The following is a 72,089-nucleotide window of genomic DNA, read 5'->3' on the forward strand; positions in this document are numbered from 1 at the left end:
AAAACCTGGCTGTTTTGCCGACTCTGATGTTGAGACTAACGTCAGTTCCTCCTTAGGATACAGAACTTCCTCCACCAGAACACACTCTGCCTCCAATGAGGGGATCCCGGACTCTACTGGTGAGGTAGGTACCTCCTGCACAGGGGATTTTCCGTCGGAATGGGCACTGGGACTAGACTATTGCAGGGCCTGAGGTTGGATCTGTGCACTCTTTTTACCATATCCCCTTCAACAGACTCCACAGTGTATGTAGTCCCCTGAACCTCTAACACTCTGTAAACGGTGGACGACCACGCATCCTGAATTTTGTTTCTTCCTGGTGGTCGGTGTCGCAGGTACACAAGTTGTCCAACCTCTACAGTGGGGCAATATACTTTCTCCTCGTGCTGAACTGCTCTTTCCACAGCCTTCCTTTCAGCATATTCCTTTGCTCGAACATGGGCATCTCGGAGACGTTCCTGATGTACTTTCAACCAGTCAGGTTTGTCATCTGTTATAGGCTCTTGACCCAACAGCGCATCAACTGGCAGATGCGGCTGAACCCCGAACAACAGATAGTAAGGTGAGTACCCTGTAGATGAGTGTGGCGTCACATTATATGCGTAGACAAGCTCTGATAAATGTTCTGGCCACTTACGCTTCTTTTCAGGTGGGAGCGACTTCAAGAGGTCATGAATGGTCCTATTAAACCTCTCGCATTGAGGATTACCTTGGGGGTGATGTGGTGTCGTCCGAGTTTTCTTAACGCCGTACAACTTGCAGAGCTCAGCAATCACAGCACTTTCAAAATTTCTGCCCTGATCAGAATGCAGACGCTGAGGCACTCCATATTTCAGGAACCATTCTCTGAGAAGCATCTTGGCAGTGGTCTCAGCCTTCTGATCCCGTGTGGGAAACGCTTGACTGAACTTTGTGAACACATCAGTCACCACTAGAACATTTTCTCGCCCATCCGTGGCTGGTTCAAGGGTTGTAAAGTCGACTGCTACAACCTCCAGTGGCCGGGAGGCCAAGAATGAAGTCCAAGGTGCCTTGATCTTTGGTAGCGGCATCTTTGCTAACACGCAGCGCTGACATCGCTTCACCCACCTTTCCACCTCATCATACATTCCTCCCCAGAAACACCTCTGTCTCAACAGGGCTAAGGTCCTCTCTATACCCTGATGGCCCATCTGATCATGAACATTCTTCAGGACTTGTTCTGTCAGACAAGTGGGTAGCAACATCTGGTGACATTCTCCAGTGTGGACGTCATCAATAACACGGTATAAGAGACCATCCTTCTCTCTGATCTTTGGCCATTGTTTCAGCAAAGAACGCACAGATTTGGACAAACCTGACCTCTCTTGCTTGGTAGGTTTTCTTTGTCGGCTCCAGAACTTCTTGAACACACCGATTGTTGGATCAGACTCCTGAAACTGACGAAGTTCTGACTTTGAATATCCTGGCAAAGTAGGGGTATTCTCACACCCAACATCCTCCTCTCCTGCCAAGGATGCCTGTAACTGCCTGACTTTGCCACCCTCAACTCCTACTGCCACCAGATCTGGTCCCAGAGCTGTTCCTGTCCTGAGTGAGTTACAGATCGCCACACAGCCATCATACTCAGCATCTTCACTTTCAAAGTCTGGTTCCTCGGATCCTGGCATCCTGGAAAGGGCGTCAGCAGCAGTGTTGCATCTCCCAGGGCGGTACTTGACATCGAAATCAAAAACAGCGAGTTGAGCAGCCCAGTGTTGTTCAATGGCTCCCAACTTGGCAGTCCCGAGGTGACAAAGGGGGTTATTGTCTGTTATGATGGTGAATTTGGATCCCAGCAGATAACTTCTGAACTTCTCAGTGACCACCCACTTAAGCGCTAACAGTTCTAGTTTCATGCTGCTGTAGTTTTTATCATTTCTCTCAGCCCCTCTCAACCTTCTACTGGCATAAGCGATCACGGTCTTCTTACGCTGTTGATGCTGGTATAAGACTGCTCCTAACCCACGGTTACTCGCATCAGTCTCAATCACAAAGGGAAGATTGAAATCAGCATACCCCAACGTTGGTGCACTACTTAGCTTGTCCTTGAGACGTTCGAATGCCGTCTGACACTGAGAAGTCCAAGAATTCTTGTACAGCTGAGCTGCCTTGACGTGACTTGTCTCTCGAAGGCACGCATTTACTACATCATGCAGCGGCCCGGCTATCTGGGAGAAACTTATAATGAATCTTCTGTAATAGCTACAAAACCCCAAGAACGATCGGAGTTCCTTGAGAGTGCCGGGGACTGGCCACTCCCGAACTGCACTTATCTTATCAGGATCTGTGCCCACGCCTTGGGACGAAACTTGATGCCCAAGGAATCTCACTTCCGGCTGCAGGAAATGACACTTCTCTATTTTAATCTTTAGCCCAGTTTCCTTTAATCTTCTAAGCACAGTTTCAAGTCGCACAAGATGTTCGTTAAAGGTAGACGAGTACACCAACAAATCATCCAAGTAGATGAGCACAATTTGGAACACAAAGTCACTCATTATGGCCTGCATGAGCCGCTGGAACGTGGCAGCCGCATTGCATAGCCCGAAAGGCATCCGATGGTATTCATAGAGACCAAACGGCGTAGTGAAGGCTGTCTTGTGTCTGTCCTTTTCATGGACTGCAACTTGATGATAACCGCTAGCAAGGTCTATTGTCGAGAAAACTTGCGCTCCTCCCAATGCATCCAAGCTCTCATCAATGCGTGGCAATGGAAAAGCATCCCGACTGGTTTTGGAGTTTAGCTTCCTATAGTCCACACACAACCTGAGACCTCCATTAGCCTTGCGTACCAGAACGATGGGTGAAGCATAGGAACTCGAGCTTTCCTGGATGACACCTTTCCGGAGTAAACCTGAGATATGCTCCTTGACCTCTTCAAACTGGGTCGGTGGTATCCTGCGATATGGCTGCGCTACGGGAGTATCATCTGTCAAACGGATTTCATGCTTCACTCGGTCCGTATATCCTAGGTCTTCATCACGGACCGCAAACACATCTGTATACTTCAAAAGTAGGGCACCGAGCCTTGCTTGCTCTTCTGGACTACCTCCCATATGCAGTCTACTTAACAGATTACTCAGGTCAGCATCAGATTCTGCTTTATCTTTCTGGTCTACTCCCACTCCTCCATGTTCGGCAGAGATGTACTGGAATCTCGCCTCGCAGACGTCACTCTCAACACACTGACAGCGGGTAAGTATCCCAAGCCGAACTTTAGGGGCCAGCCAAACATCCTCTTGGGAGAAGTTGACCACTTGAACTGGAAAAACTCGACTTCTGGATGACACTAAGGTAGGTATAGGAATCAAGCCGCCTGGTAATGGGGTAGTTCCTGGTTCCAACAACAGCCAAGCATTGGGATCAGTAGCTTTCTTGTTTACTCTGGCATAAACTGTGGCGACAGAGGCTGGTGGTACATGAACTTTCCACTTACCACTAACTCTGGCTGTTGACATTGTTTTTCCCAGTTCAACCTCCTGTACGTGAGTGAAGGCGTCTCTCCACACGGATTCCAGCTTTCCTCCTAAAGTGGTGTCAAACTCAGTCAGTGCCAACTCTCTGCATCTCTGGGTAATATTCATGCCGATGATACCAGGGGGAGTAAAATCTGGCCCTGCAGAATCCCCATCACGGACTATCAGAAATCCACACTCAGGCACAGTAAGCCCCATCACTTGGACGTCCAACTCAACATACCCTAAGTACGGCAGTGGTAGTTTGTTTGCTGCAGTTACTCTTAGCCACTTAGAGGTGCAATGAAGGTCCTTGTCTTCTCCATTGAGGATTTCTCTGAAGAAACTTTCTGTTAGGGTACTCACATTACTTCCCGTGTCCAGAAGACATCTAACTGAAACACCATCAATGCGAACATCAACTTCAGGGCACTTGCCAACTGCGCGCTCCAAGAACCGTTCTTTTGTTAGCTTGCTACATCCTGAGCCTTCTGGTCTTCCTTGCATGGCTCGGCTCTCAGCAACGGAGGGATCCCATTTTCCCTGTAACACAGAACTTGAGGTGACAGTGGACTGGTCTTTGGAACTACGTGGTACGGAACACTGTCTAGCTATATGTCCCACCCCTTCACATCTTAAACAGATGGGCTGGCCGTCATCTGTATACTTGGGCTTGAACTTGGGCTTTCCACTCTGGCTACCACTGGAACCAACCTTTTGTACAGCGAGTTCACGAACTGCATTAGTGAGTTCTCCAATAGCTTTACCCTGCTGAGTGATTACTTTTACTACTTCTTGCAAAGCTGAAGCCATATCACTTTGTACATCGTTGGCTGGATTTAAATGTTCTGACATCTTCCCAGAGCATGTACTCACGATATTTCTACTCCTGGCCACTTTAGCACCATGGGATCTGTCCTCCACAATCCACATCATGGCCTCTTCACGGACATCAAATAGGGTGGACTGAGGCTTTTCTCTGACCAGCTTGCGCAGCTCCCGACGCAGGGTCGCATCCCTTACGCCTTCGATGAACTGATCTCTTAAAGCCATCTGGGAATCAGACACAGCGTAACGGGACTGTTGGAGAGCAGAATTAAGAAGCTGAGAGAGAGCATGGGAAAAGTCACGGAAGTCTTCTCCCTCTAACTGTCTGCGTGCATAAAAAGCATGTAACAGCTGTGGCGTAGTTCGTTTCTCTCTAAATGCCTCCCGCAAATATGAAAACAGATCACAAGGTTGTTTAGTCTCTCCCCCCATACACAGCTTAACTTCGTCTGAAGGCTGAACCTCTTAAATGTGAAAGTATGAAATCAACTTGATCATCAACATTCAAACCCCTTACCCGAATTACGCGTTCAACCTCATCAATGAACTCATCTACAGACTGACCATCTTTAACCTGATCACCACTGAATGGCACAAGTTGACGTTCCCTTGGAATGTAAACATAAGACCTAGTGCCAACATTACTCATATTAGCAAGGGTTGACATTACTTGGTCGTGTCTTCGACCCAGCTCCAAAATTTGTGACTGCAGTTCCGCCACTGGACTGCCTAGATCATCATGACCCACATCTTCAGCATTGTCCATATCACGGCTGGCTGCAGCCTGAGCCGCTGGCAAATCATCGTCCTGCTCCATTTTCTTACGATGTCTCTACCTCGAATGGCACACAGTCACAAAACACAGTCACAGCAGTTCAATCTGAAGGGACTATTTTCCGCGGTCGCCTTTGCCAACGATCTCAGTGTCGAAGTGAGTACACTCCTGCGTTCCTGTAAGCTGGTCCCTTGCTTCTCTGCAGGCTCTCCAGGCACATCACACTTCACGTCGTCAACCTCCTTGGCACCGGTAACTCGATCTCTCTTCACCACTACCGTTGTCTATGTTCCTTCTACTCTACCTGACTATAACCCCAAAATTAGCAATGGAACCCCACTACTGGTACCAAAATTGTCTGTGGCCCGGTGTGAGAGTGTTAGTGACGACACCGGACACAGGAATTTAATTTTTTTTATGGGATTCGTTTATTCCAGACTGCACTTGGAACAGCGCAGCGTTAAATATGCAAACCTTAAAGATCTTGGATAGTTAGGCTTAATACAATGATTGGAATCAATAAAGATGTCTTTTTTACATCAAACAGAGTCTCGCTTCTCTTTCTGTTCTCAGTCACCTCATTAACATAGGCAACATAGACCCAACATAGGCAACGTAGACAACGTAAACAACGGTAGTGGACTATTATTCTAGAAAACAAATACACAGATGTTACTAGATTTGTCAGCATGCACAGAAGATCAAATAAGGCCTTTTGTAACATAACATGCATAACCGAAATTAGAAACCACATTTCTCAGTAACATTGACACATTATACCAGCTTATATTCACTCAAGCCCAATCACAGTGAATTAACACTCGTACACTTCTTAAATCAGATAACTCAAACATACTGTTCATCATATAGCATCAATATAGCTTTGTATACACTTTCACAGCGAATAATGAACATTTGGAACACACGACATCAGAACAATTGTTACACTCTACTGATTACAATAAAACATGTAGATGAGTAGCAAACAATTTCTTAGCAGAGATTAGTTAGTAACACTCACTCTGATGCTTCACACTCGGCCCGAGGACACAAAAAGGTCTACAGAGTTCTCTTCTCCCCTCTGTAATCCACCGAAATAACCACCCGTTACTGAATGTTAACATCACATCATGCACAACAAAGTAATCTCAATGGAAAGCTGTCATTGATGAAGTTAAACACTTACGCTTTGCGAGCTATTGTCGATCTGATTTCGTCACACGTGTAAGTGTCTCGACAGAAATCACGGTCACCCAGTACAATACACAGCCATCCGCATAAACAAAATATTAAGAAAAACTTTCGAATCACTATATGTGCATATTTCCCATTATTTTGACAGAAGCAGACTTTAATGGCTTTGACTCTGCACCGCATGAGCAGCATTCCCACCACGTTGTGAAATCCTCGCTGGCTACAGGTGACTCTCGCGACACTTCCAGCACGTCACATGGTCCCGTTTCTTAAAGGGCTAGCGTCTTGAACGAAACATGTTATAATTAGTGGTGGGCATAGATTAATTTTTTTAATCTAGATTAATCTAGATTAATTCCAAGATTAATCTAGATTAATCTAGATTAAAATGGCTCATTTGAATTCTTCCGAAGGCATTCAGAATGTGTGCTACCCAAATAATGACTAAAAGTAAGTCTTTGAGAACGGGTGTCTAAAGCCAGGTGGCGCATTAGACCAGGGGCTCATCTCCTGTTTCCAAAATGCATCACAAACTGCTTGAGAAAGCTGTTCTACTATGATAATTGGTGATGAAAATTAAATTATGTTCAATAAAATGAACTTGTGACTCCTGAGATAGGCGCAGGCTCCCCGTGACCCGAGGTAGTTCGGATAAGCGGTAGAAAATGGATGGATGGAAAATGAACTTGTGTTTACTTCCGCATTAGCTAAGGGATTCTTTGTGTTTAGGTGGTACTTGAGACTGGAAGAGCTCCTACAGTACATTTACATTTAGTCATTTAGCAGACGCTTTTATCCAAAGCGACTTACAAAGAGTGAGGGAGCAACAAGCGATATGTCATACAGGAGCCATAATACATTAGATCTCAATACAAAGTTACTGATTTTAACTAAAGCTAGACCACTACCTGTTGAGAGAAAGTGTTTTTTTTAAACCAATTCCGCATTGCACAAGGTGCAAACAACCTTAGTCTTGTCGATGTTTCCATTGCAAAGAGCCAATAGACCTACTTGCTGCGCGAATCGCGCGAATGAAGCCCTGGTTATGAGATGATGAGGCGGCTTCTGCTTCCGCTTCCGCGAATGACGCGAATCACGCGAGTTGAAAAATCTCGTTCTCGCTCCGTACAGTGCAGTTAAGCTGGTATACATCCGCGCTAAAATATCAAGGTGAAAGTCATCATAGCTTGCGTAGTATAGACCCAGCTCCCAACCCAACTTTGAGAATAGATTAACGGCGACAATTTTTTTAACGCGCGATAATAGTCTCACTGCGTTAACGCCGTTAACGCCGTTAACGGCCCACCACTAATATAAACTTAACATAAGTTCGGGCCCGGTCCTCTCTCTTCGACGGTCCGGTCGCTCGTTCCTTTTATATGCTCCCTATCTCCTACGTGATTCAAGCCCGGTGTGCGCACAGCTGGCGCTAATTCACAATTACTCACCGGACTCGAACCACGGTCTCGCCCCGCCTACTCTACTACATACCCCCATCACCCCTCACAGGCCGGGGGGTACTCCCGCGACTGTGCAAGCTCCCTCCCCCTCCCTCGGGGGGGAGGGGTGGGGGGTATGCAGCGACGAGACAAGACAACGGAGACGGGAGCCCTCGGAGCAACCGGAAAGAGAGAGGGGAGAGAGAAAAAAAAAAATCATAGTCCCGTTCCCTGACATGCTGCCGCTCGTTCCTCAACCAGCCAGAGTACTCTTTCGTGTTGCCTTGCGGTGGCCCTGGGGCTTCGATGGACGGCTCGACCGTCCGCACCCTGGCGGCCGGCGGTGGCTCCTCCTTTATCTGGGAGTCGGGGCAGGTTCCCCATCCCCTGCTGCTCCCCCTCGGGCGGACGGACGCAGGCTACGGCCTCTGGCAGGCGGTGGCCGCACTCGGCACTTCCCGCCTCCTGCTCCTCCCCCTCGGGGGACGGACGCAGGCTCCGGCCTCTGGCGAACGGCGGCAACTCCCCCGCTCCCGCTTGGACAAAAGCCATCCCACCTCGACCCAGGGGTGCGGCAGCAAAGGTCGCCGTTTCACCGAAGCTACCGCTTCGGGCAGCCACTGGCGTACGCTCTTAGTCCGCGCTGCCCGAACTCTCCGTCACCGCGAGGCCACTCTGCGGCGAGGACTCTCCGACAGCATGACTCTCCTTCCTCCCGGGTTTCGGCACCAATGTAATAAATCTCCATAAAAGGAAAGGAAGGAGTCGGGAACCGGCAAACATTTAACAAGTTTTAATATAAATAATAACACCTGGCGGCCCCTCACGGACGACCGCCGGCCGGCGAACAAAACATAAATAGAAAACACAAGAACATAAATATAAACTTAACATAAGTTCGGGCCCGGTCCTCTCTCCTTGACGGTCCGGTCACTCGTTCCTTTTATATGCTCCCTATCTCCTACGTGATTTGAGACCGGTGTGCGCACAGCGGGCGCTAATTCACAATTACTCACCGGACTCGAACCACGGTCTCGCCCCGCCTACTCTACTACAAAAACACTTCTAATTCTTATAAAAAAAATCCCTCTAATTTTATTTACCCAAACCCAAACAAAAATAGACACTAACACAAAAGAACAAATCTTCCACATCAACGATGTCTTAACTAAATTATACTCTCTAACCAAAAGTACTGAAGAAAACTTACATTGGATGGCACCCGCTCCTAACCTAGTGATATAATACAAAGGTCTCGTATCCTACATGTTTGACGGAATGTAGGTCACATGACATTCTTCTTTTCCACTTCTCTCCCAATCAGATTTTTATCTGACAAACACACAATTTAGCAGCACAAATTACAAAGACCGCGTTCTCACGACAGCCTTCTCTCTCTCGCCTCCTCTTCCGCAAGTAGTCACGAGGGTTCCTTTTAAGTGCTATAGCGATCGCTGATTGAAGGATCAGACGGTGACATCATCCCAAAGGAAATTGGAAACAGGTGGGTTCACCGCCCATATGATATCTGTATAAACAACACAGAGAGAACAACAAAAACACAACCAACACAACTCACGGACGTAACAGATCACTTAATCCAAAGGCAGTTATTATAATAAATATAATGATTACAGACAACAGTTTTGATATACTATGCCTCACTGAAACCTGCCTTAAGCCAAATTATTATTTTGGTCTAAATGAGTCTATTCCACCAAGCTACGGTTATATGCACGAGCCACGTCCGGTTGGTCGAGGTTGGGGTGTCGCAACAATCTTTAGAGACTTTCTTACCGTATCTCAGAGAACAGAGCATACATTTAAATAATTTTAAGTGCTTGCGTTGAGCATAATTGTTGCAAACAAAAGTAAAAAAACATTGCTTTCTCTTACATTGGCTACTGGTTTTAGACTCCCTGGGCCTAACACTAATTTTCTGATAGAGTTCGCAGAATTCTTATCGGACCTATTGGTTAACATCGATAAAGTACTGGTTGTCAGAGATTTTAATTTCCACTTAGATAGTGCCAACAATCCATTAGCTGTGGCGTTTAAAGAGCTACTACGTCAATAGACCTACTCATCGACTTAATCATACACTAGACCTGATTATATCTCACTGAGCCGATCTAACCAATATCGATATTATACCTCAAAGCAACGATTTCACCGATCACCATCTTATAACATGTACACTACATCCTGCAGAAATCAGTTGTATATCTCGTTATCGACAGGGTAGAACAATCACCTCATCTACTAAAGATAGTTTCATGAGGAACCTGCCAGATCTGACTCCTCTAATAACCCTGCCAACAAATATAAAATCGCTCAACGACATGTATAGCAACATGAGCACTATTTTCTCTAATACATTAGAAGCGGTCGCACCTATGAAGTCATAAAAGATTAATTAAAAGATCATAGCAATATGGTACAATAGCACCACTTGTGCCCTAAAAGAGAAACACATAAACTGGAGCCCAAATGGAAACAAACCCAATTTAGAGTTCTTTAAAATTGCATGGAAAGAGAGTACAAACTGTTACAAAAAGGCACTAAAAGCAGCAAAAGCGAGCACTTCCGTAACCTCATAGAAAATATCAAAAAGAATCCAAGGTTTTTATTTAGTACAATTGCTAAATTAACAAACAAACAGACTCCACCTGACCTGGGTATTCCGCCGCACCTTGGTAGCAATGAATTCATTAAATATTTTGCAGAGAAAATCGAAAAAATACGAGACAACATAGCTAAAACCAAACCTCCAAGTGTGTCGGAAGAATTAGTATCGACCATCACACAAAAAGAAAAGCTAGAGTGTTTTTCTCCTGTAAGTCAGAAAGATTTAATTAAATTTATTGCAACATCCAAACCGACAACAGGCTTATTAGACCCCATTCCGACTACTTTATTAAAAGAGTTTCAACCTGTTGCAATTGAGCCCATTTATAATATTATTAACTCGTCAATTAATATAGGCCATGTCCCAGGGCCCTTTAAGCTGGTTCTAATTAAGCCTCTTATAAAAAAACTAAACTTAGACCCCAACGAACCTGGAAGCTATAGACCGATTTCAAATCTCCCTTACTTGTCCACTCAGTTGCGTACTTTCCTACAAAATAATGACATACACGAAAGTTTCAGTCTGGCTTTAGAGCGCATCACAGCACTGAAACTGCGTTACTGTAGACCAGGGCTCCTCAAATCTTACCCTGGAGGGCCGGAGCACTGCAGAGTTTTGCTCCAGCCCTGATCAAACACACCTGAGCAAGCTAATCAAGCTGTTCAGTATCGCTAGAAAATCACAGGTGTGCAAGTTTGATCAGGGTTGGATCTAAACTCTGCAGTGCTCCGGCCCTCCAGGGTAAGATTTGAATAGCCCTGCTGTAGACCATAAAATACTATTAGATCGTTTACAAAATTATACTGGTTTTGAGGGACAGGCACAACAATGGTTCAGATCTTACTTAACAGACAGATATCGATATGTCCATTTAAATGGGAAATCGTCAAATCTCACGCAAGTAAATTATGGACTACCTCAGGGATATAATGTAATATCTCCGATTACAGCCTGCAAATTGAAAGCTGCACGGTTACTCCGACAAATACAGTTAAAGACGTAGGTGTTATATTAGACGGCAACCTGTCATTTAAAAATCTCATCTCAAATATAACAAAAACAGTCTTCTTCCACCTTAGAAATGTTGCCAAATTACGAAATATTTTATGTGTTGCTGACGCTGGAAAGCTTATTCATGCATTTGTGACCTAAAGACTTGACTGTTGTAATGCTCTTCTTAGTGGTTGTCCTGTATCATCGATAAACAAACTACAGTTAGTTCAGAATGCAGCTGCCAGAGTTCTTACTAGGTCAAGAAAATACGATCATATAACCCCAGATTTATCATCGCTTCACTGGCTCCCCATTAAGTATCGTATAGATTTTAAATTCTTTAATTACTTACAAATCTTTAAATAGTTTAGCCCCTACTTACTTAACTGAGCTTTTAACACATTATAACCCATCACGCTCTCTACGATCTCAAAACTCAGGACTTTGAATGACACCAAGGATAACTAAATCCACTAAAGGGGGTCGAGCTTTCTCATACGCAGCACCTAAACTCTGGAATAGCCTTCCTGATACTATTCGAGGGTCAGACACACTCTCCCAATTTAAATCTAAATTAAAGACACATCTTTTCAGCCAAGCTTTCACTTAATGAATAGTTAATTGTCACAGGTCGGGGCAGACCACCAATACTCTAGCCCCGGACACCAGTACCACCTCGAGGAGACCCCGGAGTTCCCAACAAGCAGACAGTCAACAAAGTTAAAAATGAACAAATTGAATTTTATTAATTTAGTTTAAAACTGCGCACTCTAAAAACTAATCTTCTTTCTCTTGCCCTTACTTCTCCTGAGGCCGGCCCAACACAACGGTAAGTATACAAGGGGGGGGCTTCCTTTTACAGGTCGTCAACGGTGGAAGATCCAGACAGGGCTTTCCTCTACAGACACAGCGGTGAGCATGTAGATGTGTGGCCAGTCTAGATAGATGTTATTATAGCTCTTTCCAGGTCCTTAGTGGGGAACTTCAGCTCTACAAGTAGACGGTCCTCACGGTCACAGGCACAGACATCGGCAAAAAGGTGCTCAACACACTCTAATAATAGTCAAACCAATCCGCAGCAATACACACGTGTAATTATCCACAACACACAAACTGAAATCCAAGTACTCACAGCAACGTAGGGCTTATACTCCGCCGCCTTGAGCGAGACCCGTCTCCTGGAGTCGAAGTGTCTTGATAGTAGTAAGGAGATGGAAACCACATAGACAGTACTTCACTTCCACATGCAACTCTGCCCGCCGGCCACGCTAGCTCCTCTTCTCTCACACAGCCGAGACACGATGAAGCTCTGATATGATAAGGCATAGCGGCCTCTCTCTTTCACATCGCCAGGGAAAACACAGCAGAAGGGATTATTCTCATTCGTAGGGGCATCCGTTCACATCCGTTTTCGTTTTCTCCTAGATCCTTATTCACAGCATTTATTCCTCTTCAACCAAGTTGAATGGTCTGGTCCTTTTACCCTTTTTGAACTCACTCTTCTTATGTCCACTCGTTAAACTGCTGCCTCTTCCTCCAACCGGAACGGGAAAGAGAGCTCCACAATAGCAACAACTACAACCACGACGACGACAATGACCACAACGACCCTCTTCCTTCCTTCAACATCCCTTTTAAAGCCCTTCCTTCTCTGTTGAGTCCCAATCAGCCATCGCCACATTTAACCAGCACACCCGACGCTTGTTTGCTCGTTGAATCCCCGGCCAAGCGATCCGAACTGGCTGGGTGTATCGTTTAAATCGGTCCGTCGGGAAACCGCCCTCAAAAAAATAGTTCCGCTTGCCCGTTCTCCTGTTGTCAATCCGTGACATCATGAACAGCAACTACGCTAATTATTCTCCTTCTGCCTTCGCCTCAGATGCCCATCCCCACCTAGAGATTACGCCAGCTACAGCTGCAGACTGACTGACCATCCCAGCTCCATCTAAAGCAATTCCACCACCCCCCAATAGAAATACGACCCTCGGACCATCCCAGCTCAGACCACTACATCCCCAACCAAGAGCAAAGACGGACTACTTGTCACATTAATGCTGAAGTTACACTTGGTATTTAATGCTAAACTTACATCACATGTCAGCAGTTTGAAGTTATAGCTGCATTCGGTGGACCTGATTGGAGGTTGTTGGGTGGGTGTTTGTAGGGAGTGGGGGGGCTCGTTGGTTGTGGGGATTCATCTGCTGGGGCTGTGTGGGTCCGGTTTGGCCTTGTTTAGTGGTCGATGTCAGACAACAGAGGAATAAAGTTACAAAATGCCATTACTATTTTCCCCGGTTGTTCCTCTGTTTTCTGGTGTCGATCGTGGAGTGAGACCGGGTTAAGAGACCGGGACTTCTGGGTTGCAGATGGTGGGCTCTTCCTCATGGATATTTGCTCGGTGGCTTTTGGTCGGGGTCACTGAGTGCAGCTATTACACGTCAGAGGGGATCTGGCCCTCCCGGCTGAGCCTGGTTTTAGTGGTCGACCGATTATCGAACTCGCCGATTATCGGCGTCGATATCAAAGATTTAGCCGATAATCGATATCAATCATTTTCAAAGCCGATTTGCCGATAAAGTCATTTAATTTTGAAATGCGCTATTTGGCTCTGATGCAGCCAAGGATTTAGTGAGAGCAGTCGGAACACGTCACTCTAGTTTGTTGCCTAGAGTAATGCCCGCCCACTGCCCCTCTGATTTGTTGGGACTAAGTCACGAGTCCGGCCAATCAACACGGGAGGCTGCGGAACAGAAAGTGTTTTTCACTCTCACACCGAAAGCACTGCTTCGGGTTCATGCTCTATGAGGTAAAGCAGCATCAGACGTTGACATAAATCTCAATCCACTACACTGAAGAAGCAAAACACTTCAATTTCAAAAGTGCCTGAATTTTGGAGCAGCTTTGCGGGTTTTCCTGCAGGTTCCGCAGGATTTACGCATTATCATTATGTAGATATAATTCACATCCTCATTATAACAATGATTTTGCTCTGCTAGCGAGCAGCACACTGCACACGCGTTTCTTGTAATTGATCGAGCTGGCGTTTTGCACGTCATTTTAAGTTACGCCATTTAAAAAATACAAGACATTTAAAGCATAAAGAACTTGAATCGTCGGTCTTCAGTCAGAGCGCTCACATGCACGCGCGCACACACAGACTCCGCAATCTCAGGCTGCTCGCGACAGATGTTTTTTCCATTCCATTCCATTTTCTACCGCTTATCCGAACTACCTCAGGTCACGAGGAGTCATCGGGCATCAAGGCAGGATACACCCTGGATGGAGTGCCAACCTATCGCAGGGCACACACACTCACTCATTCACTCACGCACTCACACCCTACGGACAATTTTTTGCGACAGATGTTAGATCAAATTTTTCGCAACTTATTTATACAAGTAATTGTTCAGAGACACACACGGGTGTGATTAAATACCCATTTTGCCGACAATACACTCAAGGAATAGGCTAATGTACTAACTAAGCGTGTCTAAAACATTTGCGGTCTTTTCAAAACATACACAATAAAGCTATGAAGGCAATTCAATTATTTACACTTATTATATAAATTCAAATTGTGATAGTTAATCCAACGATGAGCAAAATGATTAATTGAATAGTTCTAGTATTGTATGCAATTTTTAAGTCATCAGAACATATTTTTTTCCTTAAATAAATATAATTTATTCCATTCAATTCATTTTTTCATTTGTTCCTTGTTGTTTTTTACTGTGTTGCTTGTGGTTTACAAAATGTTCACAGAATTCTGCTGGGTGCTCCCTTCTTTCTTTTGTTAGTATTAATATAAGTGTTTTGATTAAGATTTCTCAGTCAGAATTAAAAATCTTTAAAATGTTTCAGAGCTTGTGTTCTTAATTTCTATATAAATATACGTTTTTACACCATATACGTCACGTCCGGACGGACAGAACCCAAACGCAGACAGTAGGGATGGGGTTAAACAATATTTATTAAGACACAAACCAATAAACCCACGATGGGGCAAAACAGAAACTAAATAATAAGTCCAAACAGGAACAAGGTAATCCAGGTGGTGGAGACACGAAGAAGCCAGTTATATCGACAATATACATTTGACAATGAACCGACCAACAGTAAGTGAATGAGGGACATTAATTAAGGGGAAACTAATGAGGAGAGATGACAAAGAGATCGGGACGGGCAGGTGACAAGACTTAACAATGAGTGCAACTAGCGGGAGGCACAGACAGGTGAGGGAGATAAAACACTAATGTGACGCTAGACAGAGAGACAAGGGGGCGGAGCTACACGGTAGACACGCAGCGAAATGTCATAACAAACCGCCACGTGTCCACACAAGACGAAACACACACACACACAAGACATGATATTGTCACGGCTCTGTCCCCAATGCCCGAATACTCATGACAGGAAGGACTGGACCATGACAATATATATATATATCGCCTGTAAAGCTGCTTTGGAACAATGCACATTGTGAAAAGAGCTATATAAATAAACTTGAATTGAATTGAATTATTGACTCTCTTTGCCAATGCATTGATGAAATTAACAGCTGGATGTTTCAAAATTTCCTTCAGTTAAATAAAAACAAAACTGAAGTCATTGTTTTTGGTAACAAGTATGAAACTAACAAGGTAAACACATACCTTGACTTAAGAGGTCTAAAGACACAATGCGAGGTAAAAAATCTTGGGGTCATTTTAGAGTCTGACCTTAGTTTCATCAGTCATGTCAAAGCAATAAGCAAATCAGCCTACTACCATCTCAGAAACATAGCCAGAATCAGAAGTTTTGTCTCAAGCCAAGATTTAGAGAAACTAGTTCATGCTTTCATCACCAGCAGGGTGGATTACTGTAATGGACTCCTTACAGGTCTTCCCAAAAAGACCATCAGACAGCTGCAGCTCATACAGAACGCTGCTGCCAGGATTCTGACCAGAACCAAAAAATCTGAGAATATCACTCCAATCCTCAGGTTCTTAGACTGGTTACCGGTTACTTCTAGAGTCAACTTCAAAGTATTATTTATTGTCTATAAATCACTCAATGGTCTTGGAGCTAAATACATCTCAGATATGCTCATTGAATATAAACCAAACAGACTTCTCAGATCATCAGGATCAAGTCAGTTAGAGATAACAGGGGTTCACTCAAAACAGGGCGAGTCAGCGTTTAGTCATCACGCCACCCGTAGCTGAAATCTGCTTCCAGAAGACATCAGACGTTCACCAACAGAAGATACTTTTAAATCCAGATTAAAAACACACTTGTTTAGCTGTGCATTCACAACCTGAGCACTGTGCTGGTTTACATCAACTGCACTCCTATTTCTAATTTATTTTTATTTTGCTTTTTATATTTGCTTCTAATTACTTTTTATATATACACTCAAATTTTTTATCAATTTTATTGCTGTTTTATTGTTTCTTAAAATCTTAAAAAGGATTTGTGATCTTAAATTATTTGCATTTTAAAGTTTATTTCTTTCTGTCAATCATTTTATGTGAATCACTTTAAATTGCCCTTGTGTTTGAAATGTGCCTTATAAATAAACTTGCCTTGCCTATGAATAATAGGGTGTCAATAATCTCGACAAGGGTGAATTAGAAGAAGAAAATTCATAATGTGATATTTCCCCCCACTTCAAATTGTTTTACTTAAATGAAATGTTGAATATTGGAATATTGTATATTATTGGAATAAAAGATCAATAGGAAAAACAATGCAGATTTATTTTTACGGCCTTCTTTGCTCATATTTACCAAGAGTGCCAATAATAGTGGAGGGCACTGTACATGACTGTGTGTTCAGAGGCGTTTGACAGTAGAATGAGTGTTATCTCCTCTACATTTCATACACAGGACCCCTTTAAAACATATGTTTATTATACGGTTGGTAATCCACAGCTTGTTGTGCAGTAAAGGATTTTAAGGCACAATGTGGATGTCATCTGTAGGTAAAATAAGAATCATTTCCCAGTCAAAACTCTTTGCATGTTTCCTCACTTTTAAATGATCTTATTTTGTTTTGTAAGCACACTGAAGGGAATGTAAATGTCATGTATTTTGACTAATGTGCCGTCTTATGCACACATGGACTCTGTGTTTTCTATTTCTCACACACATGACTCAGCAAATCAAATCTGCATGTGAAAATTTAGTTTACGTGTTCCTAAGTGATTCAAACATCCTTTCAAAATAAGTTCTTAATCGACCTTCAGTCCAAGTCAGTTGGGTTTAGAGAACAAGAGCGTTTCTTCCAGTTTTTCCTCCACATCAACCAAACACCAGCACATGTGTGTCATTACACTGTCAAATTGGACCTAATGTGAGGTGGACGTGATGCGTTTTAGACGCCCTCATAGGCCCTTCAATGGCTTAAAGGATCAAAGAAAACAAAACTTATTAGGTTGTCAAGATCACAGATAACCATTTAACCGCAGGGTTTTGAGATATGAAATGCTTTGAAATCGTTTGCTCGTGACACTATGACATGTTGAGGCCTTGTTGCTGAAATCATGTTTGGTAAACTTTCTGAAGTAGATCATTCTGATGTCTGCATTGTTTTTACACAAATGTGTTTGAGAGGGAATATCATTGTTATTTATTGATAAGATGAATGATATTGACACACATGGGAGAAGAACTACAGAACACAGGAAGAAGAAAGAACAAAATACAATCTTAGTGCACCTAACAAGACCAAAAAACATGTAACACATGACAGTAGACATGCAGTGATTCCTGAATTCTAAAGCGTTGAATAAAGAAGTGATGATGGACAGCAAAGCGCTTATCACAGAATAAACCCAGACAGTGAGATCAGTCTTGACTTTCACCATAACAACTGGCTGTATGTTATCAGGATTATTACATGGCTACAAGTGACTGTTCATGAAATATTGATTTCATATATTTTAGCTCATTGTTAATAAATGCAGACCTTCAGAAAGCAAAACATGTTTGATTTCGTCTTTTTTAAGGTTTTAAGTTCAAACAAGACAAACAAGTGATTTAAACATTTGTTAATATCATGTCTCATTTGTTATTAAAAGAATGTATTTAATAACATTTATGTATCATAATAAACTGAACCTGTCAAAATGAATGACTGTGCATTATTAGTTCTGAGCGTTCATTATCAGGGAACAACAAGATCTTGGTACGTCATCAGAATCAAGTATTCAAGAGCGCTGTGTAATGAAAGATGGAAATAATCTCTTGAAAATAAACATTTACATTGATAAAGTTACATTTGCCTTTCAATGTTTCTTGACGTTTGATTATTTCATCATTTGGTTATGATGTGATATCATTACACAGGATTTAAATATTTCACTGTTTGTCTTGTGAACAAAATACCTTCTGAAACGTACAAAAGCAGTTTAGTGCAATGTGAAGTAAATAAACAAAATAATATTATGAGATTAAAGGTGACAATATTAATATTGTAGCAATAGGTCATAAACGTTTACTATTTTGAAAATAAAGTCGTGATTTGACATATTTGGAGTGATGTAGTGAAGAAGCAGAGCATCACAACAGAAAACACATTCAGTACAAACCGTATGAATAAAACAATGTACAAGCGAGTAGATGAACCCAGTCTATAAGTGCACCGAGGACAGTTTCATGTTAAGCACAGAAGACCATGTTAGACAAAATAATGAGGACAAAGATCTTAATGAAGAAGTTAATTGAAGATATGCGGTCACGGAGCACATGATACACTTTGGGTTCAGCGGAGTCAGAATGACCCTAGATCAGTATTAACAGTGACACTTTATACTCACCCTTAATACCAGCTTCCTCACCGCTTCCATACTAATTGTAATTTGCTTCAAGATGTTCAGCGCATATGTCTGCTATATTGATGAGATTACCTCGATGATAATGAAGCTTTTCTGAAGATGAGCTTGTTTAGTATTTTGGAGTGGAATCTGTTTAGAGGCACTTTGTAAAGTCTCACAACCATTACAGACATTATAAAGAGTGTAAAACATCAAGAAGAGCTCAACTCCTTTTAAAAGTTTTAAAGTTCTGCGTTTGAGTCCCGCCTCATGTTCCTCTCTCTCTCATCCCAAAACATGTCCTGTCTCCTTCACAGTGTCTACTGTCCTAGTACCAGTGCTGATCCTAGACGTCTGGGGGCCCTATGCAAGCCTTTGTGAGGGGCCCTTGTCATAATAGTTCAAATTAGATAAGCATAACTGTAAACTATAAGAAATAGAAAAAATAAATCAATGAAAAGGCTAAATTAATTAAAAGAACAGACAGTTAAATATCCATCCATCCATCCATTTTCTACCGCTTATCCGAACTACCTCAGGTCACGGGGGAGCCTGCGCCTATCTCAGGAGTCATCGGGCATCAAGGCAGGATACACCCTGGATGGAGTGCCAACCCATCGCAGGGCACACACACTCATTTCCTCACGCACTCACACCCTACGGACAATTTTTTCCAGAGATGCCAATCAACCTACCATGCATGTCTTTGGACCAGGGGAGGAAACCGGAGTACCCGGAGGAAACCCCCGAGGCACGGGGAGAACATGCAAACTCCACACACACAAGTCGGAAGCGGGAATCGAACCCCCAACCTTGGAGGTGTGAGGCGAACGTGCTAACCACTAAGCCACCGTGCTCCCCACAGTTAAATATAAATTATAAAATTAAACACACATTTTCTTTCAAATGTAAATCATCCTTTACCTAAAGTAACACATGGGTCTGGGACCATCTAGCTTTTGACTAATAAAATGAGTGATTAACAAAAATAAAACAAGATAAATATTGTTTACTCAAGAAAGCTTGGCATATGAAAACCCATCAATTATTGTCTAAATGTGACACAGAACTGACACATTATCATGGGAACACGAAATCCAGTGGTGTGCATTATATCTGAGACTCACATGAACATTGTGCAGCTGGTTTTGCATACTGAATTTGTAAATCTGTAATTGCATAATTAAAAACTAAATAAGACTTTGATACAGTAAAAAACACATGCCTTGTTGTTCACATGCCTTCTTTTCTTCTGCTTCAAACGGATACCTTCGTTTTAAAGTCTTGGCCATTTTGTAAAGATGCATCACATCATGCGGAAAACATGCAAACGTTTTATGGCACATACAAATGTGTCTTTCTTAGAGGCATTGTCAAGTTTATTTGATTAGTCACATTCACCTGACATTTGTGTGTTGTGATTGGACTGTGTCACTGTCACTCATCACACTCTTTTGTTATTGGTTGTGTGTCAGTTGAAGTAAGAGAGAGTCACAGTTCTATCTTCATCTTCAGACTCACAAAACCTCTTGACTGAGTAAAGATGAAGACTACACTCACTGTGCTCCTCATCATCCAGCTCTATGGACTCATCTCATCTGTCATTAAACAACATTATTATATAAATGAGGAGAAGACATGGGATGAAGCACAACAATACTGCAGAACAAACTATCATAATCTGTCCACCTTCACCGATGAGATTGAAGAACAGCAGTTTTTACAAGATGCAGTCAGTCAAACCTCTGATGCCTGGATTGGACTCTACAAAGAATCTGGAATCTGGAAGTGGTCAGGAGGGGAAGTTGCAACACGAATCAGGTGGGACGATAAACAACCAGACAAAGATAACTGTGTTTATGTACAAAATGCCAATAAGAAATTGCATAATAGACATTGCACTGATACTCGCTCCTTCTTCTGTATGATATTTGAGTTTGTGTTGGTTCATCAGACTGAGAGCTGGGAGGGAGCTCTAGAATACTGTAGACATCATCATGATGATCTGGCATCTCTGAGCTCAAACAGAAGCATGACTGATGCTCTCAGTAAGATCACAGGAGATCAAACACAATACGTGTGGATTGGTCTGCACTTTCTAGCAGGTAGATGGTTCTGGATCAGTGGAGATGATCTTATCTTCAAGGTCTGGTCTTCAGATGAACAGCTTCAATGTCCTGCCCAAAACCAACGCTGTGCAGCTCTGGACAAGAACACAAAGACCTGGACACCCAGAGACTGTGAGGAGAAGCTCAACTTTCTGTGTTTTGAATAATCAGAAGTAAAGTGACTGAATCATGACTTTTGTCTTATCACCAGATGATCATGATGTTTGTTCTTTTTACAACATTGTAGTAGTTGAGATTGTCTATAATTTTCATATACTCTTAAGAAAGATGTGTTCATATCAACACATTGTTTATGTCCCGACTGAGACTGGTTTCTCTTAAGGTTTTATTCTAAATGTATTTATCATTGGAGTTTGGGTTCCTCACAACAGGGCCGTGTTGGATATTAGATATTATTTATTATTTATTAGAATGATCTTGCTAATAAACGCCCTGCACTGTGCTGTGTTTGATATTTTCTGTGTTTCTTTTTTCTCCTGTAAAGCTCCTTTAGAACAATGCACATTGTGAACAGCGCTATATAAATACAATTGAATTGAATTGAGTTGTGTTTTTTAACACATTATGTGTTATTTGTGTTGAAAGAAAGGCACAAAACAAGTTGTTTGAAAAGTAACACAACATGCCTTTTCTCAAGAATCAACAGAGCTGTGTTTAGTTAAGAACAACATGTGTTTTAGTGTTTAGTTTCACATGTATGTAGTTAAAAGCTTCACAGGTAAAAGAGTAAATTATCTACACATTGCTTTATTACAATAAACTAGTGTGACAGCTCTGGGCATTTCTGATCGTAAGTGACCATCCCTATGCCCTGTTCCCTTTGAAGCGCTGAGCCCTTGACATGAAGTGTTTGAAGGGTATATGACATCACTGTCTCTCACGTGTGCGTTTTGAACTCCCTTCACAAAGGACTTGACGAATGTTACCTTGAATGTTTGTTGAAAATAAACAACATCTTTTAACTTCCTGTTGAATATTGTGTAAATGTGCAAAAGGCCCTCAGTACTGCACTGTGTATATAGTTTAATGTAAGCCTAGCTGTGTCCACTAGAGGGCAGTATACCCCTTGTTATTCACAGCCGGTATGACGTCATTCTGAGGTTGAGCTTGAGAACTGAGAGCCTGATGTGAGTGTTTTATTCTCTACTTCGATCAGTATTAGACTATGGATGTGAAGTATATGGATCTGCATCCAAATCCTTTCTTAAGAAAATTTATGTTATTCAAAATAGAGCATTAACATGCATTTTGGGAGCAGATATAACAACAGCAGTAGCAGAAATGCAGGTAGAGTTTTCTGAGGTGGCATTAAATTTGAGACAACAAAAACTATTTATGGGATATTGGATAAGTTCAAAGGGACATGATAATAATCATTAGACTCGGAAAGTCCATGAAGAAAACTTGGAATCTAAGCACCTTCCGGTTCAAGATTTGCCTGGAAAGCACAAGAATGGGCAAAATAAATGAAAATAGAATCAAAAACATTTAGTCCAACTGTAACAATAACACCAATTCCACCTTGGTTTTTAAATGAGCCACAACTTGATCTTACGATACATGATATGATACAGGGGTCATATGGTGCGAATACGTGTTTTTCTGTGTCTTTGGTGTGTTATACGCTGCCCATGCATGTATTAGACACGTAACATTGCTAAAATGAAAGTGTGGGAACAAAAGAGTCATTCTATCTAAAAGCGATTGCTCAACCAGACCTGTCTGAAACACCTGGTGTAACCACACCCGACAAATGTACGTCAGTTCGTAACATGACTTGATTAAGACCGCCCAAATCTAAAGCAAGTAAAGTGGGTGTACTTGTTAATCTCATTGAATCGTCACCGCCGCAGCCATGTCGTGGAGACGCTGTGTGTTTCATTAATAAAAGAAAGACTCTTTGTTTGCTCTGCCTAAAGACGAGACACTAAAACTAATGGTTACATTTTATTTTCAACACTGTTCCAGAACAGTATAATCCGAATGTTCAAGTTTGTGCAGCGCATTTCACTGAAGATTACTTCACGTACCTGGGAGAGATCAAGACCGGCGATGAACAAAAGGTTTGTTTAATAAGTGGGGCCATTCCAACAATTACAACTTCACATGACAGGCGCTTCAGATTCGCAGCCTGTAAGAATATTTTCACTGTAAAACACTTTGTTACGGACTAACACCGGTTGAGTTTGTCGTGTGTTTGTGAGCTACAAAAGCAGACACGCGTGCAACGTGAAAAAAGACAACATAAGTCCTAATAGTCAGTAATTATGTTCCAACTACGGGCAACAAATGTTGTGTTTATAATTTATTTTTATTTAGTATTTATTGTCTTTGTTGAGTCACGACGAGATGTTACATAACACAGGGCAAAAAATCTACAAATCTCACACAAAGTCTGAATGATGTATACGGGTGTTTGTTTATAGACTTTATAACGTGGTATATAAAAGGAAAAACTGTTAGCTATAGTTTTAAACTTTTAACATAATATTTTTTTAATAAAATCTTACCAATCCTTTACATCCTGCTCAAGTCGCGCTGGCAAAGTTGATCAACTTGATCATCTTCATTTTACGTATCAGATTCGGAAGGAAGCTTCCGATGACATTTTATCACCTGTCAGTACAATTGCATCACCTTGATGAAACAGCTGAGATAATTTACGTTTTTTGTCAAAGATTCTGCCTAGATTACACTCAAAACAATCATTAAAAACACATTAGAAATTTACGTTCTAGGTTCTGGGATTCTGTACTTTTTCCCAAAGGTGTGTAACAGCGCCACCTTTTGTACAACTGTACAGACACTGATTGCCGTAAAAACTTGTCATTGGCGGTTAACCGTTTTTTTTTTAAATGACGAGATAACTAGTCAATGGCGATGAAAGAGTTAAAAAAAAGGCTGGCGAGAAAAGAGTTAATAAAGGGGAACACTTACATGGGATAATTACATGCAGAAGGTGAAGGCAGGTTACGGGAGTAATACACTAAAAAAGATGACGCGAAACAAGGGGGCGAGGCCAAAACTTGCGAGAGGGGGACACGTGGCACAATGTCATTAAGTCCACGTGTCCCAACACAGAATGCAACAATGATAAGATGTGGAACTGTCATGACCCTGTCCAAAACCCAGAAAGCTCCAGACAGCGGGGATCTTTTACCGTATCCATACTGTGAGCACTAATGTTACTCGCTTCCAAAGTGTTTTCTATGGCCCTTATACTCTTACTTTCTTCAAATTAAGATTGGATGCAAAACTCTAAAAGTATTTCCTGTATTTATCGCATGTAAAACCCTGTCATCTGACAGAGAAGGCTAAGCTAAACATCTGACATGAGGTGAAAGTAACAATAATAGGAGTAGAAGCCATAACTCACTGGTATGAAGAGTCATTCCTTCTTACCAAGGTTGCTATATGAATCATAGTCTATACTCTTAAAAAGAGAAACAGTATGCTCACAAGACAAACTAGAGGGCAAGCGGATGTTTCACAGTATAAACAGAAAGCAATCTCGCACACAAATGCTATGCTAATGGCATAGAACTAACTATCAAGTTTGGTTTGGATTTTCTAGTAAATAACAAAGACAGGTTTATTGAGGTATCAGATAAGTTAGCTATGACAGTGATAATATGTAACAAATATTTATATACACTTAATATTGAAACCAAGTGCAAGTGTAAGTGCAAGGATACAAACAAACAACAAGCAGCGAGGCAGACAGGAACCGGAACCAGAAGATGACTTGAAAATTTGATGCTTTTCGGAGATGGTTGGACCTAAACATTGCAGGACATGGGAGCTCCAGGAGCAGCGGTGAAGATTTCTGATTTTGTGTACAGGAACCAAAGTATGTGTCACCGGAGCAATATTCACTGGCTAGATTTAGCTAATGATTACGCCTGGTGGTACAGACAGAGACGTGTAGTCCAATTGAACGAAGAAAAACGTTTCTTACCCAAAAAGAAAATAATATTAACAGAATTTTAAAACTCACACGACTGAAAAGGACAATTCTCCAACCATATAAAAATGCCAATCAAGTCATAATCAAATGTGGAAACATAAGAAGTTGGACCTAAACAAAAGAAGTTAATTACCCAATACTACAAGGCTAAAGCTTCCCACAGCGGTGGCAAACTGACAGAAAGGAATAATGCTCAACCACACATGTGCACAGCAAACAATAGTAAGAGGTGCACACAACCTAGTGCTCCAAACTCACAACCGTGTGCTCCACCCACATGACTAGCCTCCCCATCAGCACACTCAGCCTTGGTTCAAACTAGAAAAAAAAGATTCATTTTAAACTGTGGGTACAGATTGTCAATTTACGTCCATGTGGACTGTGTGCAGTTTTGAATTATTTATTTTTCTCACCCCTGAGCTTCAGGACAGTGACCACGAGAGGGAGTTTTAATAAATTCTTTTTATTCACTTTTAACATTATTTAACATTAAAAAACTGATGGGATATCAAATATCCTACTGAGGTACCAAGTGCAATAAATAGGCTACACAGTTAATCTCTGATTATTAAAATTTGCACATACATTATTTATTTAATATTGCAGGGACTTCAGAATATATCATATTTTTAATAACTATAACCCAGAAACAGGATAAATTATTGACAATCTTCGAGTGCAGCTATAAAGTTGCTCCTTCTTTGATAAACAAATGAGTGGGTTAAGAAAGACTTGAATAAACTAGACTGGTTTAAAAACCATTCCAGTCAAAACCATTTGAACCCGTGAGGCTGAGGCTTGGTCTAAAATATTTTTCTTAAGACTCATAAGCTTATTTGTCTCGCGAGATCTGGCAACACTGCTCATGACCCTTTGGCCTCATATATATAAAGAATAACACCAACATTATCTTTCAAGTTGCTTCAGGAAGGTGAAAATTAAACATATTAAACAATATAACAATTTCTCTGAACTGAACCTATGAAATACCTGAAAATAAATATCTTGAAACATTCAACATGTTTTAGTTCAACATCCAGAAGTTCTTGATGGCCAACATTCAAACAAGAACATAAAAAACATATAAACAATAAAAGCAAAGATTAAAAAAAACTTGTGTGAAATGAGAAGGTAACTGTCCTCTTGTTTAGTTGAGGAGAGTGTAGTGACCCAAAGAGGGCGAATCAAAGTCAAATGTCAAAGTGGCATATGAGCTTAAGATGCCACAGAACAGGTTCAGAGCATGCAGTTTCACTCTCTCTAGAACATGGCCTTGTAATGATGTATCTTCATACCTCCACTGCTGTTTCCTTCATGTGTAGAGGTCAGAGCTTGTGCTGCAGAAATAAAAAGATTTTCTACTAAGGGATACGGTCAATTATACTTCAGCTATAACACTAGAAGATGGATACCATCCCTATATCCCATTAAATATAACAGTACTTTGAGGATTATCATCATTCATTAGGGGTGTAACGATACACTCAGCTCAAGATTTAAAACACATCTCCATATTTTGAACAAATTTAAAACTGAAATACAAATAACATTTATTTTCAAAATATTAACAATTTAGTAACTTTTTTGTTGTACATACAATTAAATGAAGAATTTTAACATTTTAAGGCTTAACTGAAATTAGAATTAAGATCAGTGTCACTTTTGACTAAAATGCAATTTAGTTTAAGTCATCCCATTTTATCATAGTCTAGTTAAAAGTCATATTTTAGTCTACTTTTAGTCAACGAAATCTACATTACATTGGTCTACTAAAATCTATCTGGATTTTACGTACTTAATTGGTGTAATTAAATGTTCTATACAAAAATTTAATTGTGACATAATTTACTTTACCTTAGAATTAAATTAAAGCGAGTCATTACCTTTATTTTTCAGAAAAGTTCAGTAACTACTGGATTTGCATTGTCGCAATGTACTCGTTCATTCAGTCTCAATTTGACTCAATGACTCGTTCGTGAAGGGCGTATTCATTCAGTACATTCAACCAATGAGACGCTCTGATAGAGCTCACACTCAAACGCCATTGGCTAATGTCTTTGCTTGAGACGGTAATGAATGAGAAATAGCTAATCTTTCAAAAAGGCAAATTACATAAACTGTATTACATTTCTTCACTTATGCAGATCACATACTTTTTTAGCATGTCATTCAATCTTTTAATATACAGAACGACTAACTTCTTCACTTCTCTGATCAGAACAGCGCTGGTGTCTTTTGTCTTCCTTTATGTTGAATATCACGTGATGCAGCAGCTCACGTTAGCGGATAGATGAACATTGTCATATGAACACGTGTGTGTTTGTAATGAGTTTCGTGGTGACTCGCCTGCTTCATGTTCGCTGTGTATTACCGCTCTTTAAAGCACGTGAAGAGACAGATTGTGTCTTGTGCTTCCTCTTCTTCCACACACTTCTCTCTCTATCGCATATGTGAGATAAGCGCACGTGACGCGCTGGCGCAGAGTCTTGACCGCTCAACGAATAGAATTAAACATATCGTCAAATATCGCCATCTATCCACGATGCGCACCCTAACTTTTTTGTATCGCGAAATATCGAAATACGAAATATCGTTACACCCCTACTTTGAAACAATGTTTAATACTCATTATCTTTTCTCATTGCTTTTATTTACTTATTTTATTAAATGTTTTCATGTGTGCTGTAGTGAGTTTATTACAAATATGACACAGTTTTAAATGTTGTGTAGTAGCGCTAAACTGAAAGATTTTTCATTTGTTAAGTTTGTAGAAAAATTACCTCATAAATTTAACAATTTGCTATTATTCAAGACTGAAGCTGCATTCCAAGACCTAATGCATCACATCACATCACATCTAAATGAGTCCTTCTTTCTCTGGCAGATGCAGAATAAAGACCTTGACTGAAATGAAGCTAGATTTTTACATTTAAAGAATGTTTTGGAACAGACTAGGGTCAGAATGATTATTTTTTGACATTAATTTGAAGTATAACATTAAAAATTGATTTGAAATATAATTTGAGATATAAAATATAAATCTACTACAGCGGTTTATCACAACCTATCTGAATGTTTGTGAAAAAGTGAATTGATGTACTTATTTCTTGTCGACCTCGACTTACTCTGTTAAGATCTCCTGAAGACACACCTTCTGTTTATTGATATAAAAAATAAATCTCTTGTTTTCTGTGTTTCACTTCTGCTGTAACTTGTTCTAAACTTGCTGATACTGTGTATTGTGTTCTACAGATTGTTGGGTTGCTTATGATGTTTCTATCTGTGCGTCTGTTTGGATTGATCATTTACTGAATAAATAAATGTAAATGTGATGCAAATGATAAGTGAGGACATTACATATCTCTTCTTAACCTCAGGCAGCATATGATACAGCTGCTCAACAACACTGGCCATTGTAAATAGCCCTTTAGACATTGAATTTAATCTACTAATAAATAATACATAAAGTGAAGTGTGATATAAATGTATTGTTAATTAATATCTTTATTGTATTTAAATTATGTTTATAAACGTGAATTGAATAGTAATTGTAAAACAAGTATAACATCGTTTTATATGGTTCTGTAAAAAACAGTAATTAATTTAAGTTAGTAAAATAAATCATATTAAAGGGGTGCTATCGTGGTAACTTTTTTAAACTTTTGTTAGTGTGTTATTTTGCTGTTTGAGCATAAACAACATCTTCCACAACGTCACAACGCTCAAAGTTCACATACTGTATAAATCAAAAAGGATATATTGTATTTTATTGAACAGAAATCACTTGGGCATATGGCTGGTTGGGACTTCATCCTGCAGTAGTGACATCACCACGGCCAAAATCAACAAACAAACAAAACGAGCGACCAATCACAATACACTGGACAGCTTGACCAATCAGAGTGTTTTTAGAGGAGAGACTTTATAGAAACAGGAACTCAACATCACGTTTTCTATAAATGGATACAGTAGGGTGACCTTACGTGCCATGTTTTCCCAGACCCGGATCTCGGGTGCGTCCTCCTGAGGTCACATTGGTCCACCGCTTATGTCATTGAGGTTTATTATATCAGGTTTCATTTCAGAAAAGAAACCGTTATGTTTCAAGAGGGGAATGAAACGTCACTGATTATACTTATTAAGGGAAATATATATATTCTTTTGCTTTATTTTTAAGACTTTATTACAGAGGAAACAAGTTAAGACAAAACACAAGAAAAAAACAAGATCAACTTAAACAATAACACAATTGAACGAGGGAAAAAAAGCAAATAAAAAAAGTACATAAAAGTGTGGCTTATGTTTTTTATTTACTCAACAAATGTGACCTCCGGAGGAAACATATGAAATCCTGGGCAGGACGTGTCCGGGAAAAGTGGCCTTTGTGGTCATTGGAACAGGTTAAAAATAATATCATAAAAAAACATGAACACCTTTGGTTAAGCATCGAAAAACACAATGAAGACATAAAATGGCCAAAGTGTTTACTGTTGGAATAAAAAATCTCCAAAACTCTCATCATGTCAAGTAATGTTATACATTCAGACGCTTCTATCCAAAGCTAAAGCTAAGTTTTAGACAAACAACACACTGTTAGCGTTAAGTCACTTAACTAAGTCACTTAACTTAATCACTTAGTGATAAAGTCTTGTGTAGGTCATAATTGTGCTTGAAGATGGAGCTATTCCGGTGTGTGCATGTTGCTTTGCTTTTTGTGCGAGCAGGGAGACACAGAGACTGAGCATGTTACTGTCACCCAAACGGTCTCAACAAAATTAGCCCTTAAGCTGGGGTTACTATTCTAAAATGCGGTTGTGTTCAGGTTGGCAGACGAGAGCTGATGGAGGTCTTGCATTTAAGCAACCGGTAAATACACAACAGCGGCACACATCAGTATAACTGAAAGATAGTGGTAGCGTGCATTATTTGGGCAAGATGTAAATGAGAACGGCACGCTGTGTAGAAACATATGCCGATGGATGATACAGAAAATGTTCTTTAAGTTAGCCAAACTTAGTTAATAAAACATAATTTCGCCACATGTTGATGTCATGTGCCGATCAGGCTGCGCAGTAGCCTCTGAACATAGGAAGCAGAAGATCATGTGCTTCATGGTAGTGCTTTGTAACTGAAGCTGTCCATCCGGGACGAATAACACATTAAAGGCCCAAAGAGTGTGAAATAAAAGAGTAAGAAAATTGAATTAATTTTTAAAAAAATATAGAAAATAGGCCCAAAGGGGATGCCAATCGTGGGGGTGTTAAATACTTAAGTGAACAGCTGAATCCACTCGTGAAGCACCCTTTCAGAAGTCCGTTAGCGAAGTTTACATTATTGTAATTTTGTTTTTGTTTTTGTATTTCGTTTTTGAAGAGACAATTCTTTCATTCAGTTAGTGCGTTTCTTAAAAATCTCAGCTTGATCACTTTGATGAAGTGTGTTCCCTTTGTGACTATGTGTTCTTGGGTAACAAGTTCTTGCGATTCATGGTGAAACAAAGATGGCAAGGAATTTTTGACTTAAAATACAAATGTAAGGAGTGTTTTATTTGAAGGTATTACACTAGATTTTTGGTCAGCAATAGAAATTGTGTTTATTTAAGAAATTAATTTCAGATGCTACTTCCTCTCTGACATCATTTCTAATTGCATTCAAAATGCATTCATGAGGCAGTAATGTCCTGCCATACATACATTCACATTTTTAATCAATTTTATTGATTAAATAATAACAATTTTCTGTTTTATTGTTTCTTAAAATCTAAAGTATTTGTGATCTTAAATCATTTGCATTTTAAAGATACGTCTTATTTCTTTCTGTCAAACATTTTATGTAAAGCACTTTGAATTGCCCTTGTGTATGAAATGTTCTATATAAATAAACTTGCATTGCCTTGCCTACACCCTTCAAAGAACACACTTCAAGGGCTCAGCTTCCGTCTGTAAAATGTCCATGATGTCATGTGTTTTAATGTACAAGAACACAGTCCTGCTGTGACTCTTGTTAATGCTATAAAACAATCCTCTGTAGTCTGACCTGTGCATATTTAGAGAACTCTTGATGTATTTCTGTATGTTTACTTGAGCTTAATCTATATTTATTTTGCATTAGCTTGTAAATTTGGTAGACCAGTTTTTAATGCACCTATGCATTGTTGTTCTTTTGTTGCACAAATTGATTCTATTGTTCTGCTCTACTTTGTATGTCGCTTTGTATAAAAGCATCTGCTAAATGACTAAATGTAAATGTTTATGCAAACAACACTGGATTTGTTTGAGTGAAAAGTCTGTGTTTGCTTTTCTAATGAGTTAATGTAAATGTAGTTTTGTGTTTATGTTGAAGTACTTTTTCATACATGCATCACTAGTTTAACTAAATGAGTGACTTAACGCTAACAGTGTGTTGTTTGTCTAATAACTTAGCTTTAGCTTTGGATAAAAACGTCTGAATGTATAACATTACTTGACATGATGAGAGTTTTGGAGATTTTTTATTCCAACAGTAAACACTTTGGCATTTTTAAGTCTTTACAAATAAAGACTTATAAAGTCACTTAACAAATAAACTATCGCTAGCTGCTCAAGCGGCTGCAATTCCCTCCCTTCTCTATCTTCCATCAGCGATGCCCATCCCAGCCGACGCACCAGCTGTGGAACTGCCTCCCGTCTCGGGAACCATCAGATCACAGATTGTGGCAGAAGTTCATGCTGCTGGCGCCCGAAGCGGACCCCCTACCAACACCAGGACCTCCTTATTCAGAACTGATATTCCAGTTAATCACCCACTAAGAACTCTCCTAGACTCTTCACTCAATTCTATCATCCAATCCATCTTCTCCAGGATCCTTCAGTCTTACCTAACCACGTGGAGGAGTTTTAAGGAATTCCACCTAACATAAAACATGCCCTTTCCCGAGTTCTCTCTGCTTACCATCACCTTCGTATCCTTCCTGAATATCAACAAAAATCTTCAAGCCACCTCAATTAAAGGGTACCTAAGCGGAATCCAAATTTTCCTCAAACTAATTTTCAACGCCCAGCTATAGCCACTTCTCAAGCCTCCGACACTGGCATAGTGGGAAAATAAATATTTTAATTCTAGGGAAAGAGTTGAAACATATGAGTCTAAGCGCAGAGCTCGTCTTGATGTTGAAGTGACATGCGCCTGTCTCTCACAAAAATAAAGACACACTTTGACAAACTGTGTAGGAGCCATCAGTCTCATCTCATTATGAGTTTTTGTATGGGTGAATATGGTGTTTATTTGAATCGATTCACATGTTTGTAATGACTTCCAGGTTGTACTTGTAAATATACACTACGGAAGTTGTCATTTTGAAGGGTAAATTGTTCTTTCTTGTGAAAAAAACATTTTTGGTAACTGTTACAAGACAACACAAACGTTAAGTGAAGTGACTTCAACACAGGTTACAGGTAAAGCTCTAAAGAAACGATCATGACAGACGATGTGCAAACAGTGAGCGGGTGAATATAAAGAGTCCAGTAATTCGTGCAATTCGTAAGTTGCCTTAATATTTAAGGGGAGGGGGTCCCCGGCATTGAATCATTATATTTGGGGGATCTCTGGGATTAAAAAGTTGGAAAACCCCACAACAAGAAGACATATTTAGTGTTTATAAGGCATAGTGTTCTTGAGGCTGACTCAGTGTGGGCGGGGATGTGAAGGAAGATGATTGTGAACAGATGGAGGGTCCTGTTTCTTATACATTAAATTGGACTGGGCACCCACCACATGCTTGTGATGGTAATGGACCTGACAAGATGTTTCTGATGTGAGATGTGTCTGATAATGGCTGTTATTGTTTCTATGCAGGACCATGTAAACACACATTAAAAAGTACACAACATGCCTATCAAAATTTTTAAGCTCAGTATACAAACTTGTCTATGATTTAAGATGATTTTTGATGTCAAAATCTTGCCAGCATGAAGAGTGGACCTCAATGCATTATGTAATTGTGCATTGTGTGTATTTTAACAGACAACATGTGTAATGTTTATTTGAACGTGTTTACAAAATAATGATGCAAAGCCAAAGAGTAACACAGACAAATCAGTTCATAAGATTAACCTGACTCAATGATAGATGAAGCTGATTCAATTCTAAAATTATGACCAAGATTGCATTTTAATGATTTTAGGAGAGTTAATGTCAAAAACAACCATTTTAAAATTGATTCAACATTCAAGTTTTAAAATACTAAGACAAAATTTACATTGACTCATTAACTTATTTAAAAAACAAATTCAGGACTGCATGCAAAAATATTTGCATCGTAAATTACTGATGCATCCAATTTCACAAACTGAATAGACAATCATTATCTACAAGTTTTAGTGGGTGGAAATACACTAGCAAAGCAATAAATGGTCCACAGTTGAGTCACACATGAGCTGATTCTCAGCATCAAACCTCTCCATCAAGGACAGCAAGTCAAACCACTGAACTCCTGTTTCAATGATGTGATCAAACCATATGTTGAATAACAGCAGAAAAAGGGTGAACAAGAGCGAAACACAAATTGTTCTTTTGCTTTGTGTTGTTGCGCTCCAGACAGATAACATTGAAGACAGGGTCATATGTAAAGACGCATTTCAGCATGTTATGAGCATGTCATTACGTGCTGCCCACTGCATGATATCTGAGAAAGTAACAGATATTAAATAAATTTAGTATTAAAAAGGACATTTCCAAATGATTCCTGTAAAGTAAATTTTGCAAGTTATAAAAGTATAGTCTTGTTTACAAAAGTGTTTTTGATTTGGTCCTCAAAGGGCCACTCTGGTGGTTCAGGGGCCCTACACAACCTGTATAGAGTAGGAAGGATCGGCACTGCTTAGCGTAATTAACACAAGATAGAGTGACTGACAGCAGGGGAACATCTCAGGTTAAGACTGTAACCTCGGTTCACTGATGAAGGGAATGAAGCGTCATGTGCCTCATACTACAACACTAAACCATCTGGTAATCTATCTGTGAGTGGGTTCTTCCCCGGAAAACAATTCAGAATGTTAAAACAACACCACTTTCCCAGCAGCTTCACTACGAGTAACATTCGTGATAAGAAGTTTACATGAATGCAAGACAGAATCCGCATTTTGCCAAACTACATTGGGCTCCGTAGGGGCTTCCTTTACTATTTGAGTGTGAGTCAACATTTAAATAACAAACCCGAGTAAACAACTGATGTCAAGTGATGTACAAAGTGGTTGCAAGAGACGGAGGGGCCTGTTCAAAGTTTCTGCATATGGGCCCGGACCTGACTTGATACTCCACTGTTTTGGTCTGTTATACACAAAGACAAATATTAGTTGTGCTGCTATTTTTGCTACATTCTAACACTTTAGTTTGTTTAGTGTGTTTTTGACAAATTTCTAAACAGCCTAAAACTACGAAGCTTTCACAGAGGTTTCAAACTTTCAAATATTTAGTTGCTCTGGGACACAACAGATGAGTAGGTTAACAAGACCAAAGCAAATTTTTCTGATTTTGCTGCTTTGAATACCAAATCTGTGAAAGACGAACTGGGGAACAAATGCAAAAACATTTAAAGTCAGATTGACCTGCACACTGATAATTCTTTAGTTTTCATCAATTAAATACAATGGCCTTTTCATTGTTTAAATAAACCTGACATTTGTGTGTTGTGTTGTGTTGTGATTGGACTGTGTCACTGTCACTCATCACACTCTTTTGTTATTGGTTGTGTGTCAGTTGAAGTAAGAGAGAGTCACAGTTCTATCTTCATCTTCAGACTCACAAAACCTCTTGACTGAGTAAAGATGAAGACTACACTCACTGTGCTCCTCATCATCCAGCTCTATGGACTCATCTCATGTGCTATTAAACAACATTATTATATAAATGAGAAGAAAACATGGGATGAAGCACTAATTCACTGCAGAACCTTCTATCATGATCTGTCCACCTTCATCAATGAGATTGAAGAACAGCAGTTTTTACAAGATGTAGTCAGTCAAACCTCTTACACCTGGGTCGGGCTCTACAAAGAATCTGGAATCTGGACGTGGTCAGGAGGTGAAGTTGCAACACGAATCAGCTGGGACAATAACCAACCAGAAGATGGTAGCTGTGCTTTTTTTTTTTTTTTAAAGAAGAACCTGCGTGATGTTCAATGTGATGCTGTGTACCCCTTCTACTGTATGAGAATGTTGGATAGTGTGATGGTTCATCAGTCTGAGAGCTGGGAGGGAGCTCTAGAATACTGTAGACATCATCATGATGATCTGGCATCTCTGAGCTCAAACAGAAGCATGACTGATGCTCTCAGTAAGATCACAGGAGATCAAACACAATACGTGTGGATTGGTCTGCGCTTTCTAGCAGGTAGATGGTTCTGGATCAGTGGAGATGATCTTATCTTCAAGGTCTGGTCTTCAGATGAACAGCTTCAATGTCCTGCCCAAAACCAACGCTGTGCAGCTCTGGACAAGAACACACAGACCTGGACACCCAGAGACTGTGAGGAGAAGCTCAACTTTCTGTGTTCTGGACAACCAGAAGGTATGTTACTGAATTGTGACATTTGTCTTGAAAAATCATCATCAGACAAAACATATGTCTTTTTTATATTTCTTATTTCTCTACATTGTATTTTTCTGAAATGTTTTGTATAGAGTTACTTTTTAATGCAAAACTGTTAAAGGGCTATACAAACATAAGTTAATTTAATCGAATTTCCACGATTCAACTCAAAATAAGTGGAGGTTGCAATTCCTTAACTTATACAAATACAAGATTCTTTCAAACTTGTTTTCTGCAAGTCTCTGTTAAAGTTTTCTTCTGTTATGTGTTTCCCTCATCAGACACATGAGATAAAGTCTTACTGTCTGCCTCCAGTTCTTCATTAGTTTTATTATAGCATCTAACATATTCACACTATGAACGATAACAAGAAAAAAAGTTAAATAATAATTCTCAATTTAAGAGAATAGGAAGGTTCACAGCACAATTGTAATGATAAAGATACAGAGAATAATATTGTTGGGAGTGTAAGAACAACGACAGAATCCAGTGATGTGGGTGAAGGTGTCCCGTCTGTCTTTACATGATACTTTTAACAGAAGCACTATTGTAATTCCCCCGCTATTCAAAACTTTTGCAATGTTTTAAATCTTTGTTGAGTAATGTATATTTATTGGGTTACAAGTGTATGTCTGTGTGTCTGTTGCAGGTCCGAATCGCCCATACAAGGACTTGATCCTAGAGGTCACTGAAAATGATTTATCAACTACCAATGAGCCTGTGTACTATGGTGCGTGATGTATTGACAATTAATCTCGTATCTTATTTCTTACGTAAGCAATGGTCCCTGATCTTCACCCATCTGAAAGTAGTGCACCAGACACCGTACTATTCACTGGATAATACTTTACACTCAATGCCATAGAAGAAACTTTTGGTTCCAAAAAGAACCTTTAACATCTGAAGAACCTTTCGGTTTCACAAGATGGATCTTTAAATAACATTTGACTGAATAGGTCTTTGTGGAAATAAAAATGGTTCTTCTATGTTATCGCTCTAATGAGAATCTTTCAAACACCTTTTTTAAGAGTGTACCACAAGAAACATTATCTATCACCTAATGTTCAGGGAAATTTCTTAATAATTTCTAAAATATATAAACTGCAAGCATTAAAAATTACAAAAGGTTGTTAACTTGATATAATTGACAATCACTAACAGTAGAATTGGTCAATGAAAGCAATTTTACTTTTGTCTTTGTGTCAGCTGATACGTCCCAGAAAACCCCATACACAGTCATGTGATTGTTATATAGGGCCTCGTATCTCATATAGTGACTGTTCGTTGCTCTGAGACTCTTGATCTTTTAATAAATATATTTCAGAGATGTAGAGTTCATGAGGCAGAACATTACTCTAGTTACCTGTGTGTAGCCAATTTGTACATTTAAGGGAAACCATGAATATAAACAAGCTGTATGGAACATGTTTGTCATAGTTTTAATAAACTTTCTTTCACTGGAGGCCTGCCATGTTGTTTGTGTCTCAATACATGACTTCAGATGGGGCGCAACCCTTGAACTTTATAACTGAGCTCTTATTAACACTGTTTAACTTTCTGTTGATAACTGATGAGAACGCTCTATTGTTTGTCTAAATAATGCTGAGTAGCACCTCTGTCCGTGTGTCTTATTCTGTTCTCAATCTACACTACAGTAAAAAGACTAAATACACAGAAATAAAATGCATCAAACACAACCCAGATCCATTCTCTTCACTCTAACTGAATGGTTTATGTACACTATCAGTACAGAAGATATGAGAGAGATAAATGAACACTGAACAGTGTTTGGGGGTGTTAACAGTCGTGGCCAAAAGTATTGGCAATCACATAAATGTTGTGTTTTACAAAGTTTATGCATAAACTAATGTGGTGTTCATTTACATGTTTAATAGATTATTATGCAGAGAGATATGATGCATTTGAAATAATTGCAAAGAAGCTCCTCTCCAGATGTCAATCCCATATAGAGAACCTGGTCAATCCTCAAAAAGCGAGTGGACGAGCAGAAGCCTCATGAACACCTTTTGTTTGTTTTTTAGCACATCATAAACACAACAAAGACCTTGAAATACAAGCAAAAGAGGAGCCCTTTGAGAGTCACATGTATGCTGCCATATATCACACCATCACCATCTGTGCAGGATTGACACTTTATTTATATTCAACAGGAGCAATAATAATAGTGAACTTCAAACCTGGATGTTTTCACATACAAATCTGTCTGTGAACATGCTGACTGCATTGGTTTTCTTTCCATGTTCATCGTTTTTTGTTAATGTTCAACACTTACAGCTGCTCTTAAGCAAGTGTCACAAAGAAACTAAAGAGGCTTCAAGCATCATGCAACAGAACATGTTAAACATGCACCGGGGTGGAAGAGCGCTAAAATCACACTGCTGTGGACACTAACTGAGCACTTTGGCATTTGTTTCCAGTTTAGGGGACTTGATATCCTCTCTTTATAAATCCCAGTCAGGGAAAGAGTGAGTGTACGTGTATCTACACCACATCTACTACACGATACCACCAAATATGGCGCTTACAGTCCCTAGTTCAACTATGCACAACGTCACCTGCATATCATTTCCATATGCATATTTTCATTCACGTAACGGTACGAGACATGAGAGCCAATGGAGTGTCCACAATAATATCAAAGTGCGCACTGTTGATCATTCTTCTTCATAGAAATGTTTTATATACATTAAATATGTTTTAGAACACAAGTTCTGCAATTTAGTTTTAGAGGATCTCACACTCCTCGCTGTCATTTAAACACTTTAATGGGGAACATGCCATATGACAGTGTTTTAAAGCAGCGCATGCACTAGAAATATATTCACTATATACGTTGGGCACAAACACACTCTTCTACTGGTGTGAGTGAAGCCTAATAACACAGGCAGCCATAGAGTCATTTAGAACTCACATTTGATTAAGTATTTCACTCTTATTCATGGAGTTAAACACTCAAGTGATGTCTAAGAGGTAAACATAAAGTAGAATATATTTCTAGTGCCTGGGTTGCTTTTAAACACTTTCCAGTAGCACATTTTAATGACAGCGAGGAGTGTAAGGTGCATTTTATTTCATCTTAAACTAACTAGCAGAATTTGTGGTCTAAAAAAAATATTTAATGACAATGAAGCAGTGGTCTGCATTTTGACACTATTGTTGACACTGTGTGGTCTGGTTGTTGAGCGGTCCATCGGTTCATATCTTTAACATGTCTCGTACCGTCACGTGAATGAAAATATGCAGATGGAAATCATATGCAAATGACATTATGCATAGTTAAACTAGGTACTGTAAACTCAACAAAGGGTTGTATCGTGAAGGAGATGGGGTGGAGATACGGTACACTCACTCTACCCCTGACTGGCAGAGCCGGACTGGGAAACAAATTCAGGCCGGGATATCTGACACTCATCCAGGGCTATTTTTTAAATGTAGAATGCTTTGTATTCATCACACAATGCGCCAACAATACTTAATTAAACTGGCACTGCATTGTTTATGAGCAAAATAAATACAGTTTGGCTTGAGAAAGTTCAAGAAAACAAATTGTATCACGTGGCCAAACCACAAAAGCATGTTTAAAAAAAAAACATACGAAAATTCATTCAATCTTTTAGGTTTCATAATAAAAACAAAAATACATTATATGCTTAAATTGTATGTGTGAAGAGAAATAATTGAAACGTGCTGTCGATAGTCACTCTTTTATGGCGTGCTTTACCTGACAAATGTCAAGAGCACGTTATTTTAGTACGAAAGTATGTCAATATTGATGTGTGAGCACATACCTCTCCACACGCAAGCAGAACTGGACGTGCGCCCTTAGATGGTCTCTGCTTGCACGCGGTAGATGTTTGTCTACCAAAAGTGGCGGTGTGCCCTTAGTTCCCTTTCTGTCGGTCTCTCGACATTGTGTCGAGAACATGAGATGGGGTTCGCCCTGAGAACTCTGACTACTATAGAAAAGGCGAATGAAATTTGCATGCTGTTCTCCGCCCCCGGATGTCCGGTATAAAAGGAAGCCGGCGTGCAGCATTCATTTACCTTTTGTTCTTCAGGAGCCTTCGCTCATGACTACGAAACAAAACGAATTCAACGAATTCTTCTTCTTCTACATTGCCGGATCTACAACGTAGAGCAGCGATCGTCCCTACCTGCAGCGACCTTCCCCTGGGCGTCTCGGCGGTTCCAGAGAAGTTCTAATAGGTCCTTTTCAGGACTTAGCATTCTCCAGCGCGGCATGTCCTGCTGTTCTCTTGGGTGCGGTACTCTCATCAAGGAGGGGGATGGACACGATAGCTGCGTCGAGTGTCTGGGCGTCCAGCACACTGAGGCAGCTTTCGTTGACACATCTTGCCGCACTGCGGGCAGATGGTCATACAGAAGTTGCGGTCACGGGTGGCTGTCTACCTACGGGAACCAGCCACCATTTCATTGCTACCCAGGCCCTGACGTCGGTGGCTATGGCCCCGATGCCCGCCAGTTTTAGTAGCGTTAGTGATGTGGGGACCTCTCCAAACGTAAACCCGCAAGCCATGTGCTAACGGGCCGATCCCACCCCGATTCACTCTTCTGAACGTTCCCCAACCGGCGGTGGCATACAGTCCGGATCCTCAGGCAGGAACTCGGAAACGATGCGTGACGTAGATGAGATGTCCTCGCAGCATCGGAGGGAGACTGGCATCCGACTTTGACTAATCCGAGCTCCCCCCTAGGGGGATCGAGCTCAGGAGGAAGAAAAGTGATGTCAGCCATGCTAACCCGGGGATACGTGGTTCCTGGGGTCGAAGCACAGTGCAAACATGTTCCATGCATTCTCCTCGAAGGACGAGACCATACCAATGTCCAACGTATTCCTCCCCATGGGTAGGAGGTGGCCTCTGCAGCGCATTCCTAATTAAGGAAGTTGAAAGCAACGTCACTCTTCACTCACAGAGCGGCTTTAGTTTGTAACAGAGATGATGGTGGAAGCAAATTAATGTGAAAAATTATTTTAGGCGAACTGCATGCTGGCTTTTTATTATAAACAGCTTCTTGGGGTATATGCCCACCCAGGATACGTGCTATCCCACCCTTCTGCACCTGGCAAGAACCGGGCCTGCTGGGAATCGTCCCAGGTCTCCCGATGGACAGTACCTGCCTGCTGACTGGGATTTAGAAAGGGAATTGTGCACATGTTCTAGCTTCCATCTATCTTTCTTTATTACCAGATGTCCATGCCGTTCTGCCTAAAGCATCATTATCCATATTCCCTATAGGCAATAAATAGATATATTTCATTTTTATAAAGTGACATGACAATTAAATTACTTAATTCCATCTAAGGGAGGGGATACTCAAATATTAACCAAAGAAAAAAGTTCTGTTTTGTTTCCCTTTCAGCACATGGCAACTAATTTTCTCAATTGAAGAGAACATATTTCATGAATCTTTGTCAGTATCATTAAAAACCTAATGTCGCATGAGGCCATACCTGACTGAACTGCACGTGGAGACACAGTGAGGATTCACAAGCATTATTTAATATCCAGAATCACAAATCATAAGACAGTACAATGTCAATACTACGGAAAACCAAAACCAGAATGATGCTAAGAATATAAATACTGAAACACCCCAGACTAAACAATAGCGATGGGACCTTTCGAAACAGGCTTCATGAAGCTTTCAAATGCTTATCAAACCGGTTAAGTCACGTGATTTTTAGCAAACAAGGCAAAAAACTTCCTTATGTTATTGCTGTTTCGAAATGTTTCAAAACTCAACGACATTTCACAACTAGAGGGTGTTGATCATAAAGTAAATTCATAAACCACTGTTCTACAACTGATTTAATTGTAAATCAAGAAATAAAAATAACAATGTGTGTAGTTATATTTGGATAGTGATCATCTCTGGATAGGTTTCACTTACTTTGAAATCTAGCCAGATTTTACTAAACACACAGAGCCATATGTTGTTTTATTGAAATATGTTGGATAATTTGGCATTTGACATACATTATTTAAAAGATGAGTTCAGTAAAAAGTCCATGTTGAGAACAACCTTGTGAGGTGTGTGATGGCTGTGTGTGGGTGCGACAGCAACACTGGCATAGTAAATGGGAAAACAAATATTTTATTTGTAGAGAAAGAGTTGAAACATTTGAGTCTAAGCACAGAGCTCGTCTGGATGTTGAAATTGACATGCGCCTGTCTCTCACAAAAATATGTTTTGTTAACTAAGTTCGGGAGGAGCCGGAGCATTTGATCAAGCCCAGCTGACGCGCATCAGCCGATCTGCATCAGCTCAGCAGCTGATTCGAAATTAATTATCACGACTTTCAACCTATCAGAACCAGCGAACATTTCAATGAATAGGTAACCATTTTACCTGCACTTTTTCAGTTTTTCGACATAGCAAGTCTGGTCTGAGTTTGCAACAGTAAATAGTCTACAACAAGCTTAAAAAGACTTCGATATGTCTGATACCTCCTCTTCTTCAGGAAAAGAAAGTTTCACTGTCCAGGACACACCGCCACATTCAAGCGCTATCCAGCGCTCCAACCATGACAAGGACACAACGACACAGCCACCAGCTCAGCCACAAGGTCGTTCAACTCATCGATCTACTGCATTCACTTCAAAACGATGACGTCAGTCATAACCTGGATCCATCAAGCTCCAGCCTCATTCCCCAACGTAATCTTAAACTTCAGTAACATCCACTGTACCACCTAAAGGGAAGTGGAATGTAGCAAGCTTACGTCAAGCCCTCTGACTAAACCGAATCTATAGGGCCTTCTAGTCTCACTACAGTCAAAAACTCATCCAAAGAGATCTGCATCATAAAGACAATCACTGACAAATCAAGATCAGCTCCCGGACCTCTTTCCAACCGGACCAGGCCGTCCTCTGCCTACCCTCTGGTGTGAGGTTTCCGCCATCAACTCAAGCCCTGGCTCCCAGCTGACCCCTCCTCCCTCAGGCCCATGCCCCGCCAGCACTCCTTCCATCCCGTGGCCCACCATCCCTCCTTCCCTCTCGGCCATGGCACGGCTTCCCTCCTCCCCTCCCTCTCAATTCTGATCTCGGCGCACTCCCCTCACCGAGGGGGGATGTTCCGAGTTTGACAGGGCCCTATCCCCCGGACAGCATGCCAAACAAGCTTTCCTCCGCTACTGCTGCTAACATAAATCATCTGTATAGACGAACAAGTGAAAATAAAGACAAACTGTAGGAGCCTCCAGGCTCGTCCATCCCATTATGAGTTTTTGTATGGGTGAATATGGTGTTTATTTGAATCGATTCACATGTTTGTAATGCAAATGACTTCCAGGTTGTACTTGTCATATACTACTGCCTTATTAAAGGGTACCCTGATCAGTTCATGGAAATACTTTCCAATTTCAGGAATGTAAAACACTACGGAAGTTGTATTGAGAGTGAACATCAAATGCATAATGTAATTGTGCCTTGTGTGTATTTTAACAGACAACATGTGAAATGTTTATTTGAAGGTGTTTATAAAATAATAATGAGGAAAGTCAAAGAGTAACACGGTTCATAAGATTAAGCTGATTCAATTCTAAATTAATGACAAAGATTGCATTTTAATGATTTAGGGAGAGTCAAAAACAACCATTTTAACATTGATTCAACATTCAAGTTTTAAAATACTAAGACAAAATTTACATTGACTCATTGACTAATTTAAAAAACAAATTCAGGACTGCATGCAAAAATGTTTGCATCGTAAATTACTGATGCACCCAATTTCACAAACTGAATAGACAATCATTATCTACAAGTTTTAGTGGGTGGAAATACACTAGCAAAGCAATAAATGGTCCACAGTTGAGTCACACATGAGCTGATTCTCAGCATCAAACCTCTCCATCAAGGACAGCAAGTCAAACCACTGAACTCCTGTTTCAATGATGTGATCAAACCATATGTTGAATAACAGCAGAACAAGGGTGAACAAGAGCGAAACACAAATGCCTATTTGTCCGAGAAACATTGTAAATATGGCAAAAAAATCTTACGTTTTCTTCCTGTCAATCACTCGACTGGCACACCCCACTGTGGACATGAGGGAAGCTACAGCAGCTGTTCTTCAGTTCCAGTCCTACAGACCGGCTCTAAACCATCCAGCTTTAATACAATAAAAACTATAACACACAAACGCTGTTTTTACTCACCAAATGACTGGTTCATTGACTAAAATAATGCATGTTAAATACAGTTTACTAAATAAGACTTTAAAATAGACTTTATAATTATAAATATGAAGAGCTCTTTTCCAAAACGCTCTAAATCCATTTGAATAGTTTTCAAGAAAATTACATTTTTTTAAAGAGACTCATACATTTTGTAAATATTCAATTTATCCTGTTAAAGTGGTCTGTTGGCTCAGTCTGAACATGTTAAACAATGATTGAAAAATGAAACAACAATATTGTCGAAATAAATTGTAACAAATTGTAAAATAAAATAAATATATTCAATTTCATGTTTCAATATTTTCCACCACATACAACAAATAATTTAAAAATAACATCCATAAAAATAACACTAACGAGCGAATTCTGATTGGTTGAGAGCAAATATCGCAATTAGGCTAAAAACAGGTTCGGCACATATAGCGTTTTGGAAGGAAACTGCATCTTGCAGAACATTTTAAACAAGGAAATATAGCGATTTGGCATGAAACATTGATGGAGCAGTGAATAGGTTTAGTATACAGCAAAATGGCATGACAAACTTAAATTTGGCGTTTAGTGCGTTTTGGAAAAGAGCTCATCATATGTTCTTTTGCTTCGTGTAGTTGCTGTTTTTCAGTTTTTTATTCAAAGGTATAGAAGACCAAAGCAAACTATTCTGATTTTGATTTGAATAGGAATTCTGGGGATATCGACCTGGGGAACAAATGCAAAACCATTTTAGATCGGATTGACCTGCCCACTGATTACTCTTTAGTTTTAATCAATTTAATACAATGGCCTTTTCATTGGTTAAACACACCTGACATGTGTGTGTTGTGTTGTGATTGGACTGTGTCACTGTCACTCATCACACTCTTTTGTTATTGGTTGTGTGTCAGTTGAAGTAAGAGAGAGTCACAGTTCTATCTTCATCTTCAGACTCACAAAACCTCTTGACTGAGTAAAGATGAAGACTACACTCACTGTGCTCCTCATCATCCAGCTCTATGGACTCATCTCATGTGCTATTAAACAACATTATTATATAAATGAGACGAAGACATGGGATGAAGCACAACAATACTGCAGCTACACATTTGAAAAAGTAGTTAGCTACACTACATGTTACAATAAAAAAGTAGCTTGCTACATTGAAACTACTTTGATTTTAGAATGTCATTGTATATTAAGAATATCTGAATTATTGTTCATTTAAAATATTTTAAGAAAACAATGTAATACAATTTATGATAACAGTGTTGTTTTATTTTTTTAAACTGCACAGTACACAAGTTAAACTCAAATGTATCTCAAGTTTGCTAAATGTAGACAATGTGAATCGTTAAAATGAATGTAGGGCCAAATAACTCACCCGTATGTGTTTCCTTAAATGTAAGTTTGAAGTCTTTGATGCAGACAGCGGTTTAATTAGCGGTTTTGAGCAGAATTCACAAAAACGTGTAACCATTACTGCTTGCATCTTTAAGAGACATGAACTTGGACAAATAAGGTCATGGGAAGTTAATCACTGCGGGTCAAGACACCCGCCGTTTAGATTCGGATGCGCGGATCTTGAGTGGTTTACGGTAAAGTCCAGGAACGCTTCTTTTAAAGCTTTATTTAAATGTATTGGATCTGTGTCTCTTGTCAATAACTAATTTCTTCTCTTACGTTTAGAATATCTTGTTTGTGTCGTAAATTAGGCTTTTTTTAAAAGAATGTTTGCATGATTATTGCTGTGCATTGTGAAAACAATGTCTCTGTCTTTAACTTTTAATTATTTATTATTTTAATGCGTTTTAGACCTTTGTCCTGGAAATAAAACGGTTTATGCAGCTAAGTAATTTTTCTATAATCTGTAGTGAAAGAATGTAAACTTCTTATGTCCCCTTGTCTAACAATATTCTACGGTTGAAGAGTCTAGTCGACGGAACACACAGAGTATTCAGGATCCTGGAGACAAAGTTTGACACAGACACAAGTGCTTGTGTCAGAGTGCTCTCAATCAGAGTCCAAAGTTTATTGTTTTAGGACTAATACTTATAATTTTCTCTTAGGAGGCGTCATATAAAACCACCTAAACAGTGGAAAATCACCAGACTTTCTGTTTAGTCTTTCCTCCTGAATAATCAGATATGATTACATATTCATTATTACAATAACAGAACAATCGTCCATAGGCATCATTAGGAACCTTGATATGGAGAACAACAGATACTTATGTCAACATAAGACAGCATGACATGATAGAACTTCCAACGAGGTTAAACAACAAGAATGAAAAACACATCTTATATGAATAGAAGCTAATATTAATAGGAATGAATACATATGATACATGAACTTTGTATTAAACACAGATGCAGTATTTGTAGAGGACAGGACGAAATCCAGATTCTCACAATGGCCACTTTCAGACCAACGGTCTTACAAGCAGTCCTGTGTCCCTTTAAAGAACAAATATATATAGAGTAGTACAAAAGGTTAATCAAAAGGTTAATACAAAATTTTTAATTAAAAGGATAGTTGCATTTGCGTATTTTTATGTGGTTTTCTGGTTTGCAAGCTGCTCTTTGAGGTAAAAGATCAATCGGACTGATTTGTAATAAAAACATAACAACACCAATCACCCTCAATAAAAACGAAAACATAAACATAATTATATCTACTCTTCATCATCTACCGTGCCAATCTCAATTACCGAATTGTCAAGCCCATTATCTCCTTCCATTACATTGTCACGTCCATCAACATTTCTTGGTTCTTCTATCACCGGTATTGGTTCTGGTTCTAACTCCTGCGTTTGAACACAATCAATATCATCCTCGTCCGTATCGCTGTTATGATCAAATATGGATCCCCAAGTTTGATTCTGATCTTTCGGACGATAACCTTTAGATGTGCGTCTAACCAGCATAGCCTGGTTGACGTCAGTCGTTCTTTTTGCTAACATCATTCGATCGGTTCCTTTGGTTGTAAAGGAAGTAACAGATCTTTTAACAGATCCCACCACACACTGCAACATGCATGGCAAAAATAATAACAAGGCTAAGATGGTCATCACAACTGGAATTACTGTACCGGTTATCCAATATCCCCATCCCCCGGATAGGCTGTCCAACCATTGAAACCATGTTGCATCTACCGGTGTGGGTTCACGAACTGATTCTCTCATGTGCTTCACAACGTCGGTGATATTGTCTGCATAATCTGGAATTGAAAAACAACAAGATACTCCTAGCATTTTTCACACTCCTCCTTTCTCTGCTGTTAATATATCCAAAGCAAGTCTATGTTGCACGACGGCAACTCTCATTTTCTTTAATTCGTTAGAGATTAAGTTTAAAGCTTGTGCTGTGTCATTTTCCAAAGAAAGAACTTGCCATGCCAGACCATTAATTTTATTCAGAGCAACAGTAGTACAGGTTCCTGTAAACAAACCTGCTAGGGACCATCCCACGTTCTCCCAAGGAGTAGTCCATGGATCACTAGTCTTATGCCCTGCATAATAATTTGGCAGTTTTACTTCCCTTTTATGTCTATTCAAAGATGTGGCCAGATTTGTCTTTTTCATTATGCTAGTTCCTGTGGACAAAATAGCAGCATAACAACAACCTTTCCATTCCCCTGCATCTAAATGGTAATATGCAGTTTCACCACAAACCCACACCATTCCTGGTGAACTGTCTAAGTGTGAAAATGGACATTCAAATCCCTCAGTAGTTTTATTGAGATATTGTATGGTGCAATTATGATGTCCGTTACTTGATTGAGACAAAGTAATTTCATTTCTACAATCGGACATTCCTACTATATGTCTGCCTGATTTGGAACACACACATAATTCTGCGGGATGAGCATTTACATAAAAGGCAGGACCTTGAAAAGGTTCTCCTGTATACGAACAGTTATAGTCTCGCATGACGGATGTTGGTGGTCTTCCTTCTCCAATATTCAGAGTCATTTGTACTATTAGAGACATTTGTTTTGGCATCTCGTAGTTACCATCATCATTTAAAATCATGTCTGTTGTAAGCAGTTCATTTCTCTCTAATTTTACTTCTTAATTTAGGATTATACCAGTGATTATTATACTTATTAGGATTAGAATAATCGTTGTTCCATGCAGTCTACCTGGCTGCCTGAACGGGTGCCCTGGCCTGTTAGGTTCTATCATTTAAGAATTTAAGAATATCTGTGCCAAACACAATAAAGGCTTCTGTAAGTGTGCACGCAGTATAGGAATTGATATCTAAGAATTCCATGGGAAATTTGCTTAGGATAACAATTTTTCCCTTTTTCCCTTGGAGCTTGCCTGCTCTCCTGAAGAACACAACTTCAGTCTGGAAGCGTTTATCCACTGTGGCTGGTAGTCCGTCAGAACTCCTGTCCGTGTTACGGCAATCACAGTTGCTGGTCCGTGGTACTTTGGTTCTCCAACCTTTGTTGGCTTCAGATTCCTCACAAAGACCTTTTGTCCTGGAACAAAGTTATGAGTAGGCTGCTCTGAGGGAAGAGCAAGGCACAAAGAAACATCAGCACATATAGAATTTAACTTTTCGACTAGGGAAGTCACATAGTCCTCCTGGATCACCTTCAGATCACCTAAAGAAGAAATACCAGACCGGCCTTTGACCCACGGGGTCGGGAAAGGTCTACCCATTAGTATTTAGAACGGTTACAATTTTGTCGTGGAAGATGGGGTCATTCTTATTTCTGCCAAGACTGCGGGCAATAAATCAAGCCCCTTTCTTCCTGTATCGAGTACAGCTTTTGTTAGTCGTGTTTTCAGTGTTCGATTACATCTCTCCACGACTGCTGCACTTTGCGGATGATATGGAATATTAAAATGCCAATCAATAGACAACGCTTTTGCTAAGAGCTGTGTTACCTTTGACGTGAAACTCGTCCCGTTATCCGATTCCAATCTGGCCGGTACGCCCCACCTTGGCACAATCTCCTTCGTTAAGATTTTTACCACTGTTTTAGCATCTTCCTTTGCGCATGGAAATGCTTCAGGCCACTTTGAGAATCGATCCACAATTACCAAAAGATATTTTAAGTTACCTATTGGCGGCATGTGCGTAAAATCAATTTGTAAATGTTGAAAAGGAGCTTCCGGATGTGTCAATGCATCGTGCTTAGCTGATTTGTGCGGATTTACCTGAGCACATGTTAAGCATGCATCCAAAACAAGCTTTGCTGTTCTATGAACATCGGCTATACAGTACAATTGATTAATTGCTTGAACTACTTTTGCTCAACTGGTGTGAGATAACCCATGGTAATGTCTTATTAGGATAATTAACCCTAATTTCGGTAGTGCTATTCTACCCTGTCCATCTCTTATAATCCCTTCCTTATCAGGAGTGCAAACATTTTTTCTCCAATGCTCTAAGTCTCCCTGTGTTGTTTGACTTTGCAGGAATTTGATATCAATGTCAGATACATTCGTTATGTGCACCGTCATTGCTACCTTTGATTCATTTTTGGGATGAAATGGTGATTTAATCTGAGCTTGGGCTGCTGCCTTTGCGGCTTCATCAGCCCTTCTGTTGCCTATAGTCTGTTCATCCTCCCCCGAAGCGTGACCCTTGACCTTTACTATGGCCACTTCGAGCGGAAGCTGAACTGCTTCAGTCAACTGTCCTATCAGATTTGCATGTGCTATTGGCTTTCCATCAGCAGTTTTAAAACTTCTCGCTTCCCACATTCTGGCATAATGGTGAAGAACACTCCAAGCATACCGAGAATCAGTGTGAATTGTTACTCTCTTTCCTGTCATCAGCTCACAGGCCCGTATTAATGCTATCAACTCTGCAGCCTGAGCCGAATTGTAATCTAGAGCAAAAGCTTCTTTTACCTCTCCTGACTCGGAAACCACAGCATAGCCACAGAGGTAGACACCGTCAGATGGCTTTGAACAAGACCCATCAACATAAATGTGTTCTCCCCCCTCTAGGGGCGTGTCCAACAGATCGAACCTAGAAGAGTAAGAGGTGGTCAGTTCAAAGATGCAATCATGTTCAACATTAAAATCTGCCATGTCTACCATACCCAAAATACCCAGCAAAGCAGGATTAACGTTTGCTGTTGGTTGAATGCTAAGATTTTTTGTTGCCAGCAGAGTAGCCTCGTAACCTGAGCGTCGTTGCGCTGTCATGTGTTGTGTTTGCATGTTGTGTAAAATTACACCTACCTGATGGGATGCATATAATATTAAAGGGTGTGACAGCACAGTTTTCTCAGCCATCTGTACAATCAGAGCACATGCCGCTACAGCACGAAGACATGCTGGCATACCTGTGACTATGTTATCTAACTTTTTAGACAGATATGCAACTGGCCTATATGTTGAGCCATGAAGTTGCAATAAGACCCCTAAGGCGGCACCCGCTGTCTCCCTCACATGCAAGTGAAAAGCCTTGGTGTAGTCCGGCAGGCCCAATGCTGGTGCGGTCGTGACGGCTGCTTTCAAAGCATTGAAATGTTCATCAGCTTCCGCAGTCCACTCCAATGATGTGTTTGGCGGAGCTTTGTGATCTATCAGACCCCTCAGGTGCCTATCGTGAATCGCACAGTCAGGTATCCACTGTCTACAATAGTTAATTAGTCCCAGAAAGCTTTGTAGCTCCTTTATTGTTCGTGGGGACTTAACCTTTCTGATCAGCTGGACCCTATCTGTAGATATTGCTCTGAGACCTTGCATCAACACATGTCCCAGATAGGTTACCTTGGATTGAAACCATTGCAGTTTCTCTTTCGAGGCTTTAAAACCTGTTTCGGCAAGTACATTGCAAACAATTATAGATGCTTTTTCACAGTCCTCCTCCGTCTCCCCCGACACGAGTATGTCATCTGCAAACTGAAGCACACACACTGTTGAAGGCAAATCAGTCATTTTGGCCAAAGTTCTGTGCACTGCTGCAGAAAAGACAGCGGGTGAGTCCACATAGCCCTGAGCAAGGCGTTTCCATGAATATTGCTGCCCCTTAAATGTAAATGCTAACAAAGGCTGAGTATCTGGGTGTACAGGTACAGAGAAAAAGGCTGCACACAAATCAATCACTGTAAAATACTTGTGCGAATGTGGCACTGAATTCATAACAGTCAAAACATCAGGCACAATTGGTGCGAGTGGTATAATTAACTGATTTACTGCTCTTAAATCTTGAGTTAATCTCCAAGTTTTCCCATCCGCTTTCAAAACAGGATTAATTGGTGTGTTATATGGTGAGTGTGTTTGTTCGAGGACACCCTGCTTGACAAAGTTTTCAATCAAATGTTGAATGCCTTGTTCCTTATCTTTAGACAAAGGGTATTGTTTAATGTAGACAGGTTTGTTTGTTTTAAGTTTAGCCCGATGAGGACCCATGTCAATGAAACCAGTTTCATCCCTGAACTGAGACCATAACAAAGGGTTAATCATGGTGTCCGCCCCTATAGATATGCTGCTACCGGAGGGAGTTACCCTTGAGCCGCTTATCAGTCCACTCGTAGGCAGAGGATCGACGGATGCCTGTAAACTAGACAGAAAGGAAAAACAACCTTGTTATCAGTAAATTTAATGTCCATGCCTAATTTATGCATCATATCACGACCTAAAAGATTAAGTGGAGCACCTGGGATATTTGTGGATTTGTGGAAAAATGGTTTAAGACCATTGGCCTCCACATTACTCGAAAATGTTAGGGTTATCTCACATAAATTAGAACCGACATCTCTCTGTGAGTATCCCTATGCTTGATTTGAATGCCACTCAGTAGGATATGAAGCACCGGTGTTTTCATGTCTGCTCTGTGGTGTGTGTGTGTGAAACTTGTGCAACTCTCTGCACTCTCGTTTGTAATGGCCCCTCCTTCGCAATGAAAGCAAATGACCTCAGACTTCTTCCTTTGGCTAGGGTTTACAGCTGTTAGTTCAATGTTCCTTTTTCCTAGATAGCCTGTAAACATGGCATTCTCTAAAGTCATATCATGCAAGTTATTCTGATCAATTGCGCTTGTTTATGATTCATGTTATTTAACAGAGTATTGACAAATAGAGGCTTTATATCATTATTCATAGGCAATTTAGAATCTTCAACCCATGCTTTCTTAAAAAGTACAAAAAATTGAGCAGCTGAGTCTCTTGCTGCCTGTTTCAAAAGATAAGACCTGTTGACTCTCTAAAAATTTATCAAGAAACACTCTTATCTTTCTAAAAAAATATTTCAACATCTGTAAAAGTTTCCCAAACAACGCATGTGGGTTTGCCCCCGTATCGCTGTTTGTGATTTTATCATTTTCAATTGATATTGTGGGGAGGGCAAACTTTTCTCAACGGTCTATCATTTAGCGTGTTTCCAGCTCTTACCCAAACCATTGAATTTTGAGGGTTTGTAGTTACATTAGGTTTATCAATTAATTTTTCCGGTTTCATCTCTATTGGTTTTATCGACAGTGATGGTGCAGAGGGAGAAAACTGTGTTTGGCAAGGGGCAGTTTTGATTTGCATACGCAACAATTTCATGTCTTTCCATACTGCATAAGCTTTAAACATGTATTGATAATCCCATATTGGGTCTCATGCCCTTTGCCAATAACATACACTCATCAGAAAAGGACCCTTCCCTCGGATAGGGAATATAACATTTTCGGTTTTATTCCCTCCAACCATCCTGCAAGATTGCTAACATACTGGATCTGTATAAAATCCCTGATTATTTCTGTACATACAGGCGACTGGCGTTTCACCCGGCAGTGGCCTCGAAACAGAATTTTCCATCTTACACTTTCAAACCCGGCGGTGATAAGACAGTACAGTACAGACAAAACAAAGAAAAACCCTCGTGTTCAATCGACCAACAGTTTCAACAGTGCTGCATGTATTATATTGTGATCAGAGGTGGATATTACATTTACCGTCCTTTTCTGACACCAATATTTCAATACATGCAGTAACAGTGATATCAATAATATTTTCAATTTTAACTGTAAGAATGTTATCTTTTAGAATAACCATTAAACAGATTTTATTTCTTTTTATTTATTTTTTGTGAGTAACAAAGCCTTTACCTCAAAGCTAACACTTCGATCCCAAATTACAGTGTGATCAAGACTGCATTAACCATTCATATTCGTGCGTTAATAATTATTTTATTAATTACTGTTGCCAGCCTCAGTGTTACAACAATGGGAGAATCAACTCCCACTAACATGAATTTAAACACACAAGAATCCTACAGGGTAAGCGTTAGATTTCTTTAAGTCATAAAAACTGTATAGAAAAACACTTACCCCTTTTAATGTAGGTCTGTGTCCGATCGTCAGTGTGCCAGAGGTATTTTGTTCTCTTTCGTTCAATGAGAGAAGAGTCTCCCCTCAGACGAGCCCCCAACTGAAAGAATGTAAACTTCTTATGTCCCCTTGTCTAACAATATTCTACGGTTGAAGAGTCTAGTCGACGGAACACACAGAGTATTCAGGATCCTGGAGACAAAGTTTGACACAGACACAAGTGCTTGTTCAATCAGAGTCCAAAGTTTATTGTTTTCGGACTAATACTTATATATTAAAAGGGAGGTGTCATATAAAACCACCAAAACAGTGGAAAATCACCAGACTTTCTGTTTAGTCTTTCCTCCTGAATAATCAGATATGATTACATATTCATTATTACAATAACAGAACAATCGTCCATAGGCATCATTAGGAACCTTGATATGGAGAACAACAGATACTTATATCAACATAAGACAGCATGACATGATAGAACTTTCAGCGAGGTTAAACAACAAGAATGAAAAACACATCTTATATGAATAGAAGCTAATATTAATAGGAATGAATACATATGATACATGAACTTTGTATTAAACACAGATGCAATATTTGTAGAGGACAGGACGAAATCCAGATTCTCACATGTAGTCTTACGAAAAAAGATTGTTTTTTGTTTGTGGTAAAAGTGTACTTAACATGTTTGTGTGTATTGATTAATATAGGCAAACCATGGTTTTAATACTTTACCCATGGATTTGAACAGGTACTAAGTATGTACAGTATGGTTTTTAAAAGCATTTTGGTGCGTTTTGGAAACCGATTTAGCCGCGGTCATCATGCGCTGCTCCATGCGCGCGTGTGTGTGTGTGTGTGTGTGTCGAGTTTACTTCGGCACATTGACGTAATCATCAGACACGATCTGAGTGCGTAAGATGCGTCACAGAACAATAGATGGCACTAATGCTTTTTTATTGTTTGTGATCTTCAGTAGTAAGTGAGATGAGACGCATGTGCTCAGTGTGCGGGCTGTGCAGCCTGGTCGAACCCAATTGCTTAAAAGTTTGTCACAATGGAATGAATCGAGTAGCGTTTGGGCACGATACACCGCTGCGTGCTTCTAAAAGTACTTCACGCATCTATCTTGGGCCAAAAACTGTAAATACGTCATGAAAATAATCAAGTGAGGGAATTTGGACGCAGCACTAATGTTAACAGCTCTTTGCCCCATGACCAGATACAACGGCACCAGTGAGGCCATGACACTGTTGATAAGGGCCGACAGAGGGGAATGAGGGCAGAATACATCTCTGCACTTTTGTTATGACCACAGAGAGTCAGGACCTCGGTTTAACCGCTCACCCAAAGGTCAGAGCTATTCTTACAAAGCGGCATCCCAGTCATTATTCGGACTACAGACCACAGGGTGAGCGCTGGTCTCACTAACACCTCTTCCAGCAGCAAACTAGCTTTCCCAGGAGCTCTCCCATCCAGGTACTGCCGAGACTCCGCCCTGCTTAGCTTTAATGGTCAACCAGTCTTGGGCTACTGGGTGATATGGCCAAAGAATATAGGAGTACAAAGATCCAGCCGGGCTGATGTATGCTGTTCAATCGTGAATTGTGTACAGCATGTCTGTGGCTAACAACAGCCATAAATAAAGATACAATTTTTATAACCCCTCTTATCACAGATGTATGTCAGGGATGAATGAAAATCGTATTTGTAGTGCAAACAAATCAACACTGGGTGTCTGCCTGGTAAATAATTGTTGTTTATTCTTTATTTTGTTTTTTTATTCTGACACAACTCTATATGTTGCAGTCATTCAGTAAAAAGCTTTTTACAATGTAACACAAATGATTATACAAAATGAGTCTCGCTTTTGAACAGCTTGGGAAACAGGTGGTGTTTTGGAGGATCCCAGTGGCCATTTTTGGAAATGAGTCATGATGAGTCATGAAGTAAAACTTGAAAGGAACACATTTTGAAATGGAAATAAATAACCCAGAGACTGTGAGGAGAAGCTCAACTTTCTGTGTTTTGAATAACCAGAAAATAAGTTTCTGAATCATGACATTTGTTTAATTACCAGATGCTCATGATGTTTGTGCTTAAAACCTTTTTCGACTCTTATGGTAGTTGAGATTGTCTATAATTTTCTCTTTCGCTCTTAAAAAGCATGTGTTAACATTATCACATTGTTTATTTTACGCTTTTAACACAAGTGTTATTTTAACATGTGTGTTGAATGACAGGGACAACAGAAGTCGTGTGCAAAGTAACAAAATGTTAGAAATGACACGCGTGTCGTCTCAAACTCAAAACAAAATGTTTTGTTTTAGAGTGTAGATTCACATGAATGTAGTTTGAAGGATCACATCACAGAGATCATTTCAGAAAGTAAATTATCTACACATTTCTTTAATACAGTACACTTGTGACAATTCTACGTTTCAAGTTGTGTGGATGTTTAAACATGTCTGCTATCTTTTAACTGTAGGCACACAAATAAACTTCTTGAGAAAGATTGTGTGAAAACAGTAGTGGGGGTGAAATAAATATGGGTTTGCCGTTTAGAATATAAATGCATAAATGTATTTGTTTTAAAGAGATGAATTACATGTTCATGAGGATTTCTTTGGGTCTCATTTACAAGAAAAACGCACAAAAGTATTGTCAGTACAGTCATTTCCATGTAAAGTTGACATTTATCAAATGTCACGTCAATCAGGTCCCAGCTTTTTTACACAATGTGGCGGTGCGGTATGAGGAAAAGATTTAAAGAGAAAATTGTAGCAGACTACCCCACCCTGTTAGCAGGGAAATATGAAGTTACCTACAAAGGTGAGCACACAGGTTCATTAGTTTAAAGAGGGACACAAGACGTGGATATTAAAATACAAAACTACTATATACACGATCAATAAAAGTCCCATTGAAACATCAAAAGGATGGACAACCTCAAGCACAGTGCACAGTCGCATTCACACACAAATGAAACAGGTAATGTTATCCAGGGGCAGGTGTGATAGTGACAGAGCCTGTACGCTTCGAAGTCACAATTATTACATCACCAAGTGCACCGGTAACACCAGTGCTCTTTTCCACAAAGGCAGTTTCGGTGCTGGTTCTGAGCCAGAGTCTACTTCCAAATCGGTTCTGTCTTTCAACATCCAGAGTACCAGCTCCAAACCAGAAAAAGTGGTTCTTATCTAGCATTGAAAACGTTGCTGGGCTAGAAGTAAGAAGTGCTTGCGTGAGACTGGGGACCGGGTTACCGTGAGCATTGATAAACACTAAACACAATTTTTGAAATTCAATTCCATTCCATTCCCGATGGATGCGAAACAAAAGCAACACTGGTCTGAGGAAGAAACAAACTGTATTCTTGCACTCTGGTCAGAGCAGATGTATGCTCACAAAGCCATGAGCATCACATGCAATACACCAATGTTGATGCAGTTTTAGTTTTGAACCAGCTCTGAACCAGCAATAGCACTAGCTCCAAAACCAACCCCTGGTTCATTCTGAAGGAAAGGCGGTATGTGTGACTTAAGGCCCAACACCACATGAGGCTAACTGCCTGCCCTGGACCTCGGTCCCTGGAACACAAACCAAAATTAAAAGCAATTAACTCCCAATAAACTCACAACAAAAATAAAACAGAAGTATAACATAAGGCACAGAAATGTCACACAAACTTAAGACAAAAGAGAAACACAGGTATAGACTATAAATTCATACATGTTATAATAAATTAGGTTTTAAGTTAGTAATAAATATGAAAGCTGAAGTCAGTAGCACTCTTCAGAGTAACTAAAAATTGTTCTAAACATATTTTATTAATTTTCAATAAATGGTTGAAAAAATCAAACATTGCGTTAATTACATGTTAAATTTGTAAAAAAGCTCTTTCTATTAATTCTGAACCTTGCACAACAACCTCTTATCTGTGGACACCAAAACCTCAAGAAAAAACACAAATGTTCTGTCAGTAGGAGAACAGCTCCTTATTGCACTGCGTTTCCATGCAGCTGGAACTTTCTAAGTTGACGTTGACAGTATAGAAGACAACTTAACTGTCCGTGAAGCGCTGAAATCTGTTCTCTATTCGCTAGATGCACAAGATGGCAACAATGAGCGTTTGGGATGCCAGAGTCAACAGAGTAATTTTCGGTCATATAACAGTGAGCGGCAGAGCTCCATCTCGGGTCTCTGATGTACGAGACTTCTTATCTCCCGCAGAACCACAGGGGACACGATGAAGCCTGCAGAGAGAGAGATTCACTTAAGAGGACTTGGGGTGAAATAGTCCATTTAATAAAAGAAGGTTCCAAAAACCATTCCAGCAAAAAATAAGTAATCCAAACCAGGCGTGTGGAAACCAGAAGGTATATTTAAAAAGGTTAACAAATGTAATCCAATCGGAACAGTCAAACAAAAGGTCTTCGAAAAGTACAACACAATCATTAATGTTCAAGGTTTGAAATAGAAATCTACCAAAAACCGAGGCAGGAGAAATACCAGCTAAAACTGAAGACTACTGGGAAGGTAGTTTACTGGACGTTTAACACTGAGCACCAGATAGAGAACAGAGGGCATCTGAAATACACTGGGAAAAATGAGGCACAGGTGAAGACAATGACACTAATGTGAACAACAGGTGAAACAGTGAACTCTAGTGGCAAAAAACATGAATCAAAAGTCCCAGATCTTGACAATAACACTGTATGGGAAAAGGAGGATTTTATGGGTGTTTTTTAGATTTAAAAATGTAATACTTCAGCGATATGTATTTCAGAGCACTTCGTCCCAGTGGTTTTCACATATTCAGAAACAAATGTATTATACAATGCTATACAAGTTGCTTTGTATAAAAGCTTCTTCCAAATAAATGTAAATGCATGTCTTCATCATGGGCCACGTTGCTGCATAGTACATTTCACACTTCAACCAACTAACGAAGGTCTTTGAGACAGCTAGAAACATCCATGCAGGTGTGTTGGAGAAATAGGAGCTAAACTTCACAGGAACCTCTGGGAATATACCAAACATAAGCTTTATCATTGGGAAACATGCTTTTAGGAAAGTAATACTGGGATTTTTGACTGCACCCACGTGCACAAGCACCTTGTGAGAGGGAGTGAGAGTATGTCATCATCACAAACTGCATTGTGAGTCGGCCTGGGGTCTGCTCATGAGTGGAATGTACAGAAGGCTCAAAACCAACAGACTTATAGCAGATTATTGGTAGACCGTGTCTATTTAGTGCTCTAACACTGCTCAATGCAAAATGAAATGTACAATTGAGCACTTAAACTAAGAGCTGCTTTGCATGCCTTAACTACATATGAACAATACCACAGTGATCACTTCCTGTATTGTCCTATACAACACTACTACAAGGCAAAATGTCCTTCTCTGGACTTTAAGCAAAAGCTGCAAAACTGTTGTCATTGCTGGAACATCACGGCATCTGTAGATGGTTATCCAATGTAGGAGGACCCCCCCCACACACACATTCATATAAAAAGATACAATTTTTTGTTGACAGGTTTTATAAATTATATAAACATAAAATAAATAATCATTTAAAATGTTGTTTGAATTACAACACAATAAAATACATAAGTAATACTGAGTAGTAAAATACTGAAATTGTAAAATACTGAGATAGAATAAAATAATGATGTTTCTTTGACATGAGTGCAAGTAATGCTTGTCCGAGCTGCTGCTGTTGCATTAGGCACATATTATCACTCCTCTGACATGATGATTCTTGTGCTGCCTTTGCTTCCTCTTCAATCTGTGTTTTAATGCATTTTCTCTAAAGGCCTCTCAGCCTGGCCTCTCTCCCTCAAAAACTTGCAGGTGTCATTTCCTTGTTTTTTTCTTTAGTCCTCTCCTTCTCTAAGCCCTCTACAATTGCCCTCTTTCTTGGTTCTTCCACTTGGGTCCTGTCTCTCTCTCTAAACTCTTCATACTCTCATCACCTGCAGCCATATCACCCTGTAGCCCAAGAGTGGCAGTGTTGCCAACTATTTTCAATGGAAAGTGGCTAAAGACTGCCTGAAATGTCATTAAATGTCGCCAGGTGATGTCACTCATCAATTTGCATATCATTGATGCAATCACAAAGTATCTGACAAGCTAAGCGCTTCAGGTCTGCTTCATATCTCTACTCTTTGAGCTTTTGTATACAGTGTAAAATTAAAAAAATACACCCAAATGCGCAACAAAAATGTTCTAAATACTTATTTATCCGTTTCTGTTGGTAGACAGCAAAAACTATGTGATAGTGAGTGATATCGACCACTTAAAGCTACACACCAGCAGTCACTTTCATTGAACGGCTAAAATCCATCAGTGTTTAGGCTTATTCATCCGGTTATGATCAAATCATAAATGCTCAAACAGGGTCAATAAGTGATAGATCTTGGAAACACTGTTTGAACATGGATATCTCATTCACACGTCAGTGTGGTCTGAACTGAATGTTCTGCTTCTCCCTGCCGCTTACTGAACAGAGAAGACACAGAGAGGTGGTGTACCTGTCAGCACAATTGCTTTGGCACCTAATCTTCCAAATATGGTCAGAGGCGTTTCATTTCCCTCACATGCTTGCAGTGTTTCACCAATCAGTACACACTGGTTAACTGGCCAATCAGAGAACACCTGAGCTTTGTAAAAAATCCTCACGTTCAGAGAGGCGGGGCAAAGAGGAGAAACAAACATGCATGGGATCTGGAAAATACTGCGCTTTTTAACCTTAAATCGTGTACACATACTGCACATTACATCTAAAACAAACCATAATAATCGTTTATGCCGAGTCATATCACCCCTTTAAACTTTCTATAACTTTTGATTGCATTTTTACCAAGAAATCTGTATTATAACATTATTATTTGGTTATCAAAAAGAGGCTCTCTATTTATATTTCACATGAAATGTATTAGCCTGTAAAGTTTTTTTGTGCTTTGTGATCAAACGCTGCCTCTGAAGTCATTGGCTGATAGGATAGTGAGGCAACAAGTTAACTTCATGAGCTTCAAACGCAATCTATGTCAAGCCAAGTGCTCATATAAAACTCACCGTAGATTCCATCTAAAAAGTGTTTGAATTGCACAGCAGTATTGAGTACATGGCATTAATGAGACATATATACATACAAATATACACTGGATTTATTTTACGTTGAACAATGTAACAGCACAAAATTATCTACAGTCTGTTATAAGAATATATCTTCTTTTTGGGATGAAAAATGTATTTTGTTTTATTGAGAATAATACAGAATGCTTTTAGCCATAGAATAAGAAAGTTAAGATGCAAGATTCTACTTATCATGCTTCTTTTCATTGTTTATCTATATTCGTAAAATTAGTATTATATTTCATTTCTTTTGCTTTCTTCCGTTTTTGAGCACCGCTTTCATACGTGCGCTTCATTGTGTATATTTGAGTGTCTCAATCAAGCGTCAAATGATTTAACTGTTTGTAGACACTAGGAGGCCCCCAAACTTATGGGGCTCTACGCATTTGCATGGTTTGCGTGGTGGTTTACAACACTACCTGCATCTCCACCCCATCTTCTCCCTGAAAGTACCATATATGGAGTTTTCAATGCCAACTTTTACTATGCATTAGTTTATCTGCATATCATTTACATGCAGAATCCAATCCACGTGGCACAATGTTTAACACCGTCAAAGGTACAAGACAATGAGATTCGGATTGGCATATAAATGGCATTTGTGCCACACATATTACATTGCTGGAAATCATCCACTATCAATGTTATGTTTTAGAATAAACATATCAAAATAACCAAAAAACTGTTTAATGGTTCTCATAAAGATTCTTGATTAGTGATCTCATTCTTTTCCCCAAGCCAAATATTATTTCATATTACTGTAGATTCATCCAGTTTTGCTGATTAGGTGAACATCTTAGCAATTTGAGTGAAAACAGATATATTGCGATGTAAACTACAATTTTTTATAAGGAAACATGCAACTCTTACCATTTTCTGTAAGTTGCACAGTTATTAAGTTATTTTTTATAATGTTGTGGAAATGGCTTCACAAGACATCAACCTCTGTGCTGTCATTAAAACAAAGCACACCATAGAAAGTGATTGAGCACATCCACTATAAATAGGTCTCATGTATATAATTTTTGTATAACTTCAGCGTATTGTCTTGACGTAATTCAGTAAGTGTTTACTTTAAGAGTGGAAAATTTTATGTAACTGTGTATACCACAATGAAAGTTTAAAGTTTAAAAACACACACAGTTTAGAGCATTCAGACAGTGCACACATATTTACGGCAAGATATGTTTTTGTAAATCCAGATCCATTTGTGGAAAACAGTGTAAGCACCTTTCTATGCCATTTTGTGTGTAATCCTCTTTTCTATATCAGGCCCATGGTCATATTCACCACAATGCTAGCAATCGAAAAACAAATTTTGAGGACAACAAATAACAATAAAATCTTGAATTTATCTAAGGACTGATGTTTCAAGTACCAACAGTAGCAAGGAAACTTATCCAGATCTTGATGTATTTAACCTTTAGTGCAGTGTTTAAGTGGTGAGTCATTATTGTAAATGGAAACAGTGAGTGTCCTCTGTGACATTGTGAAAGGGCACATTAGTCAAACTACACCACATTTACATTCACCCACACTTTGCTTAAAAAACAAATTCAGACCACAAAAATCAGACAAGAGCAAGCATGTTTGTCAGGGAAATGATTCTTGTTTTGCCTCAAAGACAACAAGAAAGAACTTGATGGCCACGAGACAATGTAAAAATCTAAATTTTCTATATTCTTTACTCTTCCAAGAGTTTATCAGAGCACTAATATACTATATAATATATAGAATTAATATAAGGAATAACATACTTTCTGGTCACAATGACATTTAAAATGAGTGTCAGTGAAACAAGCACTCGTTTATGTTTTTTTAATTATGTTTATTGATAGCAAGCAGCAAGTCAGAATCACCTACACAAAACATGTGGTTATATTGTGATTGGAACACAAAAGACACATTTAGACAATTAAATCAGTTCTTACTAATTAAAGCTCTTGTATGACCCAGAAATATTTAAATGGACTTGTTTATAAACACATTCTAGAATAGTTTCTAGTTTTATTTTTAGTTTCTAGAATTTAGTTTTTATCTTCAAATATTGGAGAAATTTGTGCGAATACACCTCTCTTGAGCTCTCTCCAAATTCATGCAACTTTTCAATTCGGTTTCAGTGAGCTGACCACCATGTGCACATTTCTCATTTAAAAAATCAGGGAAGTTACGAAGAAATGTTCCACAGCACAATACACATCCTCCACCGCTCTTATCACGTTCTTCTCAGCTCTTTAAACTGAAGCATAAATGTACATAAACACAAAATCTGTTTTGTAGTTACATCTTTATTTCATTTTATTTCATTTCATTCGTTCATTTCATTTCATTTCGTTTCATTTTTGTTTCATTTCATTTCTTTTCATTTTATTTTAATGATGACGTAGACTTGCAATGATTCCAGAATTCTAAAGTGTTCGATATGATGTTGTAGAGAATCTAAGGAACAGTAATATACAATAATATTAACAAATTACAGTGTCCATTCAAGTTTGTGTATTTAATTATGTTTATGATAAAATATAATTACACAAGACCAAAAGTATCACTGTTTATCATAATATGACATAAGTCTTCATACCTATTTTCAATATTTATAATAGTGCCAGGAAAAAAAAGAATTACATTAGAGGTTGAACTCAAAGCTGCTGTATATAAAATATTATGTTTTAAGTTATATTAATTTGATGTGATAAAGTAAACAAACAGATCTGCATAGCAGAGACCAAATTCAGTCCAATAATATTAATAAAACAAACAATGTTCAAGCAAGCAGAGGAGCCCAGTATATACAGCTAATACAATGAGGAGAGGTTCTCTCTTTTTATTCATAAAATACTATGAGATTCTTCTCACTCTGCTCTTTTTAAAGTTTCAAACATATCAATATTTTTACCACTCAGAAGCAAGAAGACATTGCGGATTTATATATTTGTAAATTATACCTTTTTCCTCGAAATGTCTTAGTAAATTCAGCACAAAAATGTTTTGCTCTTATAGGAATCAAAGTGAATGTATAGTGTGAATGTACATTGTTTTAAAAATATATATAATTCACACATCAGGTATATATAGAGTCTATGGGACAGAACATTGCTCTTTTTAAAAGTAATTGTTAATTTAAACCAAAAGCTCTCTTTTAAAGAATATCGATCAAGAAATCAAGGCATCTTATTCCTGACCTGTGCACTAGATTACCATATCTGATGATTAAACTTAGACTTTCATGTAATAAACATCTTTATTTATTTGGTTAAACAGACTTTGTCTGTAAAAGTGATACATATTTACATTAAAACAAAATATTCAACATTCAAAATAAAGTCACAGAGCATTTTGCTAAAAGTAAGTGCAGTCTACAGGGCCATGTTTACAGACAAGATATAGATATAGTGAAAGCCTAAAATAAATGAATAAGAAAATATATCTGGAAGATGGAAAGTATGTAAAAATACCACATACAAATGTGTCTTTCTTAGAGGAATTGTCGAGTTAATTTGATTGGTCACATGCACCTGACATTTGTGTGTTGTGTTGTGATTGGACTGTGTCACTGTCACTCATCACACTCTTTTGTTATTGGTTGTGTGTCAGTTGAAGTAAGAGAGAGTCACAGTTCTATCTTCATCTTCAGACTCACAAAACCTCTTGACTGAGTAAAGATGAAGACTACACTCACTGTGCTCCTCATCATCCAGCTCTATGGACTCATCTCATGTGTCATTAAACAACATTATTATATAAATGAGGAGAAGACATGGGATGAAGCACAACAATACTGCAGAACAAACTATAATGATCTGTCCACCTTCATAGATGAGATTGAAGAACAGCAGTTTTTACAAGATGCAGTCAATCAAACCTTTGATGCCTGGGTCGGACTCAACAAAAGACCTGGAATCTGGACGTGGACGACTGGTGAAGTTACAACACCAATTAGCAGGAACTACTATAACTGTGCTCTGTTACTCAAATACTATAAGGAACTCTATGATGATTGGTGCAGTGATACTTACACATTCTTCTGTATGAATGTGTCTGAGATTGTGTTGGTTCAGCAGTCTGAGAGCTGGGAGGGAGCTCTAGAATACTGTAAACATCATCATGATGATCTGGCATCTCTGACCTCAAGCAGACGGATGGATTATGGTCTCAGTAAGATCACAGGAGATCAAACACAATACGTGTGGATTGGTCTGCGCTTTCTAGCAGGTAGATGGTTCTGGATCAGTGGAGATGATCTTATCTTCAAGGTCTGGTCTTCAGATGAACAGCTTCAATGTCCTGCCCAAAACCAACGCTGTGCAGCTCTGGACAAGAACACACAGACCTGGACACCCAGAGACTGTGAGGAGAAGCTCAACTTTCTGTGTTTTGAACAACACTAATATAGTTTGTCAACTGTCTGATATGCTTTAAACATAGTTTAAGTGAAATGTTTAAATGTCTTTGCTAAACTATTATCTATCAGGCCTAATTAAAGATTGTACATATATGATGCACTATTCTCCTGGGTTGCTCCTTTTTTTGCCATATATTTGCTTGTTAAGAGATATTGTGTGCAAAAAGTTAAATGACATAATTTTCCTCTTTATGACCGTGTTAGTTTTTGGTAATAAAAGGATTAACTGTGGACATTAACTGATGCAATTCATAGTCACCCGTGTCATCTCTGTGAAGCTCTTCGAGTGTCTGTTTAGTTTCCATAAAAAAACACTAAATATTCATTCTATATTGTAGATTACCTACTTGTGTATATCGTGTTTATAATAAAAGAAATTTGATTAAGTGGCTGTTGTGTATTGCATGGGTGCAGGGGCGCCGCCAGGAATTTTAGGCCCCATTACAAAACATCAAATTGGGGATCAGGACCTAACTGTCCCATTAAAAGCTTCACATAACTATATTTAAAGGATTGCAACTGTCTTGCTTCTTGTAGTTCAATAGTAGTACTAGCACAATATTTACTGCTGGTGATTTGTACATGCATGCAAGTCTATTATGTAGTTCACTATTTGAAGCAAGATTAAAAGCAACCATAAAAAATCTCTGAAGGCTCTTTTACAGTCTCAATGTATTCTTATTGTAAAATTTGACAAAATGGAAAATTATTTTAACAGAATTATTAATTATTAATGAAAGATTTAAAAATTCAAACGAATAAACTTACAAATTAACATCATCCTCTCAAAACAATGAAACTGCAGATTTGTATACTTAGCTGCACATATATGCCAATGTGGCAGGGCGATGATGGGACAGGTTCACAAAATGAACCCGTTCATCTATCCCTTCAAGATCCGGCTACGCCACCCGTGAGGGTTAAACCGAGGAAAGAAAAGTAAACCCCACAAGCTAAGATCACACAGATTCGTTCTCTTCATAAATTAAGGTAGGCCGAGAATATGGGTATCCAGTAAAACAATGAGTTTTATTACACTGACATTTGTATAAAAGACAATGAGAATAGCTTAGCTTGGGCAAAACCGGCCACTACCAGCAGCCCGATTTAATGGGCCACGCACACCATAGCATATGGAAGAAAAGAAATCAAACCAAAAATAAAGACATTAAGCACAATAATCACATAAGGAAATTAAATACACATTTACACAGGGCTGGGGTATCCACCACAGGGAAGATCGACCGTACTGATTGTACTAAAACACACACTACCCGTGAGTTCAGATCCCACAATCACACACGTCACAATTGTCACAACACGGCAAACCTTGTAGCACCAACACCACTAGAGACCTGTCACCCGTGGGACCCCAGCTCCTGAAAGAAAGTAATAAACAAAGAAAAAAACACTAGCCATTCAATAAATTGAAAACTAAATAAGAAAAAGATAACAAAAAGGAAGTTATACAAAGTAAAACAAAAACAATGTACGAGGACCAAAATAGCAATAATCAAACAATAACTAAACTCACAACAACCACAGTTACGAGGACCAATAAGGCATGGCAGGTGGTCAGTGAAAGAGGAAGCCACTGTAAAGCTTCCCTAACCCAGAGACAGTGACCACAGCGCCGGGGGTTCAGTATCAATAACTTTAACTTTGCCTTAGCTTAGCGGCAGAAACGTAAAGGCAGCGATCACAGCGCCGTGTGTTCAATAGCAGTAGCTTTAACGTAACCTTAGCGGGAAAGATCCAGAGGCAGCAATCACAGCGCCGTGTGTTCAATAGCAGTAGATTTCAGGGAGTTTTAGCGGCAAAGATCCAAAGGAAGCAATCACCGCGCCGAGTGTTCAATAGCAGTAGCTTTAACGTAACCTTAGCGGGAAAGATCCAGAGGCAGCAATCACAGCACCATGTGTTCAATAGCAGTAGATTTCAGGGAGCTTTAGCGGCAAAGATCCAAAGGCAGCAATCACAGCGCCATGTGTTCAATAGCAGTAGCTTTCAGGGAGTTTTAGCGGCAAAGATCCAAAGGCAGCAATCACCGCGCCGAGTGTTCAATAGCAGTAGCTTTCAGGGAGTTTTAGCGGCAAAGATCCAAAGGCAGCAATCACAGCGCCATGTGTTAAATAGCAGTAGCTTTCAGGGAGTTTTAGCGGCAAAGATCCAAAGGCAGCAATCACCGCGCAGAGTGTTCAATAGCAGTAGCTTTAACGGCAAAACAACCCACTGTAGAATTCAACAGTTCAGGACAACAAAAGGGAAGCAAAGGGAGAAATGAGAGGACTCCATAAAAGGAAAGGGAGGATCCTGTGACATGAATAAACATTGTTATTAGAAATAACCAATACCCGATAGGATTTTCCCCAAATCATCCGTTCGTGTCTTACCAAACCACGTCAATTAACTGCACACAGTTCACAGTTCAGGACACACAGTCTTCACCCGCCCCGTTGCTAAACTGGAGTACAGGGACTACACATTTAAACCCCTTGCCAATGGTAAACCTCAATGAGTTAACTATCAAATATGTTTACATACCTGAATTTAGAGCAGTCAACAAATCCACCATAACAACGCAAGCGACATACCGGACGAAAAGGACAGGCTAGGATGCAACAAACAATTTGTCAATACCGAGGAATGGTAATTAAGGAAGAGAAGGCTGCGACATGCTTAACAGCACATACCTGCAACTACCGCACACAAACACCCACAAGGAAAGATCCGGATGTGACGCATTACAGCCTGCTGCCAACCACATCTAAATAGCCAGCACTGGTCGCTGATTGGCTATCCCAAATATCAATCCCCGCCTCTTCACTTCCTCGTACTGCCACAATCCACCCCTAGCTTCTTCATCGTTGCCCCGACGGTGAACAAAACAGAACTATCCTTTAACTATTTAGACCCAAGGGCGGAACCAACCAACAGCTGTACTACCCGCTATACTAGAGACTGTGCCGACTCCCAACAATCGCGGAAGATGATAAACGTTGGAGTGCTGCCCGGCTGTATTCCTTGCAGTCCTCCTCAACAAATTCTCACCCATGACAACAGATCTCGAAGGCGGGCTCATTACAGGCCGCATAGGTGGATGCACTACTGGTTGTGTATCTACTTCGGCCCCCTGAGCTTCGCCAAACCCCCGAGAGACCGAAGGAACCATATCCCACGTGCTATCCTGTTACTGATCTGCGGTGTTTCATGCACAAACACAAACAAGTCCCCCTCATCTGGCTCCTCTTCCCGAAGATGCACGGGTTCCACTAAAGGAATATCCTGCAACATGGGAGATGGGCTTTGGCTGAACCGAGGTTTCAGCAAAGATCGATGCACATGCTTTAGTTTACTCAAGTCTGTGATGGGAGCAATAGTCTATACGGCACCTCCTTCTTTAGGAGCCTTCAAGATCTGACACACCACAGGTCATGGATTTTATGTCGACCTCGCACGCTATAATCGTGGAGACATACCAACTGACCCTCCTTCATTGGTGATTCTCTTACATGCATGTCATACCTGACCTTTCGGCGATCGGCCACAGCCCCAAAACGCCAGCGAGCACGCTCAAAAGCCACCTGTAGTCGATCCTGATGCTCTAGAACCCACCGATGAACACTACCCGCCAATGGCTGCTCAACCCTTCAGAGAAGGAAGTCAACAGGAAGTCTAGGCTCCTGCCCAAACATTAAAAAGTAAGGGCATTCTCCTGTAGCTTGGTGAGGAGTAGTGTTATAGGCAAACAATACCTGGGGGAGACAAGATGGCCAATCACCCTTCTTCGATATGGGCAACGTGCGCAACAAATTGTGCAACATACGATTGAATCGTTCGCACTGGCCGTTTCCAGCTGGGTGGTAGGGGGTAGTACATGACTTTTCCACCTCGTACAAACAACACAACTGCCGAATAAGGGCGGACTCGAAGCTTCGGCCCTGGTCCGAATGGATACGACCAGGCACCCCCAGCTTGGAGAACCATTCCACCACCAAGACCTGTGCCACAGTCTCCGCTCGTTGATCTCTAGTGGGTATAGCCAGGGTGTATTTCGTGAAAATGTCGGTCATGACCAACACATTCTCCAAACCGGAGCTTGAGGGCTCCAGCACAGTGAAATCCAAGGCCAGAATCTCATTTGGCCGTGCAGCCAGCAGATGTCCCATGAAGCTACCAGGGGCCACTGGGATACCCTTAGCACACTGGCACACTCCTGGCAATGTCCGAGGACATTCCTGGCCAATAACGTCGCTGCCTCACTAGCTGGGTGGTCCGCTCTACCCCTTGGTGCCCATGCTGTTGGTGCAATTGAGTCAACACCTCAGACTTCATGGCCGCCGATAATAGCAATTGGAGACTTTCCTCTCCCCCATCGGGGCGAAACACCCGACAATAAAGTAACCCCTCTTTCTCCATAAAGCGGTCCCACTGCCGAAATAAAATCACAGCTAACCTGGAGAGCTTCTTACGCTCCTCGGAGCTAGGAGGCTACTTCCGCCTCAAAAACACCAACAGCTCACCGATAACTGAATCGGCCTGCTGCTGGGCACGAATATCACTAGTGGAATGGCAAGGAAATGATACAATCTGGTTTGCCTGAGCCACCAATCCACCTTGGGCAGCTTGCCGCAACACTCCAGGAACAGATGCCCCAGGGCACAAATCCTGCACTTCCAACACCTGGAGGTTCTGGCGTGACAACGCATCGGCATTTCGATTGCTCTTACCCGATCTATATTTCAGCTCAAAGTCAAACACCGCCAGGTGAGCGGCCCACATTGTTCCATGGCACTCAACTTAGCTGAGGTCAGGTAGCTAAGAGGGTTATTATCTGTGTAGACTACACACTTTTAGGCACTAGTAGGTATTCCCGGAACTTCTCAGTCATGGCCCAGTTGAGCGCAAGAAATTCCAGCTTCATAGAACTGTAGTTAGATGTATTGCGCTCAGTGGCCCTAAGGCCTCGGCTACCATACGCTATGGGACGCACCTTACCTTGTTGGTTTTGTGAGAGGACTGCCCCGAGCCCCCCATGGCTGGCATCCACCTCCAAGATAAAAGGGAGTGAAAAGTCGGCATAAGCAAGCACAGGGGCTGTGGTAAGTCTACCCTTTAATTCCTCAAAGCTACTCTGACACTCCATAGACCAGGCCTCACTAAACTCACAAGCTGCACGCTTTGAAAGTTTTGGGGTTGATAACTGGGAAACCAATCAGTGGAGGGGAGCAGCCAGCCTTGCAAACCCCTCCACAAAACGTCGGTAATAGCTAGCGAACCCCAGAAATGACCGCAACCCCAAAACACTGGTAGGCCGTGGCCACTGAGAAACAGCATCAATCTTACCTGGGTCTGTGGAAACCCCTTCGGATGAAATCACATGGCCCAAGTATTTTACCTCCCGTTGAAAGAAGGCACACTTGGACAACTTTGCCTTCAACCCTTGACTAAGCAACCGGTTTTACACTACCTCCATCCGAGCCAGATGTTGCTCAACAGAGGAGAACACAATAATGTCATCAAGGTACAAAAGTAGAGACTGGCACTGTTGTTCCCCAAACAACCGTTCCATCAATCTTTGGAAGGTGCTGGGGGCATTACAAAGCCCAAATGGCATCCTGTTCCATTCGAAGAGCCCGAATGGCGTATAAAAAGCAGTCTTTACTCCATCTGACTCACTAACAGGGACTTGATTGTACCCACTGGCAAGATCCATGGTAGAGAACCAGCGTGCTCCCGCCAGTGAGTCCAATGTCTCCTCTATACGAGGAAGAGGGAAGGCATCCTTCCTGGTCTTAGAGCTTAAATGACGGTAGTCTACACACATGCGCTGGCTACCGTCCTTCTTAACCAACACAATGGGCGAAGCGTAAGGGCTGCAACTCTCTCTGATTACTTGAGCTTCAAGGAGCTGGTTGATGTGGGCTTTCACTACCTCATACTCAGAAGGTGGAATCCGCCTATAACGTTGCCGCACAGGGACCTCATCTAGCAAGGGGATATAGTGGGATATAAGATTTGTACATCCCAAATCCCCGTCGTGCAGAGAAAACACAGATGAATACTTGTCCAGGAAGGACCTTACTTTACCTTGTTCTTCCATAGACAATACCGATAGATCAAGTCTCCTAATCTGATTCTGTACCGACAATGAAGCCTGCACCACTTGGGTATTAACCCTGGCTGACACCTGGGGAACTTCAGTGACCTCTGGGGGCAAGCTAACCACATAAACATGATTGGTTGTAACTACCACCGTACTTGCGTACATCAATACATCTGCCATACCTACATTAACCACTGGCACATAAGCTGTACCACGGACCACCTGTACTAGAGCAGGGGATGCTAACAAACCTGCTGGGAGACCTGAATCCAATGGCTCAAACAAAACTATACCACCCGAAAACTGTGTGGAGCATGTCACTGCTACCAGTTTCTTGTTCCCTTCTGGGATACGACACGCCCGGCGTCCCCGGACCTTAACTCTTCCCCCTTGTTCGAACACTGGTTGGACTTCAATCTGGTGGCAATGCTGTAAGGCCTGAAACACAGGAATCGGAGCCTGTGACACTGCCTGTAACTCGAAAAGACGTGTGCCATGTTGACCAAAGAGTTTCTGGTAGCAGTGGCTCAGGACATTCATTCCCAACACCCCGGGGACCTGAGCACACAACCCACCCCGAGGATCCCTGACAACCAGAACCCCACAACCCTACACCATTCGCCCACAAAGCTGTACATCAAGCTCCAAATAGCCAATATAAGGGATTGAAAGGCCATTTGCAGCACGCAGCTGTTACCAAAGGCAAGATCTAAGCTGTTCCTGACCACGTGACCCAGAATTTCTTACAAAGCAGCTCTCTGTAATTGTCGACACCATGGACCCAGTGTCCACCAGACAAGATACAGTAACCCCTCCCATACAAATATCAAGTTGTGGACAAGTTGACATAAACCGAGTCATAAAATTAGCATTAATTTGAACATCTGAGCCTGTCCTTTCTCCGACCAAGCTGTGGCTCTGCAGCTCAGCGGGAATTAGTTTTCCGAAATCCGTCCGGGCTGTGACTGCACACCCCCTGTCAATGCTAAATCTGCATGCACTGTTGGAAGACGGGAAGGTCTCTGCTCTCGATCGCAATCCCTGGCAAAATGCCCTGGCCGTTGGCAACTTCTGCAAATAATCTGATCACGATGGGATGATTGTAACCGTGGCTGAAGATTTTGAATTTGAGCCATACTTTGAGTCAATTTACTTAATTGCTGTTGCTG

Source organism: Triplophysa dalaica, chromosome 8, assembly GCF_015846415.1.
Source record: "Triplophysa dalaica isolate WHDGS20190420 chromosome 8, ASM1584641v1, whole genome shotgun sequence".
NCBI lineage: Eukaryota > Metazoa > Chordata > Actinopteri > Cypriniformes > Nemacheilidae > Triplophysa > Triplophysa dalaica.